At 36.4% G+C, this 72089-nt stretch overlaps 4 protein-coding genes across 10 annotated transcripts; 2 read left to right on the top strand and 2 right to left on the bottom strand.

Moving 5' to 3' along the window:
• Positions 1–8665: 8665 nt before the first annotated feature.
• LOC141724460 (uncharacterized) lies at positions 8666–10767 on the top strand. 2 transcript variants are annotated; one of them, XM_074526626.1, is made up of 5 exons: positions 8666–8872; positions 9011–9177; positions 9376–9439; positions 9548–9727; positions 10333–10767. In XM_074526626.1, exons 1-5 carry the CDS (start codon positions 8764–8766, stop codon positions 10617–10619), a joined length of 807 nt encoding a protein of 268 aa, XP_074382727.1. In that variant the 5' UTR covers positions 8666–8763; the 3' UTR covers positions 10620–10767. The 2 variants fall into 2 exon arrangements, with proteins under 2 accessions (XP_074382727.1, XP_074382719.1); XM_074526618.1 differs by having other exon boundaries at positions 8674–8872; positions 9376–9463.
• A 6052-nt stretch (positions 10768–16819) lies between these two features.
• Positions 16820–18810, bottom strand: LOC141717842 (uncharacterized). Its single transcript, XM_074520052.1, has 3 exons — positions 18323–18810; positions 17563–18008; positions 16820–17508 (listed from the first exon to the last, which is right to left on the bottom strand). The coding sequence occupies exons 1-3, from the start codon at positions 18808–18810 to the stop codon at positions 16820–16822; spliced, it is 1623 nt and encodes a 540-aa protein (XP_074376153.1).
• Positions 18811–44271: 25461 nt separating this feature from the next.
• LOC141679131 (putative potassium transporter 17) lies at positions 44272–50850 on the top strand. 2 transcript variants are annotated; one of them, XM_074485622.1, is made up of 9 exons: positions 44272–44387; positions 44467–44621; positions 45574–45796; positions 46174–46416; positions 46572–46622; positions 47327–47587; positions 48914–48966; positions 49049–49418; positions 49879–50850. In XM_074485622.1, exons 2-9 carry the CDS (start codon positions 44502–44504, stop codon positions 50724–50726), a joined length of 2169 nt encoding a protein of 722 aa, XP_074341723.1. In that variant the 5' UTR covers positions 44272–44387; positions 44467–44501; the 3' UTR covers positions 50727–50850. The 2 variants fall into 2 exon arrangements, with proteins under 2 accessions (XP_074341723.1, XP_074341732.1); XM_074485631.1 differs by lacking the exon at positions 44272–44387 and having other exon boundaries at positions 44413–44621.
• Positions 50851–52190: 1340 nt separating this feature from the next.
• LOC141679100 (sodium/hydrogen exchanger 8-like) lies at positions 52191–70133 on the bottom strand. Of its 5 annotated transcripts, XM_074485614.1 has the most exons (24): positions 69092–69223; positions 68832–68882; positions 68578–68669; positions 67953–68056; positions 67716–67793; positions 67485–67642; positions 67153–67254; positions 66963–67080; positions 66587–66639; positions 66444–66509; positions 65233–65277; positions 64221–64276; positions 60744–60928; positions 59746–59793; positions 58632–58739; positions 57575–57806; positions 55655–55957; positions 54945–55042; positions 54608–54739; positions 54269–54487; positions 53951–54157; positions 53477–53741; positions 52895–53199; positions 52191–52619 (listed from the first exon to the last, which is right to left on the bottom strand). In XM_074485614.1, the coding sequence occupies exons 5-24, from the start codon at positions 67785–67787 to the stop codon at positions 52566–52568; spliced, it is 2826 nt and encodes a 941-aa protein (XP_074341715.1). In that variant the 5' UTR covers positions 67788–67793; positions 67953–68056; positions 68578–68669; positions 68832–68882; positions 69092–69223; the 3' UTR covers positions 52191–52565. The 5 variants fall into 5 exon arrangements, with proteins under 5 accessions (XP_074341715.1, XP_074341693.1, XP_074341698.1 ...); XM_074485592.1 differs by lacking the exons at positions 67953–68056; positions 69092–69223 and adding an exon at positions 69904–70133; XM_074485597.1 differs by lacking the exons at positions 67953–68056; positions 69092–69223 and adding an exon at positions 69904–70133 and having other exon boundaries at positions 52895–53169.
• Between the last annotated feature and the right edge of the window lie 1956 nt (positions 70134–72089).

Genomic DNA, 72089 nt, shown 5'->3' with positions numbered 1-72089 from the left:
ATTCCAGGGATAATAGGACGAACATCCAAAGCATTTTCAGTGAATCGTTGTTGAAGATCAGGAGAATCAAACGCCAAAGATTGCTTAAGTTTCTTCGAATCAGGGGTGTGAGAGACTTCTTCATCGCTCTCGTGACCCAAATCAACCACTGTAGTATCCATCTTGGAGGAAGTATGCTTGCCTAAAGTACTGGAGTTTCGAGTAGCACGAACCATGTTGAAGAATTGAGACGGTGATTATGATTGATCGGAGCGGCGGTAGATAGAGAAAGCTGAGACGCGGTGTGAAGTAAAACCCTAACCCGTGCTATTTTAATGATATTTAGGGGAGAGTTTAGGATAAAAATTAAAAACAAATTATAAATATCCTAAAATCTAACACTTATCATTAAAACAGTTTAAATCTATCTAAAACACCACAATTAGCACTTTTATCATTTAACAATTAAATCAGCAAATCATGCAAATATTTAAACATAATTAAACAGATAATGACATATCAAAAAAAAATTAAACACAAAAATATCACTTAAATAGCCCATCATAGTAAGCTAACATGAAAAATGATAGTAAGCCAACATTACCAAATTTCCAATGATAGCTTGCCATTATACACTGCACATGCCAAGTTCCCTTTGAATGGTAGAAAATCTTGCTTCACCAAAGGGTTTTGTAAAAATATCTGCCAATTGATATTCAGTAGGCACAAAAACTAATTCGAACTTACCTTTGACGGCATTATCTCTCAAAAAATGGTGACGAACATCAATATGCTTTGTTCTTGAGTGATTAACTGGATTCTTTGATATGTTGATGGTGCTAGTATTGTCACAATAGATAGGAACCTTGCCACACTTGATTCCAAAAACTCGTAGAGTCTGAATCATCCACAAAATTTGAGAGCAACAGCTACCAGCTGCCAAATACTCACCTTCTGCTGTGGATAATGCAACTGAAGTTTGTTTCTTACTTTGCCAAGATACAAGACTTTTTCCTAAGTATGTACAAACACCACTTGTGCTCTTTCTATCAGTTTGACAACCTGCATAGTCAGCATCACTATACCCCACAAGATCAAATGTACTTGTAATAGGATAAAATAACCCAAGATTAATAGTCCCACTTAAATATCGAAATATTCTTTTAACTGCATTTAAGTGTGATTCCTTAGGTTTTGCTTGAAAACGAGCACATACACAAACACTATACATAATATCTGGCCGAGAAGCAGTAAGATATAAAAGACTACCAATCATACCTCTATACTTCTTGATATCAACATCTTTACCTTTCTCATCCGATGTCAGCTTGCTGTTTTGATTCATTGGAGTAGATTTAGGCTTGACATTGTCAAAACCAAACCTGGTCAGCAAATTCTTGACATATTTTGATTGATGCACATAAATTCCATCTTTAGATCGTTTGATTCGGAGCCCCAAGAAATAATTGAGCTCACCCATCATGCTCATGTCAAATTCACTGCTCATCACTTAGAAAACTACTCGCACATAGAATCATTAGTGGATCCAAAGATCATATCATCTACATATATCTGGACAATCAAGATATCATTACCATTTTGCCTAGTAAATAAAGTAGGATCAATTTTACCTCGAATGAAGCCATTTTTTATCAAAAACTTACTAAGCCTTTTGTACCAAGCCCTTGGTGCTTGCTTTAAGCCATATAATGCCTTCTTGAGCTTGAAAACATAGTTTGGATGTTGTTCATGTTCAAAACCAGGGGGTTGCTTGACATAAACTTCCTCTTCCAGAAATCCATTAAGAAAAACACTTTTAACGTCCATTTGATGTAGCTTGATCTTCTTGTAGCATGCATAAGCAAGAAGCATCCTAATTGATTCCAATCTAGCTACTGGAGCATAAGTTTGATCAAAGTCAATGCCTTCTTGTTGGTTGTACCCTAGTGCCACGAGCCTTGCTTTATTTCGAGTAACAGTACCAAATTCATCCACTTTATTCTTAAAAATCCATTTTGTACCAATGATTGAGACATTCTTTGGTGGATTGACAAGTTCCCAAACATCACATCGTTCGAATTGATTGAGTTCTTCTTGCATAGCCGTGATCCAATTTTCATCTTCGAGTGCTTCTTTGACATTCTTGGGTTCCTCTTGAGCTAGAAATGCAGCATAAGCACAAAAATTTGGAGTGCCTTTTCTTGTCTTGAGACCATCAGAAATATCACCAATAACTTGTTCCGGAGGGTGATTCTTCACTATCCGTGTAGCTTTCGGCAATGAATGCTTTGAGATATCTTCATGTGAGGTCTTCCTTATCTTAGATGGAGGAGCTAAGTCTTCACCATCATAGATTGGCATTTTATCCTTTGCTCTATTTCCTCTAGGACCATCAAGAGTCATCTTTTCCATCTTTACAATTGCATCATCAACTGGAGTAGAAGTTTCTGCTTGCTGATTTCCTGAGGCAGTTTCAATTTCAGCTTTCTATTTTCCAGAATCAGTCTCTGTTTCAGCTTGCTGTTTTGGAGTAGCCTTCTCTGTTTCAACTTGCTGTTGTCCAGCTTCACCTGCATCATCTTCCTCGTCTCTTCGAAGATCATTGTTAGGTTCTTGAAAAGTAACATCTATAGATTACTCAACAATATGCTTAAACAAATTATAAACTCTATAGGTTTTACTATTCTTAGAATATCCAAGAAAAATAGCTTCATAAGATTTAGAATCGAATTTACCATCATTACCAATTGTCTTGAGCACAAAACACTTTGAGCCAAAAATCTTGAAGTAACTGATATTGGGCTTCTTTTTCTTGAGCAATTCATATGGAGTCTTGTCCAAAATTGGTCTTATCAATACTCTATTCAGAACATAGCATGCTGTGTTGACTGCTTCTGCCCAAAAACTTCTAGGTAACTTGCTTTCTTGCAACAATGTCCTTGATGTCTCTTGCAATGACCTATTCTTGCGTTCCACCACACCATTTTGTTGTGGAGTCCTTGGAGCCGAGAATTCATGTGATATTCCTCTTTCTTCACAATAAGTAACAAAGTCTTTTTGGAATTCACCACCTCGATCACTCCTTATACCTACAAGCTTTGTATTGAGCTTATTCTCAAGTAATTTAATTAGTTTCTCAAACTCATTAAAAGCAACATCTTTAGTTCTAAGAAACAATACCCATGTAAAACGAGAATAATCATCAACAATTACAAAACCATATTGCTTACCTCCTATACTTTTATAGGCTTCTGGACCAAATAAGTCTAAATACAAAAGTTCTAAAGGTTTAGAAGTAGATACCATCTTCTTTGCTTTGTGAGTACTTCTAATTTGCTTGCCTAATTGGCATGTTGAACACACCTCAGTCTTGACATACTTGATTTTGGGTAAACCTCTGACTAGCTTCTTCTTTGAAAGCTTGTTAAGCAAGTCCATGTGAGCATGACCCAATCTTCTATGCCAAACATAAGGATCAGTGTCTATTGCAGCAAGACAGCAAGCTGTTTTCTGCAACTCAAAGTCCAAAATATATATATTTCCTTCCCTTCTAGCAACTAGGGGGACTTTGTTAGTACCAATAGTAATAATACACTTATCAATACCAAAGTTAACAGTATGACCATCATCATATAACTGACTTATGCTAAGCAGATTATATTTAAGGCCTTTAACATATTGAACTTTATCAATTGAAATGTGTTTATTACCTATTTTACCTTTTCCAAGGATTTGAAGAGTTTTGCTATCACCAATAGTCACTCTTCCACCCTTTTTCATCTGAAGACTCAAGAATTGTGCTTTATCTCCACTCATATGTCTAGTACATCCGCTATCCAAGATCCATTGAGTTGATTTGACTCGAGCAGCAGGACACATCTACAAAACAAATAAAACAACTCAACCTTTTGGTACCCAAAGTTTGTTGGGTCCGACATGGTTAGCAGATAAAACATATAAAACATGTAAATCAGATTTCTTTATCCATTTTTGGATAAATGTAGGTGATTTAACTCTGCCAGCCTGATGATAGTAAGCTGTCTTTGTTCTGCCATTCTGACCACAGTAAGCTGTTTTCTGTTTATTTCCTCCGTGGTATGATTTATGTCCATTCTGAACTCTGCAATGTTTTTCAAGATGCCCTTTCTTTCCACATCTGTTGCATATCTTCCAAGGCATATCATAATCATAGGGTATGCCATATTTTCCTTCATATCTTAGAGCCTTGTCCTTCTTGTTTGCATTCATTCCAATTCCTTCTCTGACCAATGGAATATTTGTGTTGTTCATCATTGATTTGAGACTTCCTTCTTCTTGAACAAACGATCCCATGCCCCTTTTCACATCCTCAACTTCCTTTGTGAGCATATCAATCTTTTCAGCTTGCTGACTTATGATTTCAGCTTACTGACATGGTTCTTCTGCTTGATTTGAAGGTGTTGCATCTATTGATTCTCTGAGTTTGAACAGCTCCAAACATTCATCCCTTGCTTCAATCTCCTTCTTTAACTCTGTGATCTCCATTAATTGAGTCTTATTTCTTTTGAGGAGAATTTTGTTGAAGTTTTCCACATGACTGACTTTAGCTTGAAGATCCTTGATTTCAGCCTCTTTGTCAGCTTGTGTAGGCACCTTCTTGTCAATCCAAGTATCCACCTTGCTAATCAAATCTTGAACCATAGTCTTGAGATAATTATTCTTCTCTTTTAGCTTGCTATTTTCAGCTTTAAGAGAATAATATTCTCCCATAGATACATTCTCACATTCCTGCATAGTTAGTGGTTCCAAAATAATATTTTCAGAAGATAAATTATATTTACAAGAGTTTACCTCACTCTGATCTTCTTCTGAATCACTTTCTAGGTATCCACTTTCTGAATTTCCTCGAACAGAATCATCATCAAGTCCAACTAGGGAAAGATTGACCATGTCTCCACTTGAGTCATCACTGGAAACTGAGTCATCATCACTCCAAGTCATTAGAGCTTTAGCTTTCTTCTTATCCTTGAAGACAGTTTGCTGTTTTGACTTCAATTTGTAGCAGTCCCGCTTATAATGGCCTGACTTTCCACATTTAAAGCATGTCTGATCTTTAGAATCTTTGTTGGGCTTCTTGTTGTTGGAAAATCTGCCTTTATCTCTTTTCAACCTGTTCTTCTTCTCGATCATCTTTATGATCTTCCTGGATATTAAAGCTAATTCTTCATCTGACTCATCTTCAGATTCCAGTAAGCTGTTATTAGTGTGAAGAGCTAACTGCTTCATTTGAGCAACTGGAGCTTGCATAAAACTTGATTGGCTTTCCTTGATTTTGCTTTCAAATTGTTCCAATTCTGCAAAAATAGTCAATTGATCCATAGTATCTATAGTTGGACAGGATTCTAGAGCTGTTACCTTTGGTTCATAGATAAATGGCACAACACTAAGTATCTTCATGTTGATTTCCTCTTGTGGGATATGTTTGCCAAGCTGCTTTAAGGCATTCAGATTTATCTGGAATCTTGCTTGACTTTCTCGAATAGTTTCTCCATCTTGAAGCTTGAAATTTCCAAATTCATTCATTAGTTTGCTCAATTTCACCTTCTTTAAGCTCTTGGATCCTTCGTGATACAATTTCAGAGTATCCCATATCTCTTTAGTTGATTTGCATGAAGATACTTTATCACATTCACTAGGACATAAACCATTCATGAGAGAATTCCTAGCCTTTCCATTGAAGCTGTATTTGATTAGTTCAGCCTCTGTGAGATCATCAACGTCTTTCACTTTGCCTTCTTTATCCTTGAACTCAAATGGACCCTTCTGAACGACTCTCAAAGCTAGTGGCTCCCTGGATAGATACACTTCCATGCGACCTTTCCACCAGTTATAGTTTTCTATACCAAGCAAGAGAGGTGCTCGGTAATCCGAGGTTCCTTCGGGATATTTGCCAGCCATTTCGATCGAATACTATTCCTGTTACAGAAAGATTAGTATACCAAAGCTCTGATACCAACTGAAATTACACCTAGAGGGGGGTGAATAGGTGATTATGGCTAACTAGGAGTACTTTTAAATTTTACCCGATAATAGCTTACTGAGATTTTACCAACTGAACTATAATCTGACAATGATAGTAAGCTGAGATGACTAAATGCAATGCAGAAAATAATGAGCAGAAAAGTAAATGGAACACACAAGAATTTTAGCCAGGTTCGATCCCTAAGCCCCTATGGTCTACGTCCTGGTCCCTTACCAACTTGGTAAGAGAATATATTATTGATCAATGAAGGTTACAACTACAAGATACAACAATATATCTCCCTTTATCCCAGCTGCTGATAATGGCTTGCTGAAACCCTGTTTAAGAACCTGCTCTCTAAGTACTATACTACCCCGTAGTACAAACTCCTCTAGCAAGTACCACTAAACCTTTGTTTCCCTTAGCCAACTTATCGAGCAACTAATCAATACAATTTGAACAATACAAAACAATGATAAAGTTTACAACTCAAACTATAGACTCTCTTCAATAAAATACGTGTATATAATTAAGAGCTCGAGAGTATTTTGAAATCAGTAAAAATCAGGAGTTGTATGTATTCTTACTTGCCAAGTCGTCAGTCATAAAACTGCAAGAAAACCACATATATAACCACACATTAACGTTTGAAACATTCTCAACAAATTACAACAGCTAGAATCCAATTCTACCGTTTAAGATCGTTGGGATGGTTTCCAACGTTCATGTGTACGTTAGATAGAAGAGAAAGAAGGAAGAACAACTTTCAGAAAACATCTCTTCTATTTTGTAGAGTATAAAACGTTTTAATCAGAAGATAGAAGATAGAGTTTGAAAGAGAAACAAACTCCTATTCTTTAGGAAATCAATTTGAATAAGTAAAAATGATTTATAATTGAGCTCTCTATATATCAAGAACATATATTATATTAGAGAAGTCCTTACAACTGATATATATGAAAATCCTATAAAATCTCTATAAAATTCGACTTCCTTGTTCAATCTGGACTGTGCATCTTGACTTGCTGTTATTCTGACACTGTTGATCATAGCTAGCTGAAATAGATCACTGTCTAATGATAACTTACTGTCATGATACTTAAACAGCAATGACATTAAGTTGTTATATCCCGCAAACATTCTCAAATAACAACATGATGGCTTGCTGTGTTGTGATTATCAAAACTAAGGAGTTACAATATTTTGTGAAGAAAAGGATGACTGCAAAATGAGAAATGTAAAATGAGAATGTTGTACAAAGTGTGTTAAAATTCTAAAAGGGCACTGAGCCCATTTAAGTCCAAATATAAGACAGCCAAAGTATACACTGTATAATATCTTAAGAATGCCAAATTATGAGAGAAATTGTTGTAATTTGAGAAAAGGTAATGATTGAACACTAAATTATTAAGTGAACATTTCCAAAATCAGTAGAGCAAAATCTTAACCCAATTCACAATGTTACAATTATACAAGTGAATACTCAAATAAATTACAGAAGAATTAAAAGCAAAAATGCCTTTTTAAATCGAGTTATGATACCATCTAATATAATAATATTTAATAATTTATTTTAACTGTTAGATATTTTAACCTATTAGGAGAAAATAACTAAATTTTATTGTGTTCAAGATAAATCACATATGATGGGAGTTGTGTGCGTCCGTAGTAAAGAGATTCATAGATTCATAATTCAAGATAAATCACTTTGTTGTTATTGATTGAACTATTTTGTATTGACAAGTTTAGCTTGTAAGTTATGTGCAATGAGCCAATAACCAAATATTAAAAATATTACTTTCTCTGTTTTACTAAATTCTTAATATTTTGAAATATAAAATTTGAAACATATTTTAAGACTCTTATTTTATATAATTTTATAATTTATTTTTAAATTTTTCTTTTTCTAAAATAAGTTTAAATATTAAATTTTTATTCAAAAAATAAAATCTTAAAAATACAAATTAGATAAAAGTCTTAAAGTAGATGTCTACCTCTCTAATTCAAACGTTAAAAACCTATGGGACGGGAAGAAGGGAGTGATAATTTGGGCAAACTGTACCAAATTTAACTATTTACAAATATCTTGTTTGAAACAAAAAAAAATGTAACTATCTCCGAATTAAACTTTTGTGACAGTCACAATAGAATTTGATCAAATTAATCTCCAAAGAAAAAAAGAAGGTTGCCATATACATTATTTCTTCCAACAAAATGACCCCACAAAATATAGCCAGAATGTGAAATAAAGTTGGAAACACTCTAAACATATCACTGAGTTTCACCACCACACAACTGATCAACTGAACAAGAAAAAGGTAGAGAGAGTAAATAAAAGACAGAAAACAAGAAAAAAAGAAAAGCCGAATTTGAATTATGTCTCTTCAAAAATTTGTCCTCTTTGCTTTTTACAAACATTTCAACTTTATTATACAACCAAGCCAACACCCTAACACAACTACTGCAATTATTTAATCCCCACATAACCACCTTTCTTGTAATATCATAATTTATTCAAAGTGGAAATGCCCACATTTTTCGAATCCCAAGATACCAATAAATCTGCTTCTTCCTTTTCCTTCTCTCAGTGATGATATCTATCATTTCCTTGCAGTTGACTGACTCACTTCTTTTTCCAAATTTCTTCACTTTATTTTCTTTTTCTTTTTTTGTCTTTAACAACTCTATATATACATTGTTCCTACTACTACTAGTAGTAGTACATAAATAGAGACTGGCATTTGAATTTCTATATCATTGTTACATGCTCACTTTGTGAAACAATGGAAGATCTTCACTCTATAGCTAACTACAGTGGCTTCTGCTCTTCTTCTAATCTTGGTTGGGAATATCACAATCTTGGAGTTTTCAATGCAGATATGTCTCATTCATGTACATTCTCTATTCTTTATCCTTTGTTCATTTCCTCTTTTGTCATTTTGAGTTTCCTCCATAGACACTCAATAGATTGCTAAATTATCTGTATATTAATGTATACTAATGATTGGAAGCATGCATTTTGGTATGCAGTTGTGATGGGAAGTAACACTCCACCATATTCCTCATCACTTGATGATAATCTTTCTGATTATTCCACTGGCTATCTCCAAGATGCGTTGTTTGAATTTAGCTCTAAACGAAGAAGGCTGCTGTTGTTCTCTGCAGACCAAACAAACTTCTCTGCCTGCCCTATTCAGGTAACTCTATCAATGCTTGTTTTAGCTGGTTATACATCCATGCATGTAGTTACATTATCTAAGAAATTAGACACAACAATGTCTATATATATGTAGTGATACAATAATACAACAACCAACCAAAGTAAAATATAAAAAATGTATTTTCATTGTTAATAATACAATCACATTTGAACATCACTCTATTTCATTGTATAGACTTGCTGGGAAGAGAATTTAAGCCAGATTTATCCTGAGGATTTTGGTTATCTCAATCAGACTTGTAATGAGACAAATGAAGTGAAAGGTGACTGTTTATTTTTATTAATATGGGTACATGATAAAAATCAAGGAATGTTTATTTATTTAATTATTGCTGCCTTGTGTACAGACAATATGATAAATGACAATAATAGAGATGCGGAAACATCAGAGGAAGAGGCAAGGCCAGCTTTTAAAGGCAATGCTATGTACTCTTACCCATCTTCACCAAACAGCAAAGATTCAATCCAAAACGGGTCCATTTCTGGAACACTAGATTCCCTAGCTGCCCTCTCCCCTCTTTTAGTCGGTATGTTACATATAATTTAGCTCTTTTTTCAATATTTGAAATTGACACATATTGTTACCATAACTAATATGTCGAAATTATGATTTGTGGTGTTTTATTGAATTAGTGGTATGTGTCGGAATACCGATTTGTAATTTAAGGGTAATTTTTTAGTGAATGATATATTGACATTTTATTGAATCGGTCGAATGTGTCTGACTGATTTATCGGTTATTTTTGAAAAATCGGTAACTACGAGTTGTTATCAATTAGAAGGAAAAAGTTGGATACATGCAAAAAAATGGTGCGAAACTTGATAAAGAAAAAAGAAAAAAGAGAGGATAAATCTTTTGTATTTTTTGTTGGAATAAAAAATGGTGTGAAGCTTGAGAAAGAAAAAAGAAGAGATAAATCTTGTTAGTTACTTAGCAAAGCATGTCTAACTATGATATTTCCTTTTTCTTTTCTTGTTTTTATTCTTTTCTCTTTATTCTCTGTTTTTGAATTTTGCATCAAATATATAATAAATTTTATTGTATAATTAAGTTGATTAAGACACAAATGCATAAATATGTAGGTAACTATTAATAATTTCATGGCACTAATTACTTATATAATTGTATTAGGGGATGGAGAATATGAGAAGAAAAGAAAGGTGATCATGACAAGAGTAGTATATCCATTCGCAGTGGTGAAACCAGGAGGCATAGAAGGCGACATGACGTTAAACGACATCAACGAGAGAATTTCGATGACTCCGACGAGGCCGGTGAAGCATCCGGTGGGGGATTATGCATGCCGGCCGATAGCTTCACCTCACGGACATGGCTTGTCAGGGAAGGCTGTGGTGGCTCTAACCAAGATTCAAACACAAGGGAGAGGCACAATTACTATAATTAGGACTAAAGGCTAATTGTGACTGTTCGTATTTAAGTTGTTTAATACTACTTTTCCATATTTTTACTTGCGGAAATTGTATAGACATATATGTACAGGGTTACTTATATGTACGTACAATTTTGTTGCTTGATTAATCTTTTTAGCTTAATGCATTAAAAATACCAGGTGCGTGTTTCCGCCCTCAATAGTAATAACGAGATTTCAATATAAATATATATTAAAAATGCGTTCTTATTTTCAGTAATCGTCTTGTATTCTCTCATGGTTCGAATGATTTTAATAATTAAATATAAAGAAAACTGTACATGAGGTTGGCCTCAGTCAAATTATCTGAGATTAAGACAATTTATACGTGATATTTTAAGGATAAATCTATAAATATAAACATTACCTATATTCACAAATATACCCCTATGTTATATTTATTTTTTTTAGGGATTTTTTCATAAATACCCAAGTTGCTGAAAAATATTGGCAAAAATACGGATTAAGCTCGTATGCAACCACATATGCCACCGGTGCAACCTCGTAGCAACCCACGTTCATATTTTTACAAATATTTTGCTAAAAACTTGTATTTTTGATAAATTCTATATATCTTATGAGATCATTCTCAATATCACCAATCTCTTAAATATAAAGTATCAACAACATAAAAAAAATTAGAAAATATACGGTCAATCAAATGTTTTATTGAATCATGTACAGTTGCATATCTATTTCAATGCTCATCATCGCATTATTACTTTACTTGTACTGTTTATGCTAGTACTAAAACGAGGAACGTAGAATACCAAAGGTGAAAATGAATTGATTTAATGGACCTACACAATATAATTGGGATCGAAGCATGCAAATATATACAATATACATGCAGCTTTTGTATAGAGATCACTACCTTTAAATTCGCAGGCGTTGAAATTAAGTGATCCTTGCATGTGTTTTTGCTTGTAGCCTCTCTTTTTCCGTCTGACTAAAATACGGAAAGAACATCCTTAGTACAATAATTTATACCACAATAATTTATACCACGTCTACCTTTTAATCACTTAATCATATAATTTAATCATCTTATAAAATTCCAAAGGCTACAGCACAAGGACATGTGATATAGCCACTACCTCTCGCAGAGATGCACAAAAGGCTCCGGACCGGATTTTGATCGGATCTTGAAAAACCCAGGTTTTGACCAGGTCACGCTTTTCGGATTTTGAAATTGACTGGTCAGGCCGGGCGGGCAGGGCTTTCGGAAAATGTCAGAGTCCGTTTGGGCCCTCGAGACGGATCTAATTGGACTTTTTATCGGGCCAGATCGGATCTGGCCGAGCTTTTTTCAAATTTAAATCGGATCGAGTATTATTAGAGATTCCGAAGAATAATATGTTAGCATATAGATCATCGTAAAAATGTATTAGTTTATATGAAATATTTTATGAAAATATTACTTCGTTGAAAAAATTTAAATTCGGCAAAAAAATAAACATATTTATAGAATAATATGTTTTATCATTGTTATGATAACAATGATATCCAAATATATAGTGTACTTATTATATCTTTTTTCACTAATTATGCAACAAAATATATAAATAATATTATTAATCACAAATATGTATATATTTATATGTTTAAATTATTATTTATATTTATAATAAATGTGAATTTATAAATATATAAGAAAATATATTAGAATAATCAGATTATAACCGAGTTTTTTCGGGATTTTAATCGGGTCGGGCTGGGCCGGGCCGAAGCCCAGACTTCTAACTGGGCCGGGCCGGGTTTTGCCTAAAAATATAGGACCCATCGAGGCCCGAAACCCGGGCCGGATTTTAAAATCCGGCCCGGGCCGGGGTTTTTTGTGCATCTCTAAATCCAGCCCGGGCCGGAGCTTTTTATGCATCTCTACTATGCGATTAGGCGTATCTCATTTTCACATTATATATACTCATATATGGCTAAAATAATTGTAATTTGATAGAATTTACCGGGTAATTATTGGGGAAGTCATGATCCACCCTGTATGGTTGTAATCATTTGGTCACAACTTTTTTTTACATAGGTTTAGTAAGGATAATTGACATAAATACATAACGATTTACCTACAATTGATGTATGTGAATCAGCACCTTGTTTAAAAATAAACAGATATGGTCCATCCCAAAATTAATAATTTAATTATAACAAAAATGAATTTTACTAAAATCGGGGTCCTACAAGTATGTCTTATTTTTATTATTTTGTCACAGCTGATAGTACTAAACTAAATTGTGTAATATGTCTTTTTTACACACACTTACAGGTCTTTAAATCAAATAATTAAAATAATTATTTTTATTTTTTTATTTTTATAAATAAAAATATATAACAAAAACTTTAATTTGCAAAAAGAAAAAATTAAAAATTAATATGTTACAGGACATAGAAATGTCTGGAGAAAAAGGGAGTATAATATGCTCTATATGCAATATGGTTGAACGGATCTTTTGTAATTTAAATACAATAAAAAAATCCAACTTGAGAAAATAATCGTTGTAGACATACATATATCTGAGAAAGTCATGTTGCAGGAAATAATTAGGTTAACGATAATGCCTTGCTACAGCAGCAACCTTGATGTAGATATATAAACAGAAAGCAAAACACATTACTCATGTTAAACGATTAATGACCATGCACTCATACAACAATAACGTGAAAAATAAATTGCCCTTTTTCTTTAAATTCATTCACTACTATTTGGGCCATTAGTTTCCTGTTAATTTATGGGTACTGGCTGGGGAAGTTTATTATATATATCTATCTACTCACATGTATACAGTTGGAGTAAGCTTGCGCTTTATATTTCTAAAGTTTTTACCAACTATGATTAATAATTAGAGAAAACTGGTCTGGGATTGTTCTCGGGTAAATTACCTCGTGTTATAACATTTTATAGTGTGATATTTTATGGACAAATATAAATATAAATATGACCCTCATGTGTTTATAAAAATATCCCTATATTATATTTGTTTTCTTTTAATCTCAGATATGTCTCCTCAAATCATCCTCATGCCAGCAATCTCTTTATATTTATTTTTTACCTTAAGAGTCATGAATATTTAAATACTATTGTTATATGCTGAGGTAAAGGTGACCGACTCTACTGTCTCTCCATTTTTGAATGTCTAATTCAGAAAGATACGATTTATCTGGATTCATCAATTTTTTAATCGTATAATTCTCATGTTTGTTTAAAGTGTGTGCGGTTCACTGTATGATCACAAGATGCATGTAAAACTTTAACACATTACAGATTTAAATTTGAAAATAAAATTTGTTCCATTTTACAAATTGTAGTGCATACAAATACGAATATTTAGACAGTAGAATATACGAATATTTGAATTGGTAACAAAAAATTACTAGCTAGAATCATTGTTCTTAAAATTTTTAATTTTATTAATTAATTCCCGATTAATCCTCTATAAGGTACGTCATCACTCCAGTTTCTAAAATCCCATTAATCTCCGTGTCTCCTTGATCGGTATATTTAAAATAAATTAATCGAAATATAATTTAATTTTAATTAAATTTAAATACTAACTATCAATTATGCACTATGATAAACATATATTAATTTATGAATTACAAATAAAATAAGGGTTTTGAATTTAATATAATTAAAATATTAAATTATTTCCGATTTTGTCTCAGATCAATTCTTCCTATTAATTCTAAATAGATATTTTAACCAACCTCTTCCTATTAGCGGTTTTTATAACATTGACCAGAATGATTGAACTCCAATCATTATCATAAAGGTGTTAGTTTTTGGTTCGCAAGAAAAGACGTCAAAACACTAATGTTGTGCAGTGAAATTTTACTTGTTCCTGTCGGTACAACATTTCAACTAGAGTAGCTAGCTAGTAAAACTTTGTGTTTTTTTCCTTGGTAGGCTCAATAGTTGTTCATTAGTCACCAAATTTAAGAATATAACCCATGCCGGTCCAAAAACATAATCTAGTTAGTCTCGCTCTGATTCCGTTCCTGATATAAACTATCTACTTGGCAGTTGGCAAGCTAGCTTATTATGTAAAACCAAGCAGAATGCCAGTATGTCTTATGCATTGATAAAAACCAAAACCACCTACACGTTTTTGTGAAGTAGATTGTGGTAGTCAGTAAAGTAGCAACTAATTGTTATAAGTTCTGTTTTCTTCTTCAAATTCTATTGGGGAACACTGAACGGTGTCCGTGACTATTTTTTGGCTGAATGTAGAGGAACCATATGATAAACTCTTAGATGGAAAACACATTTTTTGTTGGTGCATGTGAAATATAAATTACTTGACTATGAAGAATTGTAGCAGAGAATTTGTGGGATATTATGGAAGTTCATAAAAACTCGAAACACGTGTTTGACATTATTAATTTGGATCATTGGAGCTCCAGGTGGTTATGTAAGGATGAGATAAATATAGTATGTTTATGTATGGAGAATGTTTGATAGTTTTAGAGAATAAAATCCAAGTCCTGACATCCATTGTCTGAGTCTAGCAGCACTGCAGCAGCAAAACCATGTTATTGCCCAAAAATATGTACTCACTGAAGCTGTATATTCAAGTTTGTTTACATCTACCTGGTTGAATTTTGATCTTGTTAACTAACTACTGCACTCTTTGAAAAAAAACTTAAAAAAACAGGTACTCAAAATTATAATTTTCGGTTAAATTGTTAAATATATAGGTGAAATACATAGAAACGGTTTTCTGTGTGTAAAGAAATTGAAATGGCTGGATTACAAAGAGCATGTCTGGGAACTAGCAAGTTTTAACTTCAATGAAATCAATGCCCATTTTAAATTTTATTGGCCCGTGCAAAATAAGAAGAATGGGATTATTACTAGATAAATGTTAAAAAGTGAAAGTGGGCTGTAGAGCTCGGTCACTTTCAACCTACTCCCAATCTTTACTAGCTGTTAAAATTATACATACACTAATTTACTATTTCAAATTTTATTTATTAATTTAATATTTAATGTATTAAAATATATTTTTTTTCCTAAATTTTTAATGTTTTGATAACTTATAAATTATGATTTACCAAACACTTTATCAACTTATAATTCACTTAAAACTAAAATTAATCAAACACCTAAATTACTTCTAAATAATAATTTACATATCACTTATATGACTTTTTCCTACTTACATTTTTTAAAATACTTCAAATGGCCCCTTGAGTTGTACAAAATGACATTTCATGTATATAGAAACCAACCAAATATAATGGACTCACATTATTTGTAACATTTTGTTAAGCTAATTTTTCATCCATGACGTTACTCTAAAGAAGCTGGGACTCTCTACTTCGCAAATTACTTGTCAATTTAACTTAGTACATATATTTTAAGGTTTAGAAAAAATATAGCTCAACCCTTCAAAAAAATATATTACTTTTTTACATTAAATTTAAGATTCAAATCTTAATTTCAAAAAGAGCAATGTTACATAATCCGAAAAAAAATTCAAAAAAGTTCTCAAATGACACATAATGTGTTATAATTTGTAAACTCATATGTACGCATTAGGGGTCTCATATTAGTAATGAGTGAATAACTAATAATATATCGATAATTAAATATTCGAGAACAATTTTAAAAATCCTTTTGAGAATTTTAACATTTCTCTATAGAAAATGAAAGTTGAGAACGAGTGCCATAATTTCAACCCAAAATCTTATTTGTGGAAACAAATCCTAAATAACACATGCCTTATATTAATTTTCCACAAACATGGGCCATGTCAATCCGGCCTTAGAGCACCCACAAAGCTGGTGCCTGTTTTAAAATATGTTGAGCCCAACTTGTAATCCACGTAAGAAAAAGTGACCCGGGAAAAGAAGTATATGTATGTCTCCAACGCAGGGTCTCTTCAGCACGTTTTTCAAAATTATTTTCACAATATTCTATACTCCCACACTGATTGCACTAATCTGATTGCACTAGTTTATTAACTTGAACACTAAACTTATTTTTTTATTTTCTAAAAATAACTCGATTGTACTAGTTTAAAATTCTAAATTAAATAATAAATTTAAAATTATAATAATCAAATTAAAGTAATTAAGATATTAAATGTGTTAATTAAATAAGAAAAAAATATAAATAAAAGTGATTATATTATCAAGAACATGAAATAAAAATACATTAAATTTAAACGTTACAACTTAAAAAAAATAACGATTATTATGAAACTGCGAGATATGCTCAACTAAATCATTTTTTAGCTGATGATGTGTATGTCTATCACGCATCTGCATATTGTTTTGGACATATGTTTCGTACGGGACAAATGATTCTTCCCCTAAATTTGGTTCCGGTAACCCATTTGTTGTATCATCATAGGTTGGTAGTGGACCAAATTGAGTAGCATATGTGTCTCTCTCGTCTTCAACAATCATATTATGTATAATAATGCATGCTCTCATGATTCTCCCAAGATCTGCTTTGTCCCAAAAGCGTGTCGGACCACGTACAATTGCGAAACGAGACTGTAACACACCAAACGCTCGTTCAACGTCTTTTCGTTGGCTTTCTTGATATTTTGCAAATAATTTTTTATTCTCATTGTGTGGACGAGGTATTGTTTTAACGAATGTTGACCATTCATGATAGATTCCATCTGTTAAGTAATATCCCACATTATAATTATTTCCATTGATAGTATAATTTACCTCTGGAGCACGACCTTGTAGCACATCATCAAATACTGGTGACCGATCCAAGACATTTATGTCATTATTTGATCCAGCAACTCCGAAAAATGCATGCCATATCCATAGATCGGATGATGCAATTGCTTCAAGTATAATTGTTGCAACTCCTTTGTGACCACTCATGAACATTCCCTTCCATGCTTTTGGACAATTTTTCCATTGCCAATGCATGCAATCAATACTTCCCATCATACCAGGAAAGCCACGAGCTTCACCCATTTGTAATAAACGTTGCACATCATTCGAGTTCGGCTTTCGTAAGTATTCACCCTCAAATACTGTACATACAGCAGCGGTGAATTTTTTCAAGCATTCAACCGCAGTATTCTCTCCAATACGAACATAATCATCAACATCATCAGCAGAGACACTATAAGCCAACATACGCATTGCTGCAGTGCATTTTTGTAAAGGTGATAAACCTTTTCTTCCAACTGCATCAATCCTCTGTTGAAAATATGGATCAGAATTTGAGACAACATCCACAATACGAAGAAAAATATGTCTTCCCATACGAAATCTTCGCCGGAATAAATTTTCTGGATATACTGGATTTGACGAAAAATAATCATTCATTAGACGTTCATGACCTCCTTCACGATTTCTGTAAATACTTTTACGAGGCGTGGATGTCGTTGAGCTTTGTCCATAAATTTTGTTAAAAGCTCGAGTCGACGATTGCGTTTAGCATCATTGTAGAATTCTTCAGTGAACTCTTGAGCAAAATTTTGTGATGTGGGTGTTTGATTCATGCTAGTGTTTGTTGTGAATTGAATGAACTAACACGTCTAGTTTATATAGAAGGTAAAAAAGAATAACTTACAACGGCTTTATTAAAAACAAATAAAACAAACACTAGCTTCCAACGTCTAGTTTACAAATAAATACAAACAAACACTAGCCTCTAACGGCTAGTTTACAAACAAATACAAACAAACACTAGCTTCCAACGACTAGTTTCTTGCCATAATTTTCTCAAGCAGTTTAGCATGAGCCATTCGTTGAGCATCATTCATTGTACTAGTATCCGCCATAATGATTTGTAAATCGACCTCACTTTGCTTCACCGCAAGCTCCTTTAGTCGAATTTCGTTTAATTCTTCCATTATGTCCATTCTTCTTTTGTCTGCAACTTGTATAGATTCATATTCAGCAACTTCTGCAGCTGTGGCCTTCCCCTTTCCTTTTCCCTTTCTACTAGTTGCAGCTTTTGTACCTTGAGGACGAACCAGTTCAAATTCTTCAGATGTTGGTGTATCGTTATTTCCTTCTGATGAGTAAGCTCCAGAACTACTTAATTTAGTTCTTTTAGAACTTGCACTAGTTGGAGGAGGTCTCCACTTGGGATGTCTAAAAAGCTCACGCCAATGAAGCTCAAAGTTGGACTTCTTCTTGAAATTAGTTAAATGATAATCGTGAGATTTCTCGACCAAATTATCCATATTTGTACCACTCCCGGCTGTTTGTTGAGCCTGATCATAAGCTGCTCCAAATTTCTGAGCACCTTCATTTATTCGTTGTCACCTTTTTTTAATTGCCATAACTCCTCTCTTAATGACACCGGGGGATGTATCTTCACAATATTGTTGAATTCGACTCCAAAATGCTTCGGCCTTTTGATCAGTACTGACTAGTGGATCAATTGACACATTCAACCACGCACTTATTAGGAGTTTATCTTCAACCCACTTCCACTGACCGGTATTTTCTCGTACATCTTCGCCTTCTTCACAATCATCATTTAGATCAATAACATTTTCGTGGGCAAAGACCGACACTTGTGTTTCGGGAGAATTTTGAATATTAATTGGTATTTGTTGAGTTTCAAACTGTGAATTTGGAATTGGAGGAAATGGATAGTGATAGGGTGAATTTTGAGGATACGAAAATGGAAATTGAGAATTCTGAGGAGGTGAAAATTGATATGGAGAATTCAAATTTTGAGAACTAAAATTTAAATTTTGTGGGTTTGGAAAATAGGAATTTGGATATGGATATGGAAATTGATGGTTTATATTTTGAGAATTTGAATTTGGGTTTGAAGATGGGGGATTATTTGGGTTCATTTTTTGCTAAGAATTTTTTGAAGTAAGAAGTGTGAATAATAAGGGTATAGAAATTGATATTTATAGAAATAAAAATATTACCGTTTATATAACGGTTACGATTTAAACGTTAATATTGTAACGTTAATACTGTCAATATCTGCATAAAGTTTTACCTATCACATGTATGTACAGTTTTGACAACAAAGTATTATTAAAATATTAACTTGTGGGCAAGTAACCCCGACCCAGGAAAGTGTCTCTGGACACTTGCAACTGTCCCTCCAACCCTTGCTTTCTCACTTGTCCAGCCACTTGGACAATTTCCTTGTCCCCATGCATGACTTGACCCCGCGTTGGGGGTGCTCTTAGGTAATAAATGTTAGAATTTTAATCTAAATTTAGAGATAAAAATATTATTTGTACGTATATTTTATAGATCATATGAGATACCGTAATTTATAATCTAGCACTTGATATATTACATTTAACAGTTAATCAAAATATGTGTCCCTCCGTAAGTTATCCCTAACGGCGTTAACTTTTTGAGGGGTAAGATTATCTTTTCATTTTTTACAGTTTAATTACATATTCCTCTTGCACATTATGTAACTTTACTAATTACTCTAAAATTTCCTCCCTCTTAATTATTCCTTCATATTCCCGCCTAATATTTCCACGGGGACGATTGAAATTCTGCCGACATGGTTTGGTTTCAAAGAGCTGCACAAGTCATAGATGTGTACTTGTGTGACGAGGGTACTTGCATGACGGGGGTCTTTGTTATGGAGGTAGTTTACGGCCTTCACTTCGTGTGCGTATGTATCGACTTAATTAAGGTTAATGTTTGTGATGTAAAATAGTTACAAACTCTTAATTAGATTTATGTGCTTATCTTCAGTTTAATGTCTGTTATAAGAAATACATGTAAAGTTATATTATTTGATTTTTAGGGTTTCAATATTGATTTGATTAATTGGCTCCACTGTGGACACTTTGTGCTTGATGCTGTCTAGTAAATGGCAATTGTTTAGAGTAAATCTTGTATTATTATGATAGTGATGTGTGTGTTATTTTTCATGTGCATAAGTTTGAATTTAAAGTCCCATTATTTTATGTAGAAAATTCAGGCCTTTTTATCATAAAGTATTATCATGATGGGGAATTTAGAGTGAACCGTACTGAATATGTGGCTGGGACTGTAGATTATTTTGACCTATGCGATGATGACACAATGAGTTTGATTTAGTTAATTTCAATGGCTAAAGAGACTGGTGAGTTAGGTTCTGTAAGTTTCTTCTATAAATGACCTGAAACATACATGAATAAGGGTTTGCATCCAATTAAAAATGATGCATATGTGGTTGAAATATGTGAGCTGTTGCCACCATCTAGAGTTATACATGTTTATTTCATAACAATGAAGGTTGTATATGCTATTGATGCTTATGGGAATCCAACACAAGAGTATGCACCATCTCAGGATCCAAACATTGAGTATGTGGATGTTGAGCCTGTGCAAGATAATTTGAACAACCTTTAGGTGATGTGGATGATGTAGAGTATAGTGAAGGTGATACTGATGAGGAATACAATCCTGCAACTGATAGGGATGTGATGTCTGACTATAGTTTTTACTCAGATTCTTCCAGTGTCGATAGCACTGATGATGAAGTTTGTGATCATAAGTCTGAGAGAATTAGACAGAGGGAATCCAGGGCACATGCCAATGCAAAGGCAAAGGCACAGGGTAAAAGCAAAATTGAGGTGGATGAGGTGGTTCAAGACAAAGTTCCAATCAGGCCATTGAATGATGATACTGATACCAGTGATGAAGTTAGTGCATATGAAGAAGATGAACATAATGGAAGTGACTGTTCTACTCACTATGCTTCAAGTGATGAGGAGAGAATGGCCTCAAACTCAATATATGAAGATGAAATATCTTATCCAGTGTTCAATGAGAGGACAAATATGCATGATCCAAAATTTTAGTTGTACATGTTGTTCTTAACAACAAAGATTTTCAGGGCTGTAGTCAAGAAGCAGGCTATAAAAGAAAGGAGACCAATCAAACAGTGTAGAAATTATGAAATCAGAGTTAGATTTGTTTGTGAGAAACCTTGTGAATGGAAGATCCATACTAATAAAATGCAGAGGACAGAGTCATACCAGATAAAAGTATACAATTCAAATTACACATGCCAGACCATATTTCATCAGAAACAAATCAATTCTAGATGGATTGGAGAATAGTATGGAGATGACATAAGGATTAATCCTACATGGACTTTGCAATCATTCTTGCAGAAGATTGTTAATGATTGACACTGTCATGTGAGTATATATGTACTAGTAGGACAGTGAGAAAAGTATTGGAGAAAATTAGGGGAAAACATGTAGAAAATATGCCAAGTTATGGGACCATGGAAATGCATTATTGAAGGAAATTATAGGGAGTACCATTCAATTGATGACTGAATACTAAGAAATTCCAGATGGTAGGAAGAGATTTAAGAGATTTTATAACTGCCTTATTCCACTGAAAAATGGTTTTAGAAATGGGTATAGACCCCTGCCAGGGCTTGATGGGTGTCACCCTAAAGGCACTTATGATGGTCAACTCTTAGCTGCAGTGGGTACTGATGTCATTGATGACATGTACCCACTGGCATGGGAAACTGTTGAGGTAGAGAATAATAAAAATCGGAATTGGTTCCTACAGCTTATAAATAATGATCCAAGGATTCAGAATAGTGGTGTCTTCATATTTGTATCATACATACAAAAGGTGCATTCAATTTCTTTTCAAATATCATTCTCGTGTATGTACTATAAACCCTTATATCTAACATCTTGTTATTTATAGGGCTTGATAAATGCATTAGAAGCAGTGTTCCCCAATGCAGAACATAGATTTTGTGTGATGCACTTGTATTAACTATGTGGAAGGACCACAAAGGCATATGAGTAAGGATGTTATTGTGGTTGGCAGCTAGGGTCACCACTGACTACATTTTTAACAAACACATTGAGGAGATAAAAAAGGTAAAGCTTGACTCTATGAGTGTTTTGAATATACAAATGTGTTTAACAACACCATGATAGTAACATTTTATATACAATTGTCAAAGAAGTATTTTGATTGGTTAAGTGAGAAGCCTAGATCACAGTGGTCTAGGAGTGCTTTCAGACCTTTTTACAAATCTGACTTATTTGTTAACAACCACTCAGAGGTGTTCAACAATAGCATAATGAGGTATAGAGATTTGCCCATAATTTCTATGTTCAAATCCATACATGTTGATGTAATGAAAAGGATTCAGCTGAAGAGGGATAAAATGTAAAACAGTTATACATTGAACCCATTTGCCCTAATGCTATGAGGAAGCTTAAAAAGTAAGTTATTTTCCTAATTTACACTGCATATACACACTTGCTTAGTAGACACATTTACATTTTCTTAACAAAGAACTTTACTTTTAAAGTAATAGAGCAAAGTAGAGGTTGTCATGTTGTTTGGAATGGAGGAGCAAGGTACCTGGTCACAATGTCATCTGGTGGATATGAGATGGTTGTTGATCTAGATGCTCATAAATGTGCTTGCAAAAAGTGGTAGTTGTATGGCATCCCCTGTTACCATGCATGTGCATGCATTTCCTGGAGTAAAAAACCTTTTGAATCATTCATTCATCAGTCATACCACAAGGACATGTTTCTGTCATATTATCAGCATATTGTGGAACCTATCTTTGGAGAACAAGAGTGGGAGGCAACAAATTATCCCAAGTCTTTACCTCCACAAGTTAAGCCTCTGGTAGGCAGACCTAAGAAGAAAAAGAAACAGTAAAAATAATATGGTTGCTACAGATCTAAAAAACTGAAAAGGAAAAACACAAAGGTCAAATGCAGTTATTGTACTGAATACAGCCACAATGCAAGAACTTGCCCAGCTAAGATAAAAGTGTTTTATTTTTGAATTCTTATGAACTTTACTAATTAGTGATAGTCATGGAGTGGAGATTTATGGTCATAATTATTCTTACAGATGGCTGATAGAGTAAATGGTTGTGAAAAGCAGTTCAAAATGAGGATTAATGCACCAAAGAAGAAGGCACCAACAATTGGTGTCAATGAGAGTGCCATTGATGAAGATGGTGCATCAAATGAAGTAGATGATGTTGGAAGAACTAAAAGAAGGACTAGAGGAGAATCCAAGGCTAGTGAAGGTGCCCCAAAGAGTACCACTGAAGGAGGATCAGGAGGAGTAAGCAACAACCGATGAGAACATTCAAGCAAGAATGAGGGCAATACAAGCCGAGCTCAAGAAACATCCAATTTGAAAAATTTAAACTTGTTTACCATATTATTAAAATTATTAATGTTATGTTGTGACATTGTGTCTCCTTTAATGGGGTGCTAACCTCTTCGTTTTGGATGTCGGACAACTGTTTAAGTTATTTTGTAGGGCCTTCGAACTCGTTGACCTTATAGTAATGCTTTATCAAGTACGCCTCTTACAATGTTGTAGTTTACCTTTACGATTTGTTATTTTTAGTAATTAGAGGTACTTTACTACGTACGAACTTTAAACAAACGGTAGAATGAAACCATTACACAAAAGTCGAACATTACATTACTAGCAAAAGCACAACCAAATCAAAAATTACACCAAAAGGATGATAAACTAACAACCAACACCTAAATTATAACAAAGATACTTAAAATAAATACTCCCAACAATTTCGTACTAGAAACAAACACTTCGCTGCTTTAATCTTCTTCAGATCCAGATTCATCCACTAGAACCTCGGTGTTCTCACCCACAGCCGGGAGCACCATATTCATCATGCACGAGAACAACACAAACATTGCAATCACTGTCATATCTTGCTTCCTCTTCATTGCATTCATCCGGGTTTGATGTTTTTCAATCAGATGATCAATCCTGCGCTTGTACTTGTGCGCCAACTCAACAATCTTATCATGTAGCTCTCGGGGACCAAGTGGTGGGTCAAACCATGTGATATCCGCACTTATTTTCCCCACACTCGCGAAACCTCCTATCATAATTCTCCCCATACCAACGAGTCTTCACCATGTCGAGATGATTACAATCGCATATTAGATCGAGCAAATGATCATAAGGAGGCATTTTTTTACCCATTCTGAGTTGTGGCCAAGGATGAGCTGTGAAATTAGGGTTGAAAATTGAGATGAGGAAAAAATGGGGGGTTTAAGCACTTTATAAATACATTAAAGATCCGTTAAAATATCATAAGACCGACCTCAAAAAGTTAATGAAGTTAGGAAAAACTGACGGCGGTACACACAATTTAAGTAATTGCTAACTGCAGTATAACATGTGCTAGATTATAAACTACAGTATCTCAAGTGGTCTGAAACCTAAAGTGCACGTACACAAAGTGCTTTTTACTCCTAAATTTATATGTTTGAGTTTTTTTGAAAGAAATGCAAATTATATTAAATCAAAGTGTCCAACAGAACAGTTTCTACCAGACAAGTAGGGAGAGACATAAAGATATTATGGCAACTAACTAAACAAGGTAATCTAGAAAACTCATGTGCTACCCTATTAGCTTGATTTCTAACAAAGTGAACAGAGGTTGCTGATAATTCACGTAGAAGAATCCTGTAGTGTTCGAGCACCTCCCCCACTTCAAGTAAATTCTCCACCTCGCTGTTGATACCATGGACCACCATGAGCGAGTCTAACTCTAGTTCAGTTCTACGATGTTAAAGTTGTTGATCCTTGATCCAAGATAGAGCTTCTCTAACACCTAATGCCTCTGTTTCAAACACTGAAGTTGGTGACACCATTGAGAGATTTTTACCTGATTTAAACGCCCCGAAGTGATTTCTCAAGACTATACCTATAGATAAAGTATGTTTGAGTTATTTACTTATATTAACTTAAAGTGTTATGAAGCTGTTGTGTGCCTTATTAGTAGCAGATGAACTTGGTTTATCAGTAGTAGAGAGTTTTTAGGAGGGTAATGGGTAGAATAAAAGTAGTGGAGTTATTTTAAGATGTTAACGTGTTCCTATTTTCTAGCCATCACCATGTGAGTGATTAGTCTATTTATATTTGTATGCTCAGGTTCAATTCCAAAGAATAACATAATATAATACAATGGTAGTCCTAAATAGCATTTCGGTCTTGTACATAAAAATTTTCCATCATGTTTATTCTGCAATTATCATTTTAGGATTATATTTTCATCATTTGGTATCAGAGCTACCGATCTTTGTGGCAAAAAAAATTATTTTTCGAGAAGAAGCTCCAGCTGTGAAGGAGAAAGGCTTGGAAGAAGTCTCGAGAGAAGCCTCAGAAATAAAGTAGACAAAAACAATGATTTTATTATTAATAAAGGGGCGGTGGTTGCAACAGATAGGCTGCCGAGAGAGTGATGGTAGTAATAAAATAACATATTATTATTGTCCAGGAGCAATTGTGCATGTGATGATGATGTATGTTCATGTGCAATCAGCCGAGAAAGAAAAAACTGGGGAAGAGAGAATGATGGTACATGTTATCCATATGTGTATACATATATATTACATATATGTGTATGGACTAGACAGTATATACCAGAGAAAAACAGGGAGATGTGTTCGATGTTCATGATATTGCAGCGGCACAAATGTGAGGTTGGTGGTGGAGCACGATCACCGGTGGCTTGAGATTGTGACAATGGTGTTGGGTCTGTGGAGTATGTGAACTATGTGCATGTTTCGTATATGCATATGGGTGTGTGAATGTAGAACTAAGTTGGGTGTTGTCATGGAGTGTGGTAAGAGATGTTGACGCATCGTTATTAATGTCGATCGGTAATGTTGGGTTGTTGTGTTCATGTTAATTTGAAAGTTTTATAAAGTTGTTGGATGCCTTATTAGTAGCAGCTGGACTTGGTCTATCATTAGTAGAGAGTTTTTAGAAGGGTCATGGGTAGAATAAAAGTAATGAAGTTATTTTAGGATATTGTTAATGTGTTCCCGTTTTCTAGCCATCATAATATGTGTGATTAATGTATTTATATTTGTATGCTCAAATTCAAGAAAATAACAGAAGATAATACAATGTAGTCCTATAGAGCATTTCGGTCTAGTACATATCAAATTTACATCATGTTCATTGTGCAATTATCATTTTAGTATTATATTTTTATCAAGAAATACTCCCTTCATTCTCAATCACTTGTCCACTTTGACTTTTACGTGAACTTTAAGGTGTCTTGACCGCATAACTCCTTTGATTATTATTTAAATTTTCTTTAATGAATAATAATTTAGATCTTAAACTTTTATTTACAAAAATAAAATATGAAAAATGATTAATGGAGATATGTGACCAATGCACCTTAAATTACGTGTAAAAGTCAAACTGGTTAAATAATTTGGGATGAAAAGGGTACATTCGATTCTTTGCTAATAGAGCACGTTATTAAGGTGATGTTGACGTAAGAAGAAGAAATCTAAATTTCATCGTAAGAATTTAATCTGGTATTTTTAGTAATAGAAATTTGAGGTTTTTAAATTAATTTAATAAATTATGACTAGATCGAAATAATTAAATGGTCCAATAATAGTCATTTTTTTCCAAAGAAAAATAAATTGCATTAATGCTTCAAACCATTTTCAGGTACATGAATTAACTTCGGATAAACTAGATTTACCTTCCAAATGCGATCATTTATTGGATAACTACACTTTGTTAGTGCGTAAGCTACATATTCGAAGAACGTTTCACAAATCTAAGATTAACACATCTGTCTTTAAACTCCATCAGTAGAGCTCTGCATTCTTGGACAATCATTGTTGATGTACCTCTGATTGTCAGGACTACTACCAAGCAATCGGTTTTAACTTGCACCTCCCGTAGCTCCTTGTCTTTGATCCAGCTTAAGGCATCCCTTATACCCATTGTTTCTGCAAAATCTAAGTTGATGTGTCCTGGTTTACACCTTGATCGAGCCTCAATCAATTCCCCTTAATGATTTCTAGCAGCAAAAGCATAGGAATAGTAGTTAAACATATGAAAAATCGCAGCGTCGGTGTTTACCGTAGTCTTATTTTTTGTTGGCAGAGTCAAATGCTCATCCCCGTCATCAGAATTTATCAACCCCCATGATTGGTCAAAAAATTTATCCTGAGCAAGACCCGCTCTAGCTGATTCTACGACCTCTTTTACCTCCATACACCTCTGACTTCAAACCTGATCATTTTTGCACTTTCAAACCTCCCAACACACTATAACTCTCATTTTCCTCCGATAAATGCTCCATCTATCAAAAACACTAAGCATCCAGTCTAGAAAGGTTGCATGTGTGTCAACCATATCACTGCCACCAACTTTCTCCCAACATACTTGAGCTTAAGAGCAGTCTAATAGATTATGTATCGTGTTTTTAACTCCAACATTACATATTGGGCATAAATTATTTACATTCTCATGTTTCATACACAATAAAGCCTTAGTAGGAAAATATTCTGTAGTGGCCTTCCGAAACAAATTTTTAACTTTTGGAGGGACCTTCAAGTTTCATAGTCTTTTCCAAAATCCGAGACTTCTGCACTAGTTCGTCCATGATTTATTTTTTTGAATCATCACGTATGATAACTTGACTGAATAATTACCACATTTTTCTTTTCTCCAATACCAACTACCAGAACCAATATTAGACAACGAAGTTGCTACAATCAGATTGACATCTCTTTGTTCAAAAATATCCACTATCAAATTTATATCTCACCTCCTCTCACTTGTGAACTTTTGACCTTTTATCGACTTACTTACAATAGCGGTATATGGATTCTCAACATTTGGTAACCACGGGTCGTCCACTATACTCAGAGTGTCCTCAGTCCCCACTCTACACGCAATACCTTGTTTGATTAGTTGATGTGCCTTCAACACACTTCACTAGACAAAATTAGTACTAGCATCTAGCTTGGTATTAAAGAAATTCCCTTAGAGGGTAATATCGTGCTTTGAAAACTCTCACAACCAAGCTATTTGGTTTGTTATAAGTCACCACTCATGTTTACCTAAGAATGCAACATTAAACTCTTGCAACTGTCTAAACCCGAGTCCTCCATACATCCTAGATCTACACATCCAATGTTTAATTCTATATTTCTTTATCGATGATTTCCATCAAAATTTGCACATCATCTTCTCCACATCTCTACACATTTTAATTGGAAGTAGAAACACACTCATAGAGTAGTTGAATATTGATTGAGTACACGTTTTTAAAAGAACTTCATTTCCTATGTTGTTTAGCAGCTTTCCGTCCCAGTTCTGAATTCGTGGACGCACCCAATCTTTCAAATAGTCCAAAATCGCCGATTTATTTTTGCCCAAGCAATTTGGTAAGCCCAAATACTGACTTTTACTATCAGCTTCTTGGAACTTTAAAATATCGATGTGTTATGCCCGCTTCCGGCCATGGGCCCTAAACAGGTCCATATAGGTGTATTGAGAAGCTGGACTCTCGTGTGTGGGCTAGAACCATGGATTAATAAGACTTGGGCTAGCACTTGTGGGTTGGGTTCGTGACGTGCGAACTGGGCTCGTGACATGCGAGCTGGGCTCGTAACATACGAGCTGGGCTCACGTGACCACATGCGAGCTGGGCTCATGACAAGTGAGCTGGGCTCACACATGCGAGCGGGGCTCATATTTGCCATATGGGCTCTCATATGCGAGGTGGGCTTAGGTGTCCACATGCGAGGTGCGCTCAGATGACTTCACGCGAGCTGGGCTCAGATGATAGCACGCAAGGTGGGCTCAGATGACTTCACGCGGGCTGGGCTCGGTTTCCCACACGCGAGCTGGGCTCGGTTGCCCACACGCGGGCTGGGCTCAGGTGCCCACACGCGGGCTGGGTCCATGAGCCCACATCTTATGAAATCAAAGTTAACATTGTATTTATTGGTTAAAAAGGAAGGCGGTGCGGGCCGAGGCCGCCAGGCCGGCCCGTATTAGAGGATTTTGTGTTCGACATGGAAAGTGGCTTATAGATGACTGAGTTGCTCGTAAATTTCGGGGCCGACACGGGTTATTGCTATAATTATGGGAAGAAATACGGAGATGCCGTGAGATTATAGGAAGCGTGTGGAGTCGGTCGAGATTTACGTGACTAATTGGCTGAAGGCCTGACTTTATCGTGGGCTTGGGCTGCACGGGTTGGAGAACCCTAACCCTAGCCTACGTGACTTGTTCCCCAAGAACTACGTGAGGCTTGATCCCTATAAATAGGGTACGTAGGCACTTGTATGAGACATGAGTCGACACTTGACAGAGAATAACAAACCCTATTCTTTCTTAAGGAGTCCACATACAAGCTCAGCCGCCACCAAACAACCTTCCTCCGCCCTCAAACACCATCCTTGATCTTTGTTCCGCCCATTAACCTTCACAACATTGTTATACGAAATTCTCCCTATAACATTTGGCGCTAGAAGGAGGGGCCTCATTCATCTTAGGGAGAAAGATGACCAAAGAAAGCAAGCAAGCGGCGACACCAGGGAGCGGAGGTAAGAAGGACCCTACTTTCGAACACACGCCCCCAGAGAATCAGGCGCCACCTCCACCAATTGCAACCGTGGACGGGCAGGTTGTGATGACGTATCTCGAAGGGCTGGCCGATCAGATGAATCAGATCAACGCCCGAATGTCAAAGGTAGAAAGAAGCTCGGTCCGGAACGCCAAGCATAAGGCTCGCCGCCTCAAGGTCTCACAGCGTAGCTGGAAAGGCAAAGGCCCTCAGAAGAAGCTGATCCACGATTTTGATGACGTGGCAACCGAGACCAAGCAGAAGAAAGAAACATCACGCAAAAAGGAAGATATACCCCGAGGCCATGATGAGCGGGGCAACCAGATCTCTACGAGATCGGGGCCGAAGCCAGCTTCATCTGAGGCAAGGTCAACTAGCGTGCTAGACCGAGTGGGTAAAAAACTAAGCGAGCATGACCTCAGGCTCAAATTGGAGAATTGTAAGAAGGAGAGAGAAGAGAAAGAGCCCGTGGATTAGAGAGGCTCGAAAAGGGAACGGGCAACGACCCCTCCGGAAAGACGTCAACACACCTCACCCAGGAGGGAGGAGCGACGTAGACGCAGAGACAATCGTGAAGAGGAGTCGCAGGCGCGAGCTGGAGGAGGGCGACGCCGTGAACGACCTCAGGGCTCACACCATTCGAGTAATGCGGGTGGTGACAGAGAAGGAGAAGTTGTTAGAGTAAGGGACCTGAGAAGGATCTTAGATGAGATGGAGCGAGAGAAGAGAGGGCCCCCTGCCTCGGCTGCCCCCTCTCCGTTTACGGCTGCTATCCGATCATCCCCCCTACCTCGGGTGTTTAGGCACAACCCCGACCTTCTATTCAACGGCGAAGCCGACCCGGCGGAGTACCTTATTCAATTTAACACTGAGATGGAAGTCTATCAGGTGCCGGAGATGACCCGCTGCAGACTCTTCGCGGCATCACTCAGAGGTAGTGCCCAACAATGGTTCTCCAAGTTGGGACCAGCTAGCATAAGAACGTGGAGGCAATTGGAGGACTTGTTCGTCAGACAATTTCAGTTGACCCTCCACTATTCGCCTCATGTGGCCACGTTAGCCAACATCAAGCAAAGGGAGGGGGAGGCCTTGGCAGAATACTTTCGTCGGTTCAACGCCGAGGTCCCCAAGGTGAGAGGAGCCAGTGAGGAGACCATCAAAAATTTCTTGATAGCAGGGCTGAAAGAAGGATCGAAATTTTGGAAGAGCCTCCAAGCGAGTGAGCCGAGGACCTTGGCCGAGTTCTATGAGCAAGCCGAACCCTTCAAGAGGGTAGAGAAATCGATGAGAGAGCTGAAAATCAGCGAAAGCTATCGAGACAAGAGGGACCGATCCTCAAGCCCTGACGAAAGGAGGAAGACGTATCGGCGTAGTTCGAGCCCGAAAAAGTCTGCCCGTGGCAAAGAGACCACTAAAGATTCGGGAAGGCCTTATACAAGCAAATGGCAGACACACACCCCTCTGGTAGCCTCTATCGACCACATATATGCTACATATGTAGGGAAGGGGGTATTCAGGAAGGCAACTCCTCTCACAGACTACAATAAAAGAGACACTTCAAAGTATTGTACATACCATGAGGCCACCGGACACGATACAGCTGATTGTAGACAACTAAAGGATGAGATCGAGACTTTGATTAGACAAGGGAAGCTTACAGAGTGGGTTGTCAAGGAGGTTCGAAGACACAGGACGGATTATCATACCGTCCCTCCTTCACCCCCAGAAGACAAATAAAGGGTCCCTCGGGCTGGTAGTATTCATATTATTCTAGGCGGGTCTCGCATTGGTGGAGACAGCCGGAAGGCGATGGACAGATATGCCCGGGAAGCAAAGGACAAGCCGCTCACCAACGTCAATCATCTAAGCCAAAGGCCCCCGGAGCTCTTTGAAAGGGAGGCCGATGATATCGTGTTTAAGGAGAACGATGCAAAATGGGTGTATTACCCTCATACCGATGCCCTAGTCATAAAAATGAAGATTGGGAGGGTGAATGTTCACCGAGCAATGGTGGACACCGGAAGCTCGGCTGATGTTTTGACTTATGATGCCTACAAAAAACTGGGATTATTGGATAGAGAATTAACCTCAACAGGTGGGCACCTGTACGGGTTCACGGGAAACTCGATCGGAGTGAAAGGGACAATTCGGCTCCTGGTGACCATAGGAGAGGAGCCTCATGTGGCCACCCAGATCGCTATGTTTACAGTTGTAGACCAGCCTTGTGCCTACAATGTTATAGTGGGCAGACCCCTTATGAGGGTGATGAGGATGGTGACCTCGATCCATCATATGACGATAAAATTCCCAACCCTCATGGGGGTAGGCATCTTGAAGAGCTGTCAATACGAATCCAGGTCTGCTACAACCAGTGACTCAAGGTGGCCGAGTCAAGAAATGCCTCAAGGGAGATAGCTGAAGCAGGTGAGTGCGACGTCCCCATGGAAGAGGCAGAGGGCAGGAAAAGAATACGTCCCGAGGGCCACGAGACTTGTAATTTGATTTTAATTGAGGAGTTACCCGAGAACTACTTCGAGCACATGGGAATTCATGTGGAACCACGCCCAGGGGCCTTAGTAATGGAAGCCTCTCAGCCCATCATGTTGATACAAGAGGGGATTGTAGAGGAAGCAAGTGATGAAGAAGAGAGCCCAGAACAAATCGCTGCAAGACTTAGGAGAGGAAAGTGGGCACACAAAGAAACAACAATCACTATGGACCTACCCGATGGAATCACTCGAACTGTAACTGCAACCTCTGAACGTTTGATAAATCCGGCCCAAGCTCACCAGACCGAGCTCAAGGATGCAGAAGGTTTGGCAATCACGGAAATGGAAAAAACTAGCGAGGCTCGAGCAGATTTAGACCCGAGAATGCCCCCAATGGTCGAGAGGGCCGGGGCCGCAGAGGACACAATCCCGATCTTGGTAGACCCAAATGATCCCTCCAAGGTACTCAGAATAGGCTCTAACCTAAGTCCTGACTTGAGAGAGGATCTAGCCCGCTTCCTAAGGGAGAATTTGGATATCTTTGCATGGTCACACTCCGATATGATAGGGATTGACCCAAATGTCATGTGCCACCGGCTCAACTTGGACCCGAAAAAGAAGGGGGTTAGGCAAAAGAGACGGCCGATTAGTGGAGAGAGGGCAGAGGCCCTCAGAGAAGAAGTGGATAGATTAATGGAGGCAGGACTTGTGAGAGAAGCCTTCTACCCCGTGTGGCTGGCCAACCCCGTGCTTGTCAAGAAGCCCAATGGCAAGTGGAGGACATGTGTAGACTTCACCGACCTGAACAAAGCTTGCCCGAAGGACAGCTTTCCTCTACCCCGAATCGACCAGCTGGTTGATTCCACGGCTGGGCACGCATTGCTTAGTTTTATGGATGCTTATTCGGGATATAACCAAATCCTCATATATGGGCCAGATTAGGAGTACACCTCCTTTATTACTGATTGGGGCCTTTACTGTTACATTGGGATGCCCTTCGGGCTCCTTAATGCGGGGGCAACCTATCAGAGGCTGGTGAATAAGATGTTCAAACATCAATTGGGGAAGACTATGGAGGCCTATGTAGACGACATGCTGGTGAAATCGAAAGAAGCAAGGGATCATGTCCGCCACCTGGCAGAAATGTTCCAGATCCTAAGGGAGTACAGAATGAAGCTCAACCCCCAGAAATGTGTGTTTGGGATTGAATCAGGGAAGTTTTTGGGATTTATTGTCAACCATAGAGGCATTGAGGCCAACCCAACCAAGATACAAGCCCTACTCGAGATGAGATCCCCTCGACGGGTGAAGGATGTTTAAAGCTTAACGGGACGAGTGGCTGCCTTGAACCGCTTCGTCTCAAAATCCTCCGATAAATGCCAAGAGTTCTTCAAAGCAATCAAAGGAGTGGGGAGGAACTTTAAGTGGACCGAAGAATGTGAGGAAGCCTTTCAGAATATAAAGAAGCATCTCAGTAGCCCTCCAATGTTGTCCAACCCAAAGGCAGGAGAAACTTTGATCCTATACTTGGCCGTCTCCGACTTTGCAATAAGTGCAGTATTAGTCCGAGAGGAGGATGATGTCCAGCTCCCGGTATATTATGTGAGTAAAAGGCTAGCCGATGCCGAGACTCGATACACAAGCCTCGAAAAGCTAGCGTATGCTCTGATTCTGGCCTCCCGAAAACTCAGGCCCTATTTTCAGGCACATAAGATAGAAGTGCGAACCTCCTACCCCCTCAGACAAGTGATGCATAGACCAGAGTCTTCTGGTCGAATGTTGAAGTGGACGGTTGAGCTCGGCCAATTCGAGGTGGATTATAAGCCAAGGACTGCGATCAAAGGTCAAGCCTTGGCCGATTTTGTGCTAGAATTTCCCCCACATCAAGAAGTGGAGCCGGGAGCCCTTGTTGTTATACCTGGCACAGAAGAAGTTGGACTGGAGAGACAAAATAGTGCCCCATGGTGGAGCCTATTTGTGGATGGTGCCTCTAACGGTGATGGACCAGGAGCTGGAATCGAGCTAATCAGCCCAGAGGCGCACAAGATCAGACGTGTGACCCATCTGGCCTTTCATGCAACCAACAATGATGCTGAGTATGAGGCCCTGATCAACGGTCTCAAGCTAGCTCTGGAAATGAAGGTCGAGAATTTGAGTGTGTTTAGTGACTCCATGATTGTGGTCTATCAGATAAACGGGGGGTATCAAGCTAAGGGGCCGAGAACAGAGCTTTACCTGAAGTGCGCACAGAGGATAATCGCAAGATTCAACGAGGTGAGGCTGGAACTAATCCCGCATGGGCAGAATGAAGGCGCGGACGGGCTAGCTAAGCTCGGCTCACGCCGCGAGAGCACTTTGCTAGGGACCGTGCCCCTTGATATACAGAGGCAACCTAGTGTGCCCGAGCACGAGGTGGGCAGCCTCAGTAATGAGCTCGGCCCCACGTGGATGACATCTATTCTAGCATACATAAGAGAAGGTTCACTTCCGGACGAAAAGAACGAGGCAAGGAGGATAAAATACAAAGCAGCCCGCTATGTGATATACGACGGGATTCTATACAGAAGAGGGTTCAGTGTTCCTCTCCTCAAATGCATAGATGGGGATGAATGCAACTACATCCTAAGGGAAGTACACGAGGGCATTTGTGGCAATCACTCGGGGGTAGCTCTCTAGCTCATAAAATCCTCCGTCAAGGCTACTACTGGCCAACGCTGAAAAAAGACGCCTCTGAATTCTCCCGAGCTTGTGATAAGTGTCAGCGATATGCCAATTATTACAACCACCCCGTGACCTCTCTCACATCCCTCATGAGCCCCTGGCCCTTCTCCATGTGGGGAATTGATCTGATTGGGGAACTCCCGAAGGCCAGAGGAGGCGTCAAGTATGCGGTGGTTGCGGTAGACTATTTCACTAAGTGGGCAGAAGCCGAGCCCCTAGCCACTATCACAGCGAAAAAACTCAGGGAGTTTGTATACAGGGCTATTGTATGTCGCTATGGCATCCCTTACAAGCTGATATCTGACAATGGGAAACAATTTGATAGCAAGGAGATGCGAGAGTTTTGTGAGCAGCTGGGGATTCAGAAGAGCTTTAGAGCAGTCTGCCACCCCCAGAGTAACGGGCAGACAGAGGCTGTTAATAAAATCATTAAGCATACCTTAAAGGCAAAGCTTGAAGAGAAGAAAGGAGCATGGCCAGAAGAGCTCGCCCAGGTCCTATGGTCTTACAACACTACATCCCGAACCACAACTGGAGAGACCCCTTTTTTCTCTGGTGTATGGGTGTGAAGCTATGGTACCCGTTGAAGTGGGAGCAGGATCTTTTCGAAGGGACAACTATGACTCAGAGGCAAACGAGGTCAATCATCGGCTCTATTTGGATATGATCGAAGAAACTCGAGAAGAGGCTCAGATGAGGATAGCGGCATATCAGCAGAGGACAGCTAGGCATTACAACAGTAGGGTTCGAGCCCGAACTTTCAAGGTGGGAGATTTGGTTCTGCGCCGGGTCATGCCAAATACCAAGGTAGTGAGTCACGGAGTCTTTGGAGCGAGTTGGGAAGGCCCCTACAAGATAAAGTCAGTGCTCTGGGAGGGAACCTACCACCTCAATGATATGCAAGGCAAGTTGATCCCAAGAGCCTGGAACGCGGAACACCTTCGCAAGTATTATCAGTAATATTATTCTTTCCAGACTTAATATTATCTTAAAATATTCCTAAGTCTCGGGGGGTAGTGCCATATAGGTGCCTCCCTGAGACCACAAGCATGTACTCTTTTCACTTCCCATTATCTATGAATAAACGATTGATCTCTATTTGTGCACTTGATATTTTAACTTCTGTTAATAGATTAAATACCCAGCAGGGGACCCCATCCTTGGGAACCCATGCGAGGACAGAACAGTTGTTTTATTAACATGTTAAAACAAGCCGGGCCTCGACCCGCTTGACGCCAAGAACATGAAACGAGTCGGGCCACGGCCCGCTTAGATAAATATGAACACATAGTAGATAAAAGATGAGGATAAAGAGGTATAGGCCCGCGATGCGAGCTCATACCCTGACCCTCAAGACCACAAATGCGACCCAGGGGGCCCAGCCCTCCATCAAACATACTCAAAGTCGCATGATGCGAGGAGAAGACACATGCGAGCTCCTAGGCCGGCTCACTAGTGCGAGCACACCTACAACACCTGCGAGTTGATGCGAGCTTGTTCCACTTGGCATTCTCTCTCAATGGTTGTTTGATTGAACAAATGACACGAGCTGGTTATTTGGGCTCGCAGTGAAGGGGTAACGCTCGCCATAAGCGGCCAGAGTTATGATTACTTTTGGTCAGTAGAGGCATGGTAAGAAAACACAAAAAATAAAGAAAGCCAGCTGGCACCGTAAAGACATACGCGGGCACAAAAGACTTGATATTTTATACAAACAAAAGTTAAATAAGTTATGCCTCGAGGCAGAATATTTCAAATACAAGCGCGAGGCGAGAGGGGTGCCCGCTTACCCAGTCAAAAGTCTAGTTCTAATTAAAATTACATCAAGGGTTATCAGCCTCTGCTCCCTCACGATTTTCATCAACGACCTGGGCCTTCTCGGCTGTGAGCCGAGCCTCCTCAGCAATTTGGGCATCTCTCTCCATCTCTAGCTTCAACTTGTCAGCATGCCTCGTTGTGCTCACACCCAGAGCCGCCCAATTGAAGTCAGGAACCTTCTTCATAAAGACTTTCATAAAATTCCTGGCCCCCAGATTCCTAGCATCAGCGAGGGCAGCCTCACGGCCCTCGGTCAGGGCAGAGACTGATCCCTCCAGCTCGAGCACCCTCTCCTCAAGGGCATCCTTCTCCTTCTTCCATGCCTCAGCAGCCAGGTCATGAGCCTCCTTCTGCTCCCTTAGGGCCTTGTCGTGAGCAGCGTTCAGGTTAACTATCTTCTGATTATAGTTGTTCACCAGCGTAACTTTCTCTTGCCCGTGCTCAGCGACCTTACTCTGAAGGGACTTGACTTTAGCCTCGAGCTTTGTGTTGGTCTGGCTGAGGGCTCACATCTCTCGAGCCTTAGATAACTGATGATAGTATACTTCGGCCGCGGCTCGGGAAAGTGCATCCTGGTTAACCTCGAGAGCAGAGGAAGACCAATCCTTTAAATCCTGCTCGCTGATGTGACCTTAAGCGAGCCGGCCGAATGTGGTCGTAACCATATTGGCAGAAGAAGAGGAGGGAAGAGGAGCATCAGAGGGAGCAGCTTTCTTTGGCTCAGGCTCGCCAGTTTTTCCTTCTTTGTGACCTCTATGCCTCTTTATTCGAGGAGAGGGCCCTGAATCCTTGAGGTGCTCAGAGAGAGTAGTCATGCGGGACGGAGGATTGGCCTGAGAGCGAGCCCTTGTGCTCGCAGCTGCGGGCTGAACTGGGCCCGAGGCCGCAGCCTGCTCAGCCTCTTCCATGAAGGGGATAGGGGAGATGGCCATTTCTGAAAAAGAAAACAACAAAGCAATAGATTAGTCACAGCAAGATGGAATGGAAAGAAGTAATGCGAGCAGGTGAAAAATACGGAGAATTAAAAGTGCGATGAGAAATGAGATGCATGCAGGAAAAGTGAGCACGCGAGCACACGAGCTCGCGCATGCGAGCAGCCAGGCCCGGACGTGCGGGCCCGATATTCTTACCCTTTCTGGCTCTCTTCCTAGATTTCTTCTGAGGAGTCAGCCTCACTCCTTCCTTCAAAAACCCACATGCGACCAGATTTGAGGTCGTTATGAGTTTTCGGATGTCCCGGTCCGCCTTAGGAAGATTTAGAAGACTGTCCGCGTTTATCTTTTCTTGTCCCATAAGGACAGTGCGAGGCGGGGTGGCTGGAGATAAAAGAAATTCTTGTTAAAAGGAAAGAGCTATGGTAGAAGAGATGAGAGCGGGCAGGGAAAACTTACATGGATTATAATAAAAATGAGTCTGGACTCGAGGCACCTCGTGGATATAGAAGTAAGGGCTCTTCCACTTCCCTGAGTTGCTCGGCCCGTTGTGGATGAGGTTCTTCTTGTTGAAGCACGGCCAGAAAGAGAAGTAGAAATACCCAAAGTCGTTAGGAGAATGCTTCAAATGGAGGAAGTAACCCAGCTGCCTCGCGGTTAGAGAAGGGTGCCCGCATTTGTGGTACATGATGTACAGTGTGAGGGCGGCCCGGTATCCGTTTGGATTGATCTGAAGGGGTGCGAGCTGGAAATACTCGCAAACATCTTTAATGAAGGGATGAAGAGGAGAGGAGATTCCCAGCCTTAATAGGAAAGTGGACAAGACCATGCGAGGCACCCTGCCTCCATTCTCCAAGTGATTGAATCTGTAGCATCTCATATGAGGTAGGGGCAAGACAATATGGCCCTCGAGCTGAAACTGCTCAATGTGCTCGGCCAGATATTTCTGAGTCAGCGAGGTAGGCAGGTCGCGGCAAGCGAGCACCTTAACCTCCTCGTTTGCAGTTGAGCTCTCCTCCCCATCAGGAATGATCTGCCTTTTGAAAACAATTTCACCCTCGAGCTCGGGCTGAGCAGGAGGCACATAAGGCTCAGGAGAGGCCGCCGGGATGTAGTTATAATTACAAATCTTATACTGACTTGTAACATCTGCCACCTCCTCGCTCTGAGGAGAGTCATAGGACCAGTGCGAGCCGTCCTCTTCACCCTCGAGCCCCAAGATGGGGTATTCAGCAGCTATGGGCTCTTTTCCTTTCTTCCTGGTGTCATAGTATGCACTCCCCAGGTCACTGTCAGTAGATTCTGAGTCGAGATGAATGGGGTCGAGGCTATTAGCTGCAGCTTGCCTTAGGCGGGCTGCCCTCTCTCCAGCCATTTCTCGTAATATCTCCTCAGCTCGTTCTTTATCCAAGGGAGCAGGCTCTCGGTTTAGCAGCTCTTCTACCCCAAGGGAGGCTGGAATATGAGAGAGGTCCACGAGCCTATTTCTCCAATCATATATATTCTTCTCCCTGGTGAAATCCTCAGGGTTCGAGTCGAGGTGAATATCAAGCGAGCCGGATCCAGCTGCTCGCATCGAGTTCTCAACTCTGGCAATATTCAAAGCCCCTTAAGGGGTGATAGTTGAGCCAGGAGAGATGGGTTGGCTAAGACGACCAGAAAGAGAAGTCAGCTCGCGTTGGAAGTCCTTTGAGCCTCGCTGCTCAGGAGGATATTGGTTTAATGGAGATGGAGTAGCTGAAGAGCAAGCCGGGCTAGCAGAGGTGCGAGCCGGGCTCGAGGAAGAGCGAGAGGATCCATAGGAGCGGGCTGAAGACGCACTCGACATCTGTAAAAGATGGTGAAAATTAGTGTGTGGCCCTAAAAAGAAAAAAACAAAAAACAAGTATGGGATCGCACCTAAGTGTCCTCACATCTCACACGGGATCGCACCTAAGTGTCTAAAGGAGCGAAAGGACTCGCATCGCGCGTTGTGGTTGTGTGTGAACTCGCATCGAACAGGTGGTGTGTGCTCGCATGGTGTACGTGAATAAGCATGAATAAAAAACGGGCTCGAATCGAAGAGTACCTGTGGGAGAGGTGTATGAAGATCCTGATGAATCTGGTCCTGGAGAATATCGCCGCCGGTAGACGGTTCTTGTTGAGATGATAATCTTCGTCGTGGTAGATCCTTGAGCAAATTGAGCAGCAATTCAGGAAGTGTTTTTGGAAATGTGAGAAATGAATTCAAATCTCACATATTTATAAGGGATAGGAGAGAGAAAGGGGAGGTGACACGTGTCACCATCTTAGATGACGACACGGATCCCCACGCCAGCTGTCCAACGGCTGTCAAAATGAATGCTAAAATGAAAGGCATGCGAGGCGAGGCACGCAAGGCAGTTTGGTGCGGCCTGGTGGACTCGCACCTGCTAGGTCATAAAAGACTAGAAAATTCCTAGCCTCAAAAATGCGACCAGGAATTTTGGGGGGTAGTTGTTATGCCCGCTTTCGGCCATGGGCCCTAAACAGGTCCCTATAGGTGCATTGAGAAGCTGGACTTTCGTGTGTGGGCTAGAACCATGGATTAATAAGACTTGGGCTAGCACATGTGGGCTGGGCTCGTGACGTGCGAGCTGGGCTCGTGACATGCGAGCTGGGCTCGTGACATACGAGCTGGGCTCACGTGACCACATGCGAGCTGGGCTCATGACAAGTGAGCTGGGCTCACATTTGCCATCTGGGCTCTCATATGCGAGGTGGGATTAGGTGTCCACATGCGAGGTGCGCTCAGATGACTTCACGCGAGCTGGGCTCAGATGATAGCACGCAAGGTGGGCTCAGATGACTTCACGCGGGCTGGGCTCGGTTTCCCACACGCGAGCTGGGCTCGGTTGCCCACACGCGGGCTGAGCTCAGGTGCCCACACGCGGGCTGGGTCCATGAGCCCACATCTTATGAAATCAAAGTTAACATTGTATTTATTGGTTAAAAAGGAAGGCGGTGCGGGCCGAGGCCGCCAGGCCGGCCCGCATTAGAGGACTTTGTGTTCGACATGGAAAGTGGCTTATAGATGACTGAGTTGCTCATAAATTTCGGGGCCGACACGGGTTATTGCTATAATTATGGGAAGAAATACGGAGATGCCGTGAGATTATAGGAAGCGTGTGGAGTCGGTCGAGATTTACGTGACTAATTGGCTGAAGGCCTGACTTTATCGTGGGTTTGGGCTGCACGGGTTGGAGAACCCTAACCCTAGCCTACGTGACTTGTTCCCCAAGAACTATGTGAGGCTTGATCCCTATAAATAGGGTACGTAGGCACTTGTATGAGACATGAGTCGACACTTGACAGAGAATAACAAACCCTATTCTTTCTTAAGGAGTCCACATACAAGCTCAGCCACCACCAAACAACCTTCCTCCGCCCTCAAACACCGTCCTTGATCTTTGTTCCGCCCATTAACCTCCACAACATTGTTATACGAAATTCTCCCTATAACACGATGACTTCTTTTCTGGATTTCGCTTGCAGATTTCGATTGAAAAACACACTTGATTTATCCACATTAATTTTTTGTCCCGAGACCCTTTAAGAAATTGCCAACAGTTTCATTACCTGAGTCGCTTCTTCTTTGATGGCCTGACAATATATATAATTATCATCAACAAAAAATATACGTGTCACTATAAAGCACCTCGAGCTACCTTTATACCTCTAATAAACCCTCTGTTTTCGTATTCTTGATGAAAGCTGATAGTCCTTCCATACAAATAAGGAACATGTATGACGAGAAAAGGTCACATTGTCAAAGGCCCCTTTATGACACTATGCTTCCAAATTCCTTGCCCACATGATAAATTTGGTAACATGCTGTCACCACACATTCCATGAATAGTTTGATAATTGAACTGTCAATACCCATGCTGCATAACATTGCTCTCAAACATGACTATTCCACCCGGTCGTATGATTTGCTCATGTCCAACTTGAGTGTCATTCACCCTTTTTTCCATTAATATTCCTCTTCATAAAGTGCATAATTTCTATGTTATCATGATATTATCATATATCAGCCGTCCTGAAATGAAATCACTTTGTGATTCTGAGATTATCTTGTCAATAAATTCCTTTAATTGATTCGCCAATACCTTAGAAACTATCCTATAACTTACAATGCAGAGTGATATTGGCCTAAAATCCGTCATGTAATGAGCATTATGGCTTCCTTGGGATAAGAACAATGGTAGTGTCCGTTATATGCTCATCGAACCCTCATGTTTCAAAAAAAAATTCTAAAAATTCTAACATGGCCCACAATATTCCAATACCTCTGATAAAAATCCGGGCTCAAGCCATCTGAATCAGGAGATTTATCCGGGTGATTATGAAAAATTGCTTGTTTTACTTCTTTATCTTCGACAGGTTTGGTTAATTAAGCATTTTATTCTGCTGTGACTGTACTTTTAATGCAGCCCACTACTTGCTCACATATTATTTGTGATGCACTAAACAGGCCTTTGAAATAATTCACCATTATATCTTCTAGTCCCCCTTCTAAATGAGATTTGTAAATTTTGAAGAATGAAATCTTATTCTATTATGTTATATATTATTATACTATATACAATTATATACAATATATGTGGGCGAAAATTTTTGAAGCACCAAGTTAAAAAAAAATCGTGCCTACAAATAATGTCAATCAAAATACTCGAATCAAAATAATACTTGATCAACACTGTAACTCATGCAGCTAAATTATTCTACAAGAAACTTTGACGTTTAAATATCATTTTTCCATCACCTTCAACTAATTTAGTATTTCAATAGTTCAACTTCAATGTGTAACACTCTCTAAAAATTTTAGATTTAAAAAATAAAATTTATCCTTCAAGACGAGATATACAGTTATATGTTTCAAAAAATTTCGTGCCCTTGGAAAAAAACTGCCGCTCAATCTTTTTTTTACGGATGTACATATCACCGGCTTGTCCAATATTCTGATTTGTATAAAGTAGCTATTTCGGTTTCTGATTCACTCGTCATTTCAGATATATTTTAAATAATATTAAATAAATTTTAAAAATATTAATTTAACATTTTATTTCAAAAATTATGGATGGAGTTTGAAGATATTTTATATTATAATAAATTCAGAAATTAATTACACAAATATGATAAAATTAGACCTAGAAAATATAATGATTAAAAATTAGAAAAAAATATGAAATTTTTATGCAAAATAATACAATAATAGAAAATGTAATGTTAAAAAATTAATTTAGTATATTAAAAATTCATTAATAATATAACGAATATAAAGGTAGTAGTTCATAACACAAAACAACTCTTATGACCTTAAAATAAAATTGAATCTACTTCGCATTTTACATTTTTTTCGAAAAAAGATCACCCCAAATTATATGGAAAAAAATGACAAAAATAACCACAATAACCATTACGAAAAAAATGACCAATTTTAACCGATTGAATTTTTCAATATAAGTTGGGTATCCCAATTTGTACAAGATATATGGATACTTCACTGTCATATATAGTAAATACTCTAATAATAGTTGGGTATTTTATCGGATAAAATTAACCAATTTTTCAGAAAAATGATCATTTTGTTAATTTTATATAAAAAAATAGATTAAACTGTACTCCACATCCTATATAGTGTATTCTTTCGATACAAATTAAATGATAAATTTTCAAAACTATCACGGCATTTATTATTTGCAAGATTTGATTTTTTAAATTTTAACTATATTGTAATTTTTAATAAATTACTTAAACGTATATGATGAAAATTTTGTCTCCCACTAACTTTTATTTAATGTGTGAACTACTACCTCATTCCAAAAAGTACTTGTGATTTTGATTTTTTAATGCCAAAAAAACTATAGGTCCCTAAATTATTTTGAAACTTTTTTTGGAAATAAGAAATTAGGATTCAAACTTCATATTTATAAATAAGATCGAAAAATAGTTAGCCCAAATATCATTCTTTCTATAATTAAGACAAAGGCATGTTGGAAAGTTAGCTTTTTTCTTTTTCGTGAAAAAAAAAAGTTTTTAACCAAATTAAGATTAGTATAATATATTTCCTCGGTTCCACTGAATTGTTTATGTTACTTTTCTCGTTTAAAGTATAATTTCATAATATTCTTTTTAATTTTTTTCTAAAATAAAAGTTTTATCTTTAAATTTTTATTCAAAAAAAATTTAAAAAAATATTATAAAACTATATTTTATAGTTGGATCGAAATAGGTGACCGTAAAGATCAAATTCAATCAGCGAGTCATTCATTGTAATTAAATTCGGTAGTGATAAAGTTGAATTCCAAACACGGCCAAAGTAATCGATTTGGGAATTGTGAGTGTGATTCAAAATTAGAAAATGTAGGCAGAACCCAGGGGCAAGGACAGCTCAGCTCCCCATTGTGGTAAAGTTTAAAGTTGGGCACGTATCTATTTTTGTTTTATATATACGATAATAATTAGGAGTACTATTAATATTCATAGGTTGCAGTGAGAGTGTAATACACGTTTACACTCGAATGGAACATCAACAACAGCAGTTAGAAGATAATATTCATGACTTGCCGGAGTCCCTGTCTGAAGTGGTGGTATCTAACGGACAATCTGTCGATTATCATCCTCGTACTGTCGATAGAGATGTATGACTTTTTAATTTCTCTTCTTTTTTACTAAATCTTTACGTTTTTCTTGGGTGGGGTTTGCATGGATTGTTTTTGTCTTCTTGTTTTTGCTTTCATTGTTATACATAATTTGTTACCGTCTCTTGATTAATGAATATTTGATAAATGAAAAATTTAGCAAATGAATAATATATTTCGGTCCAGATACTGTGTTTTTAATTTATTTTTTTAAATGAATAATTTCGATTAGTAAGTGAAATTCTCCAAACGGTACTTATTTATTGAGGTTTATCTGTATGTTAATGTTTATTGGTGTTTGATTTTAAATATGCATGTAAGCTACATTAATCAGTAATATGTAAGTTATAATTTGGATTATATGATACAGCACTGTGTATGTGTTTTTGTGTGGCTGAGAATTCCTTAATCTTGGACACACTGTACTTGTAAAGTTTGTGGTTATAGAGGTTTATGGATGGAACTCAGTTATACTGAGAGTTCTCCAGCTTGATCCAGTATCCCCGTATTCAATAGATAGATTTAGACATTGAAGTTGAATGTTAATTTAAAAGTTGGGTTTCTAATATCTAATCTCAAGATAAAATTAGGTCTTAACTCTCAAGTAAGCTATTCTTGAGTTTAAATCTTGATAAATCCACAACTCTCAAGATTAGGTAACGACATAGAAATATAGTACTCCCATTCATGGAAACCAATAATCAATCCATATGATATGATCCACTCTTCAAAGTGTTTCTTCTACGAGTTTAAAGTTTAAGATTTTCGGAAAGTTGTATGATTAACATACCTCGCCCAAATGTGTTGTGTGTGCGTGAAAGTTTAATATATAATTTATGAATGATGGTGCGATTTATCTTATTTTGTTCTTGTTTTACTTATTTATAACCATAAGAAATTTCACCTAAAATTGTGTTCATTCTTGGTTCTGGATACTGTATTATTTGTTCAGGGAACAGGTCATTGGGAAACAGTAGTTCTTGCTTATAAGACACTGGGAGTAGTTTTTGGAGGGCTTGTTACTTCCCCGCTTTATGTTTACCCTTCAATGCATTTGAAATCTCCAACTGAAGATGACTATTTGGGTATCTATTGTATAATCTTCTGGACGCTTAGTTTGATTGGAGTAGTCAAATATGCATGGATAGCTTTGAAGGCTGATGACCAGGGTGAAGGTAATGTTATTCTTCGCATCCAGTTTCTCTCTGTTACTTTCTTAAATTATTGGTTTTATGCACTTTTTCTTTCGAAGCTTTGTACTTTGTGTATATGTATGAAACAGTGTATTAGAAGCAAATGACCATACTCTCAGGGCGTCCATTTGGTGTATGTTCAAGGGCACAGTTCTGCAGTTTACCTGGTGAAAACTAATACATCAAGTAAACGTTTGCAGTTTCAGGAGTTAATAACCTTTAGATATAAGTTGACATGTTTATGAGATTTGTGATGTGTGTAAATACCATAACAACACATTTTGTGCACAAATACAAAGACTTCTCTATCCAAACACTACTTCTGCCAAAATTTCAGAGTCTTGATTGCTTTGCTGCAGGTGGAACGTTTGCTCTCTATTCATTACTCTGTAGGCATATGGATATTGGAAGTCTTTCTTCAAAACGTGTCAGTTCAAGCTCAACCCTTTTTCATGCCAGCCTATACAAAGGCTCCAAAGAGCAAAGCAGACTTAGTAAATTTTTTGAGAAGAGTGTGGTTGCAAGAAGGCTGTTATTTTTCATTGCAATGCTAGGCATGTGCATGCTGATTGGTGATGGTATACTCACTCCCGCAATTTCAGGTTTGTTAGAGTATCCTACCCTCGCAGTTTCTTAAAGCAGTTTTTTTTGCTTATATCCTCCATCGAGATGTCCAAGACTACTCTTTGCGTCTACATTATGCTAAAGGCATCACATATCATATAACATCTTAATAGTAATTTTTTGCCATTTTCAGTGTTGTCAGCAATTGATGGCATCAGAGCACCTTTTCCTTCTGTAAGCAAGTGTAAGTATGGATACCGAAACTTTATATTTGTCACAGTTTTAACTTGAAACATTATCGAAAAGCCAGTATGTGAGGCATCCTAGAAGAGAAATGGCTATTTTTCATACTTTGTAAACGTCCATGTTTTAATGTTTTTACTAATCGGTAGTATGTATGCATGTTCCTTATCATTGCTATTGTGCTGCAGAGACAATTCAAGACTACATCTCTAAGACAAATTTTAATTATTCAAACTCTCAAATATTGCAACTGCCCTTTGTTTTTAATATTAATATGGTTGTTTTAGAAAGTTCTATTAATAATATGTTGTTTAGAAGGTTCACCTATCTATTTCAGTTTATGTCTCGCCAAGAAGAAACAAGATATGTACCTTTGAAAAACAATATCCTGTACATTCAAATTGCTTAGATTTGAGACAATTGATTTATAGTCTTTGGGACTACCAGTAAATGGGATTAGATATATAGTGCATTCCACTAGGGTTGTGTTTGTAGGGTTTAACATGACAGACTAATCATGAAATGGTAACAAGCAAAGAGAAGGATAATTAAAATTAAAGATAACAAAATTAGGTTCCATAGATGTTAATAGTTTTTCACTTTGCCACTTTGGGATTACACTAGAGCAGAATAGAAAGAATTTCTGAACTATTATTATCTATAGTAAATTCACATGTTCACTACTTTTTGGTTTTGGGGTTGCAGCTCTGGTTGAATCTTTATCTGCGATAGTACTTATTGTCCTGTTCCTGATGCAAAAATTTGGTACTTCACGAGTGAGTTTCCTTTTCTCCCCCATCATGGGGGCATGGACACTCAGCACCCCTCTTGTCGGAGTATATAGTATTGTGCATCATTACCCAAGCATTTTCAAGGCAATATCACCACACTACATGTTTCAGTTTTTTCTGAGGAACGGAAAGGAAGGATGGCTTTTGCTTGGTGGTACTGTTCTTTGCATCACAGGTAAGCTTCTTTTATGGTCAAATAAATTCGTAATTGAAAGAGAGGTTATGCACGTATTATATTAAAATAGTTCCTGCATAATATCTCTGGTTAAGTAAGAATCCTATGTTAGAGAATGGAGTACCCAAACGGTGGTAAAGGATCTGCTAGTGCCCCAAACGGTTATCAACTATCATGAAGAAAAAAACAACATACGCTTCATAGCAGTTGGAATATTTGTTCCTAATCTTAACTTTACCTGGTGTCAAATGTCTAATGCAGAAAGTTTAAGACATTTAGTAGATTTCTCATAACACAAGAACTGTTGTAAGTTGCAGCCTCCTCAATTTTGCTATTCAGTGAGTAGCATGAATAACTGAAATTGGAGGTGGCAACAATTGTGAGGGCTATACATTGTAGGATAGCAGCCAAGGGAGAAACTCTATCATGTTATAAGTTTTTACTTTAAGTTCAATTCTTCAATTTTGTTCTTACACAGAATTACTGTCAACTCTTTTTCTTTGGAAAATTAAACCCCCCCTCCTTTTTTGACAATCCCTTTTCTTCTTTTTAGTTCACTTTAAACATGATTTTTTTAATAGACTAAATGTGAATTAATTAGAAGTTAGAACCGTCAGTTTTTCGTGTGGCAGTGTGTAGGTGAGATCATGGTTTGTTCGGTTTGGTTTCTGGAACCGGAACCATATATTTTTCGATTTTAAAAATTGAAAACCGCAACCGATTCAGTTTCGGTTTCAGTTGCAAAACCGATTCATAAGAAAAAGAGAAAACCAATATTACTGCAATAACTAATAAATTCCCAATAGTAAGTAAAAATTATGATTACAATTACTAATGTCACTTAGTTCTTCCAAAATAAACACACGATATTTTTTTTCTCATGGGCTTATAAGGCCATTACACAGTAGTTAAGAGTCAGAATTTGTTTGCAAAACCATTGCTCTACTTCAATGCTGACAGCATCAGTATCCATTTGTCGTCATCTGGGGACTAAAGCCATTTCTATCCAGTTTGCAGCCAAACATCACTAATTGCTAAACAAATAAGGTTAGTAAAAACATATAAGATACCAATGAATGTAAACATATTTATGAATTATAAAAATCCAAATATTATGTATAAATTAATATATTATATTTTTCCGGCTTGGTTTGGTTTTTTGGTCCAGTTGAATTCCAAAACCGAAATCACAACTTGTAACGGTTCTGTTTTTCAGTTTTAGTTCTGTTCAGTTTTACATGGTCCGGTTTTAATTGGTTTCAGTTACGTTTTGGTTTTTCGTTCAGCCCTATGTGTGTGTTTGTTTCTTATCATTGTTTTATGCAGGTTCCGAAGCAATGTTTGCTGATCTCGGTCATTTCAACCGAAGTTCTATCCAGGTGATTTACCTGCCAGATATCTTATAACATATTTTATTTATTATGCTTTACCAAGTGGATTCTGACAATCTATTCCCAATAGATGGCATTTCTATTCACTATATATCCGTCATTAATTTTGACATATGCTGGGCAAACGGCATACCTTATAAAGAACCCAAATGATCATGATGACGGGTTCTACAAGTTCCTACCAACCAAAGTATACTGGCCTATCTTTGTAATAGCCACACTAGCTGCTACTGTTGCAAGTCAGTCACTGATCTCAGCAACTTTCTCTGTTATCAAGCAATCTGTTGTTTTGGACTATTTTCCTCGAGTAAAGGTGGTTCACACTTCCTCAAGCAAAGAAGGCGAGGTTTACTCTCCAGAAGTCAACTATATCCTCATGATTTTTTGTGTTGCTGTCATACTAATTTTTGGAGACGGGAAAGAAATCGGAAATGCCTTTGGTATGATAGTTGTTATTTGATAGCTATGTACCTTTTTCTTGAGTTTTTAGAATACATATAAATTTAATTTCACAAATAGAATACAGGTGAATTTAATATAATAATTTTATGGACATTTAGGTGTCTCCAATCACGCTTTTATTATTTGTCACAGTTATACTGTCATCACCAAATCATTACTTTGACACTTATTTAAGTTATTATTTTAGCCTGCATTGTTTTTCTAGCAAGGAATATGTGCGTGGGTTGGTAAACTGTACATCCATATTTTGGTATTTTTTCCGGCTTGGGAGGATTTTTTATTTAGACTGTCACTTTTAAGGTCAAGTAAGATGGATATTGTTAGTACTAATGACAAATTGAGTTGATGTTAAACGACTAATATTATGTAATCAGTGAGATCTATCGGACTTATGCTATCAGTTGCTTATTGATTTTTTATATCATAAATTGCTTGCAGGTGTTGTTGTAAGTATGGTTATGCTCATAACCACTATTCTACTTACGTTAGTCATGATTACGATATGGAGAACTCCCCCAATTCTGGTTTCTTTGTACTTCATCATTTTCTTTGTAATGGAGGGTGTCTATGTAAGTGCTGTCTTGACCAAAATTCCAGAAGGTGGTTGGATTCCTTTTGCTATATCTTTCATCCTTGCTTTCATTATGTTTGGCTGGTTTTATGGAAGGCAGAGAAAGATAGACTATGAACTGACACACAAGATAGATATCGAGAGATTTGAAGTGCTTCTATCTGATCCAGTTGTTCAGAGGGTTCCTGGACTTTGCTTCTTCTACACTAATATCCAAGATGGATTAACACCAATACTGGGTCACTACATAAAGAATATGAAATGTCTTCACAAGGTTACAATTTTTACAACACTTCGGTACTTGCTGGTCCCCAATGTCTTGCCACATGAGAGGGTGCTTGTGAGGAAGTTGGGCCTTAAGGGTATATACGGATGTGTAATTCAGTATGGTTATGCAGACTCTCTTAGTCTTGAAGGGGATTTGGTTAGTCGAGTTATTGAGAAATTGAGATCCCACATACTTAACTGCAGTGATGATGCTGGATCAGTTCCTTTGGATGAGGAAGTGGTTCTTGATCTAGAAGAGGCAAAGAGAACTGACGTGGTTCATGTTCGCGGGAAGACAAGGTTCTATATAGGGGAGAATTGTGGTTGGTTTGACAGAAGCATGCTTTCTTTTTACGAAATCATGCACAGTAATTGCAGGTCTGCGCTTCCAGCTCTAGGGGTCTCCTTAAGGCAGCGTATTGAGGTTGGTATGCTCTACGAGGCATGAAATACTGAAAGCTTAATATCACTATAACCCTGTATTACTGCTTACATCACAGTCGGATGTAACTTGCAACTGAGTTACTAAGTTAAAAAAGCTTTCAGTCAAATAATGAAGCATTTTAAAACTTACGAATTCATCATTGCGCATTTTAAAACTTATGATTTCATCATTGTCGTCGTTTCGTTAAAATACCTAACAGAAAAATGACGTGGCATACTCTCAAATATATCTCATTTTTCAATTAGGTCATTAACTTCATCTCAATTTTCAATTAGGTTATCAACTAAATTTGATTTTAAAATATATTAAATTTAAAACTGAACATACTCATTTATTTTATATACTTAAAAAAATATCACAATTTTCAGTTTAATTATTTTTTCTCCGAATAATGGCACCACACTTTAACTAAATTTAAATTTGCATAACCATTTAATTTATACTTTAATTTTTTTTAATTTTTTCTAGAATGTTACGGTTGAATTAAATTTAAATTCGTACGTACAATTTCAATTCATATACTTATAATCGATACAAGTGAACAAATATGTAGATATCAGTTTTTCCTAATAATTTTGTTTCCTCCATTAATAGTGTTGATGTTATCCGTGTGATTAAAATATAAATAAATTTAGAATTGATAAAATATTATATAAGGTTGGTCGGTACGATAAAATAACGTCAAATAAAAGATAGTATGCTAATAATTTTGTAAAGTGAAAAAACATTTAAAGTATCTTATTTCTCAAATCAATTTTTCTAATAGTAAAAATTGATACCAATAATTTTGGAAATTATTATTTTTGAACGACTACAATTTAAAAAGTCATATCAGTTTTTTTTAAAAGAATTATTTCGGTTATATTTTCAATATTCAATTTTTTTCCGATACGTGACCTAATCAAAAATTAACAGGTGATGAATTTGAAAATTTAAGGATGATATAACACAATTTAACGGTCTTTGTTAAAGGTCAACACATTTTTAACAACGGTGCAGATATTCTGAAATTCAGTATTCTGATTGCAAGTTAATTACAAGTTCATGATGCGATGGAAAGTTTTTTAACTTGATGACTCACTTGCAAGTTATCATTGACTACAATGACGAAATAGTCATTTTACCCGATTTTATCTCAAAATTGTTTAGCTAAACAAATTAGTTTGAACATATTATGAATCGTGTCAAAATGTCACTTGTCTCATCTGTCATGACTGATGGATGAAGGGGTGGATTTTAAAAATCAAAAACGTGCTCACGATGTCATGAGCACAGCTATGCGATTGATTATACACACCGTTTAATAAAAATGTTTACTTTTTTCACATTTTAGAGACCCTCGCTGTTACATACCCAACACATCTCGACCCAAACAGTCACAAAATCAAGCCGATGAAATTCGTTGGCAGTAAAAGCAAGTTCCAACTACACAGTGACCCTTTCGTTTCTTTTTAAAACTCGGTAGCATGAGTGAAAGTGAAATAACTTTACTTACCTTACACTTGCTAAAGTTACTTGTACAGTCGACTTGTCCTTCATAATTTAGCTAGGACACTTTAAACTTCTATGATAAATGTACATGGAGAAGACTACAAAAGGCTACTGAGCGTGCAGAAATAATAATGTACTTTGTAAAAAAATTCTTACAATACTTTTATCCTCCGGATCAGATTCGTCAGTTGAGTAGTCTGTTATCATAAGTTTTTCTGTAGTAGAAACCGGAACTGCAGGTTTACAACTAGGCGCTTCGCCCAATGTAGTATTCCCTTCGACTTGGAATAAACAATAGGCTTCTCTTTGAGGTGATGGAACTGTTAGATATGACAAGCTGTGAGATGGCTTTTACTTATTTCCAGGAAATCCCTGTGAAGGTGTTCCGGTTTCATCGTCGTCAATCTAGCAAGTCGACATGATAAAGTTAGTTGAAGAGAGTTAAAAAGGTAAAATATTAATTTAGCAAAAAAAAAAAAAAGGTAAAATGATGCAGAACAGAGTTTGGGACTGCAACGGACACAAGACGTAGTGCATTTACTCGTTTAAGTAGCAATCACTACTGAATGGCACATCCGCGAACACAAACATATATACAAGTTGTGCGCACACAAACAAAAATAAAAATAACATATTTACACTCACAATTTAACAAACATTCATAATATTAGTTGACTTACCACGCTGCCATACATGCTTAGCTGCACTGCCCTGACAGATAAGTTGTCAGCATGTTCACTAGTCTCTGCAATAGGATGCTCATGAGGTTGTGTTGGTTTGAAATATCGGTCAGGCCAAGTCATAAGACCTCCATGTTCTCTAATTTGAGATCGAGTTGGATGATCTTTCAGATTTGAATCTAATGAAGAACTTCTCTGAATGCACCTTTTAGCTTCATAAGCAGCAATATTAAGCATGGCGACTCTTGCTCTGCTCTCCACTTGATAACAAGATGCTTGACGAAAAAAACTCGCAAATTTATTGTCTATAAACAAAATAGAAATAGGTATAAAACTTACATTTAGAAGATTCCATATACTAAATTTAATTTTTGCCTGATTAAAATAACTCTACTTCATATAGAAATTTAAAAATGCACATCTTTTGCCTGATAAAAAAAAACACAAATCTGATCCTTAAAAGGTGAGATCTGTTCACCGTCTTCTAACTGCACTTACCATTAAGAAACTACATAAAAGAATAGATATCAATGCATTATCACTAAATTGGTGTACTGAGCAAATATCCACAAGATGTTTTACCTGATAATTCTGATCCCGGGGAGCTCATATCGCCATACAAAGGCATCAGTGCTGCTGGTGCTGCAATGAGTTCCTCCTGAATCCCTTGTCCTTTAATATATCCTTCCAATAACAAAGCAATGAAATGCTGAGGTACTTCAATGCTTTCTTCTTTAAGATACGTTCTCATTGTTAAATTTTCTGCAACAAGAGCTCTAACTTCTTGCATTGGTATATTCTCGAATATTTGTGGGAGCAGGATTCTAGCAAGAGTAGTTGCACATTCCTGAAGAAATAAGAAAATTGATATATCTCAAAATCTACAAAGACAGTTTTACACAATCAAAAGTATATCCAAATTTTAACTCGAAAAATGAGTTGCCATATATTAGAAAATGCTATTTACATCTCTACATTTTAACATTGTCGACTTCTTCATGTGCATGACGATGTACCTTAGTGACAAGATTAAATAAACTTTTTTACTAATCTGACCTTCCAGAAGAAATCTTCTATTGCAGGATCTGAGCTAAGAAGTGCAAGTATCTTTTCTGCTTCAATAAAAAAACAGAGTACAATGGAGTCTGTTATCATGTCACAGATATAAGGTCTTCCATTCACCACCTCATACAGTCCCAAAAAACTCCCCTGTATAAATGTTGGATGCAAAGAGTGCTTATTTTTTATACTCTTGCTTGCCCACTGCATAAATACATAATCCTTTTAGACATGGTAATAATACTGTAACAGTGAAAGTATAAGGTTAAATGTTGTATGTTTGGTTACTTGTATCACTGTATATTATATTGTTACCTCCACTACTCCATTCAAAATGATCCAGATGCCATTTGGATTGGTTCCCTCCTTATATAGTGTTGAACCACGTAATTTCAATGCCAGTTTAGTTGACCCTAAAAGTCTCTCACACATTGTAGGAGGAAGGGCACCCAATAGAGGATTTACACTAACAAGGTCTTGTGCTTTTGGAATCTTAACTAAAGGAGGATTTCTTAATAGCTTCTTCACGTCGATCTGGGGTACAATTGACGTGTTGGAAAGGAAATATACATAGAACATGCAAAATTAAGAATATAAACATATTAACACACATAAACAATATATATCATCACTAAAAAAAATTCCAACTGATACCTGTACAGCATCATGAAGATGAACAATTTCCTTTTTCTCTAACAATCCAACCTTCTCAAGATTTTGCACATAATCACTTAAATGTTTTAATACAGAATATGTGACCTGCCTTGTTTTTAATACGTGTAGAACCTGAAATGTATATCAAATACAAAATTAAATATCTAGAATCCCCCTCCCCCAAATAGGTGGAGACTAGACCCAAGCTACACCTAAGACCTAACATGATATGTTCCTGTATACAAAATTTAACTCCGAAGTATAACTGCAAGGAATTATAATGCGTAACCTATATAGTCAGAAAGTTAATCAAAGATAGTGTAAAACTCCCAAGAACCTGAGGAAATGTAACACGAACATCTTCCAGGAACGTCTTCGCCTCCTCTCTTTCTATTTCACTTTCACCAAAAACAGTAGATGTAACTTCACTTTCACCTGAACGGTGAACAATACAGGCAAATAAATGATGTCAATATTAGTTTGGAAAAATTTTATTTCAGCAAAAAAACTTTATCAATAAAGTAAACATACAACAGGTTGAGGACTCGTTGATATTCACTAGTAGAATTGTTCCTTCCCATCCTTCACCTCTTGACCTCCTCCCTTCCCATATACTAAAAATCTAATGCATTAAAAAGTATGTAGCATGTTCATATGTATTTATATATATGTGCGTGTGTACTGAGTATGAATGACATTTGTTATTTATATCCATCACAAAGACAATAAATACTTTGTTTCAGATTAGATATGTTCAATACTTAAGCTACAATGCTACACTAGTTTTACCAGAGGTAGTTTTATTCTGCTGGTGCAGGACCTTTGCATTGTACCAAGGATATAGCTCGTATATAGTAATACATACTACTTTTCTAATTGAGAAAACAGGACATATTTCTCTAAAGGACATATTATGTAATAACGTGAAATGCAGAAAGATTAGGCGGACAGGAAAACAAAGATAGGAATTGAAATCCCAAAACCGCCAATATAGATAAGAAATTGCAAATAGCCAACAACATTTAAAATCCTGTTTGAGATACTTACCAATAAATTCATGTAGCTGCCGGCATGAAATTCTGTGGGCACGTAGAAAAGCAGAACAAATGTAGCATGCTGATTCTAATCTTCCAACAGTGAAATATTTGACAAGTTTCCGAGGGAACAACCTTATCTGGAGAAACTTGTAATAGTTTGGGAAATGTACATTTGCCTTTAAACGTTTCCAGTCAGAAAGAGGCTCTTGAGATACCAAGTCCAATGCTTCATCAACAGACTGCAACAAAAGATTTGCTATTTTTTGTGTTATAATTCCCTCCTCTACCATTTCCCAGTAAGCAGCTTGTACACCTAGAATTGAATGGTTCTGTAAATTAGCAACAAAACTGACCACAGGAGTACCACACAACAGAAGATGTACAAACAATTACTGAGCTGATTGGAGTAGATGTTACTCCAACATACATATTTAATATTTGACTTTCTACAATTATAAATACCAAAAAGAATGCACATAGACTACAAATTTTATCATTATAAATTACATATTGTAGAGGAACCGGTTACTCTAAAACCTTAAGGTGTTAGAGAATGGCCCTTTCATTTATGGGTCGAAGAGTGGATCACGGGCGCCCATCTTTGGGGAATAAATTTGCCTTTCGCCCCCCTCATAAATTGTGAGAAATGTTGGGGGTGGCAGGGATCGAACTTGAGTCCTCTGCCAGCGTGAGCTCTGATACCATGTTGAGGAACCAGTTACTCTAAAACCTTAAGGTGTTAGAGAATGGTCCTTTCCAGGATCTTATATTATTCTAACACATATAACATAGACAATAAGTTTTCCGCCATAAATAGTTATTTCAAAACTGCTTTGTTGTTTGAGACAAAAGAATTTCATAAATTTATATGTACAATGCTCTCATATAACTATGATAACTAGCATCCAAGTGTCTGCATGTGTGGTAAATTTCTGCTGCATAAAATCCACGCAACCCGCTCTAGAAACGACTTAGCCATCAATATGACACCATAGACTCTACCATGTTAGATAAGAAATGCACGCGACTGATCTAAATTCATAGAATTTGCTTTTGTAGCTACACATTTAAGCAATGTGACCAAGGCTCGGCTTGAACTTGAAGTGTCCAATATTGATGTGTTTAGGTGTTGGAATCAGCACTTGTTTGCAATTTATGCATATGTTGGTCCAAAATAAAGTGTTGAGTGTAAATATATGTCCAAGTGTCGAGTAATCGACATGGGTACTCTAGCTGAAATATAGAGTTGGAGTAACATAGCAATCAACTAATCAAGTAAATGATGGGTACATTTTATCTGATTTTAAGATTAAATAACATTTGGTTGTGTGAGATAACCACTAACATTCTTTAGTTGTTTATTTAAAAGAAACACGGCTGTTTTATGAGTACCTCTTTCTTTGTTCAATCGTGCTGAATCGATTCTTGTACATTCTTGAGAAATAGAGAACTGGAAAATCATTTTCCTATATTTTGTTTATGTACTTATAGTAATATACAATTTGTAAAGGTATATTATATACTAATTGACTTATTAAATCATATTTATTTTAAATAATTTATGAATTCCACACTGTTCACAGTCACTTTTCTACAAACTCGCTCCATTTGATCGGTACAAGGTTCTCTGTCCACTAGATTATAGATTAAGTTTACTCTAAAATGTAAAGATTTCCTAAACCCCTCACTCAAGAACAAACTCTAGGCATGCGACGTGGATTTCCAGAATATGTCTTAATTGGGAATAATCCATCACAATGCCCTTGCAAAATTTAAGAACAAGGGTGTATCCAAGCCTCGAACTCGAGACCAGGGGAAAACCTAAGCTCTTAGTTCTAAGAACTTTCTAAGACCTTGAAATTTTAAGACACGCTAAATAGATTTGAAGTTCAATAAAGATGCACATAAAAAAGGTAAAAAGGAATATTACCATTTAAGAACCTTATGCGTATATCTTCTAGGTTCATAAGATCTAGCTTGTCATCACTGTGGGACTGTGTATGAGGATGGGCTTGCTCTCCCTCGACATCAGATACAGTTGCAATATATTTTTTAACTGTAGGCCAGTCGGCAGGTCCTAATTCCTCGTCATCGCCAAATTTACCATATATCTCGAGAGCTTTGTTCATCATTTCATATTTTGTATAGTCCAGTATTCTCCTCTATGACAAAAAAACAGTCATAAAACATACTTAAATCATACAGGGTGCTAATCGCAGTATTTGCAAAGTGTCAAACAATAAGCTAAATTCTGAGAGAAAATGTATTAAAAAGACTGAACAAAAACCTAAAAAATAAGAATATAAGAACCTATAAGATATTAACTTCATTATTCTCTGTGACTTGAGAGGTTGCTGTCTAAATCAAAGTCAAAAGCCTAATTGAAATCAGTGAGTTCGGATGTTGTGATATAATACACCATGATATTCTGTGATATAATACACCATGATATTCTGTTTATATTTCTTGATTCATTATTAGAAGACAAATTATCAAATTCCTCCAGTGCACTCGACATGGGATCGTCATAATGCCTCAACCCAGACAGAAAGTGCTGTCAGTCGGTTAGTCCGGAATTTTGAAGACTTAGAACACGGTTACATAAACCAGATGAGAGTCAATCTGTTTCATTACACTTCAATTGTCAAGCTATATCTTTACAAAAGAAAAAAAAACCATATGCGCCATTTATGAAGAACTGTTACTTTTTAATGTAGAGTATTTCTTTGAGTCCGCCTTACTTGCGCTTCTGCTCATCTGGCTTAAAATTTAATTATTATACAAATAAGCTGCTGTAATAGTCAACTAACTATCTATACAATATTCTAATTCAGGATTGTTTAGGTGGATATGCTCATTCTACGATCTATAAATGTAACTCTGGTTTGAAGCAGTTTAGGTATTACACGTGTCATTTGTAAATCACCTAAAGATAATATGATTGACTGATGCACTTTAAAGCCTGTCTAGGTTATTGATCGCATTACCTTGGCTGCTGACAACTTGTCCAGATCTAGAAAATGTAAGATAAACTGTGTAGTTGATCCATTCAAAACAAGCGTAAAGAAAACTATTCCTCCTGTAAAGAATACAAACTGCAAAAGTGAAAGAATATAAGTCTTGCATATGAGTGGTAGAATAGAATCAAGTAAACAGTTAACCCAATACACTGTATGCTACCCTGACATGTAATAAACTTTGCACCTACAAAATTTGCCAAGCAACAGTTTGCAGCCATATCAATTCAAAATTTGATACTCCAGACTTATCTTATATATGTTTTAAATGTACATACTTTCCGGATTTAATCCGTCTAAGAAGGTAAACACGGTTGGCCATATTTAAAGCACATAATGAGATGCTTGTACTGGAAATTTAAAAAAGGATTAGAGTTTAAGTTAGCTTGACTGTAAAAATATTGATATATTTGCTAAATCATTGTGATTTTCTAATTCAGAGCATTATCGATGGCAAAACCATGTGTTTTACACTTTGTTCAATGCAAGTATAGCGTCACCGTAAATTGTTTTACAAAACATACCAAACATCAAAACCAATAAAAACAGACGAGAGAAGAAAATATCTCAATATTCCAACTCTATCGTTATAAAGCCTAATTAAAATGTAAAGAAACAGAGGTCCAAAACGTCTTGCATTTTGTCGTAAAAAAATTGCTCTTGTTAAAATAATTGGTTTCAGGTAGATACATTCTCTCGAGATGGATACACTATCCACTGTAGAATAATTACCAAAAAAGGAAGTACTTGTGTGAAAATATATGAAGTTTCGAGAACCTCCAAATAAAAATTAAGAACAAAAGATAACTCGAGGTCCGAGGACAAAAAAAAACTCTGACTCATATGTCAATTCAAACAGTCTCTATTATTTGGACAACGGTAATCAACTAAACCCTTTTAGACAGAGAAGTTAGGAGTGTGCAGTAAGAAACTATGTAGTGCAACATGTTACTCACGGAAGTTGATGCCGTCAACTCAAATATTTGCATAGCCAACTTCATTATAGACGGTAAAGGCATAAATTATTTAGTTTCAAAAGTTAAAGTTCAACAGTTTATTCGATATGTATAAGAGCATAACATACCAAAATTCCTGTCTCAGGGCTGATATAAGATGAACTGTCGCTAGAACGCTGGAACACCAGAATGTATAAAAGTCAGTATTAAGATTCATGTTATATGCATGAATTTAATCCATAACTAAGAAAAGTACATTCCTATCTATGATGTGAATTCAACTGGTACATCTGCTGAACTAGAATTTGAAACTTTCCATGTACTTGTTCTGATAAGTGGATTTGTCTTGGATCTGATCTCAGTTACAAGAAAAATAAATTTTATCCACTATATATTTAGCCTAAGAGGGATCCTGTCCAAAAGTACTACCAGGGTCTATGGTTTGATACTTGACAACAAGACAAATCAATACAAAATTCAAAGATCAAGGATTCGATTATTAGCAACTACAAAAATAATGTTATATATATAGTAGTTACATATATATATATATATATATTTATATATTACGATTGTGTACGTTCGGAATTTGATAATTACATGCTCACTAAAAAATTGCTTAAACTACATGACTTAATGTTCTCTTAATGTCTTAAACCTAGATAATTTTCTATTTATTTTTTACTTTTATTAAACTTTTAATAACATGGTTCTAATTTTTAAAAGAAATGGAGTTGAAAAAAAATTCATATGTGTGTGTTCTCGAGTTAAAAAAATAACAGATTTAAATTTAAAAAAATATTAAAATATTTATAACATAAAAGAACAACCAATCAAGGGTTGTAAGCTAGTATAAATAATCGTGATCAAGTCCAAATGCAATTTCTAAGTTTGATAATTAAACTGAAGCGTAGCCAATTATCCTAATCACCTGGTAACCAAAAAAAATTCACTAACTATACAATGAAGTAATTTGTGAAAACTAATTACTTGAACACTGAACACAGAATCTGCAATCTGGAAATCTTTAACTTATGTTTGCAATGGCTAGTGTATGAATATCATCATCCTCGTCATCTTTTAATCAAATATTATCTTTTAATATAACAAAGATTTGAAAACTTGCCTTAACTGACAACGAAAGTGAAAGTGATACAGCTCCCCTCAAACCAGACCATACAAGGATGGTAGCTTCTCTCCAATTTAGACCATAGCCAAAATATCTTAAACAAGGATACAATACTGCAACTACCGCCAAACGTGAGATCTGAACAAACAGGTAGAGGAGAATGAGGTAGCCCCAAGAATATTCTGAAACAACCAACCAAAGTTAGGACTATAAATATGTTTAAAGACCAGAACATATCTATTTGACAAAGGAGAACGCTAAAAATAATTACAGCGCAAGCAAAACACCAATATCTTAAACTCTTTCAAAAGATTAGCTTAAAAAATTGAAGTGGTGGTGCTACTTTAGGAAGTCTCGTATTCAAGAAAAGTACAGTTAAATTAACTTCTTTACTTGAAAAAATGTCACCTTTAGCGTTAAAATGTAAAGCTTCAATGTTCTGCTACTCTACCCTTAGTGAAGGTCTTGCAATGCTTCCATATACTGAACTTTATCTTCAAAACGAACAAAGAAATCTTCAGCCCAGTTTTTGTCTCCATGTCATGCAACTCATTTCATTCTCTTAACCATTAATAGTTAAAGAACCAGACATGTTGTGACGAGTCTAAAGGTCATAAAACCATGCTCATATCTGCATTGTACTAGGAGTCCCCATTTAGATACTTATTTTCCCAATAACACGATATAAATCTTCTACCATGTTTTGTTTTTTCTAAGCACTTATGCCGATAACACCTTTAAGGCGCCCCTCTTGCGCATTAGGAGACCTCTACCATGTTGATCCTTTATTCTCAAATGCTTATGAGACATATAATTGAAAGAGTCTACTTAAGCATCCACATAAAACTATAATTAAAACTCTGGAAGGCCTCTTGAGCACTTTGGAACCCCAATTAATAGATATGGCCCATATCCATGAGACAGTAATTATATGAAATGTAATTATCAGACAAATGCAAACAGCTTTGCATTTATGCATTCATGTGTGATGTGTCGGAAGTTTCTTTGTCAATCCATGCAAGACATGTGCAATCTGTGAACTCACTTAAGTTTCATTTTTCACGCTACTTGCTGGCGGCATGAATCTTTCACTTCATATCAAAGGATTTATCATATGGGCCTCATGTACATACTGTTATAAAAGGGTACACATGTAAATACATAGAGTAAAATAATGTAAAACACAGTATTTATCATATTTAAGTTTTAATAATCGCGAAACACGTGCTGTAAAAGCGTACATAATTAATAAGTTAAATGAGGAATTTGGCTAATGGGGCATTGGGGGTAAACATGAGGAAGTTTCATAATTGAAAGGAGGCTTCGTGGTGTAGTGAAAAGATGCAAGAACAAACTCTTTCCAAGGACTTGGACATTGGCCAAGAGGGGGAAGAAACAAATACGAAGAAAGATGTGTTTATGAAAACAAGTAAAGAATTGTATAAGAAAACCAAAAGAGCAGCAAAAAAGCGAGGACTTCTAGACACCAAGGAGGAGGAAAACACAATTTTCAAACTAGTGAAAGCTTGAGATACAAGGCCACGAGATTTTGCATCTGTTAGGTCTATTAGGGACGAGAATGAACAAGTGATAAAAAAAGATGATTATATTAGGAGGAAAGCAAAAATAAGGTCGACATGTTTCACATGACACTGGCGCTATTAGTTTTATCAATAAGGGGGAAGTGAAGGGAGTCTAACAGAAGATGGGAATAAGCGGAATGTTTGCCCAACTGTTGAGATATGGTGTTATCTGAGTTGGTGAACAATAGTTGACAAACCTCTTAATGACCTCTTTAATATGTTAAAGTGGAAACTTAGCAAACTGAAGCCAATTTCTTAAAATAAAGGCGATGCTCAAAGTCGCACTAACTACCACGATATTAACACTGTTAGAGGTGGGGAAATTTAGCATACTGATGCCAATCTATTTTAAGAAAGACGATGCTCAAAGTTGAACTAACTATCACCGTTGTTAACTACTTAATTATAATATTAGACTTACTTTAGAGAGAGTTATTGAATTTAGGATGCGAAGTAGATGGATTGGACGCATTGGAAACAAGACTTGCACGGGACCTGCCCTATGATTCAGCATTTATGGAGAAACTTGTTAGGATACCAATGAGAATGAGAACCTAAAATGAAAGTTTTAAGTATTTGTGTTGTGAATGACACGGAAGGAAGATAGAGGATGATGTCACACATCATAACAAAACATGATTGGCTAAAGTGGATGTTTGTCTTAAAGGTGCTGCACGACAGGAAAGTTTCACTAAAGCTAAAGGGTGAATTCTGTTGAGTAGCCATTAGGACCTGAGATGTATAGTTCCTAATGTTACCTGTTACGCATTAAAAATAAGTATACAAATCAATTCAGTGTACCATCCCATTACGTCCTTTATAGTATAAATCTTTCACATTGGCAGAATCAGCTCGAAAACATGGTAAAAGAGCTTGGTCAATTTTTTTTATTTGTTTGGGTAATTTGCTATCTAGATAATACTTGCACTAAAAAATGAGAAATGTTTAAATAAGTCTTACTACAGCTTTTTATAAATTAATATTAAACTCAAAGCGGATAATATATACAAACAATAATGCAAGAAATGGAATAACACATGAATGAAATGAAAATTTGTGAACAAAATTTGAAGAGCGGGAGTAAGGATGCAACACAAAAAAAGTGACCAAAAAGAAAACATGAGTGCCAAACATGAGGTCTGGGAAGGAAATGAGTATATAGATGAAAAATTCATCCTCAAATTGGCAAGGTCTGAACTTTAGTTTAATTTGCTACAAATAAAATGAAGATATGGGTAAACATTTATATGTTTACCAACAAAATGGTAAAACTCAAAATGGATTGTATATACAAACCCTAATGCTACGTTTGGGGTATTTGGTTGGTGAAAATGGAATGGAGGGATGAAATGAAAAATTATGAACAAAATTGAAACAAAATTGAAAGGGAGAGCAAAGATGCCAGATGAAAATTTGAACAGAAAATAAAGGAATGAGAATTTTTTATAAGGTTTGGAAAAAAAGTAGGAAGAATGATGGAATTTAATATCAAATTGTAGGTTTGAGTTTTAGTTTAATTCGCTACATATGGAATAAAGGAATAAATGAAAATTTTTAAAGGTTTTACCGATTAAAAAACAAACTTCATTCCCTTCTCCACCTCCAGTGTCATACTCCCCAACCAAACACAACAAAAGCACCGCAATATAAATGAATTTCTAAAAAAATATTTACTATGAGGCTACGAGCAATGGCTGATGTCAATTATTTTTAGGTATATTAATTCTACAACGATTTTGACTCTTTCTCCAAATGGTTGTATAAAATATTATCTTAATTATGGTTAGAGTCAAGAAAGTTTTACTATAATAAAATTTTCATCTGTAGGGTGAATTTCTTTGTTGCAACTTTTAACTAAAAGATGTAGTTATGCATGAGGGAATAGGCGTACCATGGCTTTTAAAGACAGTGCTGTTTCCAAGAACACCTTCAGCTATAACAACCCCACTGCAAAATAATATGGAAACCTTAATACCTTATTTCACATATATAATATATAATAACTAATTAATCTACCTTAACACGCTAGAAAAGTAATCATTTAGAAAACATTATAATACCAATGTTACATGAATGCTAAATTATATTGTAATTTGTTGTGGTGTCCTAGTGAATGATTATAAGAAATAAGATGGTCATGAAATTCGGAAAAATAAAGTACAAAAACAGGTTACTACCACAACTTTTTCATCAAACAACATTACTTAGATGTGCGTGTTGCATGAGAGACTTTCTTGTTATTTCTATTCACAATAATATATTTAAGGGCTAAGGAGTGTGATTATTATTAATATGGGGTAATATGAAAAGCTTAAATTCGCCATCCTTTAAATAAGGGTTTTGTGTGACTAAATAGAACCAGTGTCAACTAATGTGCTCGTCACTCCATTATTGTCACTCCATTATTATCATATACTACGACATTTTTCAAAAAAACAAAAAAAAACTATCATTGTAATGTTAAATGTCACTGGATTAAATCTCAAGTCTCCAAGATACAGAGTTATTTGGGATAAATAGGCCTTCTACGAAACCTCCATAATTGTCGGTAAATAACATTAGAAATTTGAAACATAGGACAAATAACATGGCACACACAAATAATTTCTCCCTTTCTGGACCGATTCAGTATAACATCCAAATAGCAGAGAAAAGGCTCCTCATGGTGCTTCACTATTTTATCTTGATGAATCTTTAGTATTACTAAAGAAGAGTGCAAGATGAAGAGTGTGAAAGTTAAAATAGTGGGATAACGACATAAATTATATTTGAAATGATTGTTGCATGCAATGCATGGAGCAGAACCTTTACCGCCTTCACAGATATTAGTATATGCAATGCATGGACCTAAACCTTTACTGCCTTTATAAACAATACTATATGTAATTATCAGGAACATATACCTTAAGATGAATATCAATGTATTAGCAATATAGGCAATCATTTCCCTGAAAAGGTGGTCAAAAAATATTTATTATGAGTAAGCTGAATTTCTTAAAGTAAAGATAGCATGTTCAAGCATTTACAGAAAAAACCTAGGCAGAAAAGACAAGTACCATAACATCCAAACCATGTAGTGAGAATTTCTTGGTTTTAAATGAACACTAAAGAAACCAGTGCTATGTTGTTTTAAGCATACAACAAATTAAATCGAGTCACAATATCTTCATATGCATAAACTAATAAGTGTAAGCAAACCTACCAAGCACGGGAATTCTAAATGACAAGCTAATTACCGGCTAGTGATAAGTATGGTTCAGTAACGCTCCTCTTTAAGCTGGAGAGCGCGCACACACACACACACATATATATTTTATGTCAGGTTGTATTACAGTGGTTGTGGGAAGGGGCAGCCAATACCACCTAAAAAGTGATACCAGACCTAAGAGCCTGAGAGAAAGTAGGCAGGTGAAATTTATGGGAGAATTTGAAGCAATTCACGAGTTTGTATGTTCACGAGTTTTTAGGGTTGAGATAGGCGCAGCACCTAATTCATCATGCCTGGATTCTTACAAAGACAAATAGTAAATAGACCCAGAAGCTTAGTGAACACATAGCAAGCAGATCTTTTGGTCCCTGATAATAGAATTACTATATTAAGGCGCATTGGAAATATTAATTTCTGAAAACAGTTGAGCTACCATAAGGGTTGTTTACATCTTACACAAGCTTCATGGTTCGATATTTACGATGAAAGGCTAGTTAATATGTAACTAAATATTATACCACATGCACTTGTAACCAGACACGGATGCCTCAGTTTGAGAGACTGAAAAAAGAATGTTGTTATGTGCATGGTATAAAATGTAGTACTACGCGTTATGTGAGCAATTATAATTAGTACTTGTCCAAGAATATATTCAAACTTAAATAGACTTGACAGAAGTAAAGTAGTAGAAAATTAAAGTTTTACAATCCAATACTAGCGAGTCTCTGTTAAAATGTAAGAGTACTATGTTCTTTTTTTCCTTTTGTCTTTTAGGACGAGTAGGAATACCATGTTCGTACTGCATAGTTCAAATGACGCATATATAAATTTATTTGTGGGTGTACTGATATCTCTGCTTTAAGCTAATGTCAAAAGCCGCATAAAATGAAAATCAAAGAGCAGTACCAAAAATGGTGCAAGCTTTGCTGACCGTCACCCCTAAAAGCAGTCCTAGCAACTGCAGCATAGAACCTGAGCATAAATGATACTTTTGAGATATCAATTCTAATACACCCTACAGAAACTTTGTAAAATGAACTCTGGCTTACATGCCCAATGTCATAACTGTCAAGATACCAGAAACATCAAGCCACTCTTGTGCCTATAATAGAGGAAATTTAGTTAAGTCTACACAGTAAGGGAAAAAAACCTATATTACTCGGACTCTTCATTTTACCTTGAAGTGCCCGTGTCGGACATTCGACACTCGAACATGGACATTCGGACTTGGACACTTATTTTAAGCCAAAAACATGTACATTTTTCAAAAAGTTTCCGAGTATGACACTTGGACGTGTATCCATGTCGGACACTTATAGCCGAGTCCGAGTAACATAGGAAAAATAAAATAAAACATATTCAGGTTAACAAGCATGAATATGATAATGAGTTGATGAATGTATTAATTCATTGAGATTTACTTACAGTGAAGTAAGCAATGTAGCTCACAGCAAGTGTTAGTGTGATCTCTATCACTGTGTCATTGAATACATATTTAAGCCACAAAACAGATGCTAACCCAAATGCAATACCTATGCCTACACTGAATTTAGAAACAATTAAATCAGAACAAGTTCATATGTCTCTAATGTTGATTGAGAGCAAGTATGCATACGCTCCAAGAGAAACTTGTGCCAAAAATTTTGCAACAGCAACCCAGTTCATGCTTGATCCCGTGGCCATTCGAAAAAATAGTTGGAAGACCACAATTGCAATCCTGGAGGTGGAAACATATATACTTGCTAAAGTAGATGCAATTATGTTAAGGACAAGGTAATTCAAATGACCACTACATCCAAAGGAAATATATTAAAGCAAGCTGATGTAAGTGAGTAACTTGCAATCATGCTGGCTTATTGACAACTCATGACTTTCGTCAACAGGCAAGTAGAATACAAGATATCTACAAAACCAAAATAGATAATAGTGGACAAATATGTTTGATACCCATCATTCATCACTGATTCTCCTTCGATCATAGTACTCAGTTTTTTACTTGCGCCAAGCTCCTTTAAATGGGCCACAACAGCAACAGGATCAGTTGCACCTAGAAGTCCTCCAAGCAACAATGACGTTGTCCAGCTCCAGTTATAGGGAAATATTAGCTGCAGCAATATTTTGCTACATCAGCACTAAAATAATGAAGAGATGCACAGGACACTCCAAGGTTCAGCAAACCTTTATAGCAGCTCCAAGGAGGAAGGTTGATATCAGCACCCCAGGCCCAGCAAGCAGAAGCATTTGTACCATACATTTCTGCAATAAAGAGAGGTGACAACCTCGTTCACTCAAAGTGATAAACTGAATCAATAAAAATGGCGTCAATGCAAACACTTAACCCAGTGCTCAAGTAAACTTGCAGTGAATCAGTTATAAAGATAAGCAATCACATTGAGCCAAGAGATGACAACATACCCCGATTGCAACAAAGGTGATGGTCAAAATGAAATGATCTTTTAAATGTGCTGGTTGACGGATAAAATTTGTGACGCTTGTTTGATCTGTTTGAAGTTAATGCACTGACAACAATGAACTGTATCATTCACTTGAGAGACACATTACTAGAGGTGGCAATTAAGGATTTTCTAAATTCTATCAGAACAAACCTTCCGAGCAATTGCATGCCTCAAATGCATAAATTCAATAAGAGTTTGAGCATGAGAGGACTAAAGGAGCTACATTCCTGAGACTTAATGGTTCCTTAAACTTCAATCTAATCCATACTTTTAAAAATGTGTTTTGCATCTTTCATAATGTTTTCAACTAAATGATACTCTTAAAATATACCACAAAAATCGTCATCTTAGATCGCATCTGCAGACTGACTTGCTTTAGTAAAAAACACGGTATTGGAGAAGTTCCAAAATTATTACACAAGTCTAAGAAGCAATTAAATTCCTGTTAATACTCAACTGCCAATTAAATTCTAATATCTGATAAGATAGTAATTATGTTCTAGTGCCAGATGTGCTCAATTATAAGAATATATAATTGTATAAAAGCATATATATTAAAACAAAGAAATATGATGAGAAGTAACCTTTATTTGGTGCACCTCCATTGTAAATGAACTCTCAAAAAGAAGACCGGGTAGGAAAACAGCTAGTAGAAGGTCAGGATCGATATTCGCCCCTGAAGACTAATAAAATTAAGACATAAACTAGTTCCTATAACCGCAGGCAAGTCATATAATTGTACTTCTAGAAATAGTATGATAAGTGAATAAAGTAAGCATCAAGATGTAATTTTCACATAGTGACAGATAAAAATTCAGCTAAGGTGAATTTAACTTACAAAGACGGATGCCATCCCCAATCTTTCCCAAGTGATGTTTTGTACCATATTCTGCGTATTAATTCATTAAATGTTAACTTATCCACTGCATACGGAGTTATTGCATAAAGTCAATTTACTGAATAATACAAGTTAGAGATCATACACATAAAATTTATTAATTTCATACAAAATAAATCTCGACTTCAAGTGTTTGCATGGATTTTAAAAAAACTTTAAAGTCATTAGCAAAAAGAAAAAGCAAGTTAGATCACACGAACTTCAAATGATCGGCAAAGGGGTCATCCACGAGGAATCCAACAAGTTTGGAAGTGTATGTGAATGATAAGTCTCCGTGTTAAGTTACCAGTTCTCCTAAAACCATAAGGCTTTAGAAGGAGGACTCACTAGGATCTTACTTTTTTGTGTTCGAACACTCCACATGACAGCACGTCAATGAAAATTTGTAATTTTGTTTCATAATTTTCACAATTGCAGTGTCTCAATGTCAATTTTCTCTAATTAATGGCTTTATGGAAGAGAGATAATTTTCTACTTGAGAGGCACTAAAACAAACATTTGTCCATCTCTTATTGGGACATGTCTCCCTATAACCGGGTAAGAGTATTGACTAAATCAATTTTCTCGTATTATATGTCGAAGCAACTTATATGCCAACAAAACAAATGTGGAAAGTGAAGACGATCCATCCAAATGTTAAAACATTAGTAGCTACACTTAGTTTACGTCTTATGAAATTTCTACACCCAATATATTCACAAATGAGTTTAACAAGTCCTGCCACAAAAAAAATCATCATATTTAAATCCTAAATCAGTACTTTCACCACTCCAATTCCCAATTTTTATAAGATTTCATGCAACTAATTATTATAACATCCTTTATTCTTATAATCTCATTTACCTAAAGGTGATATGCCCAACTTAAAAAAATATATAAAACTTTTACCGGCCTTGGTATTAGAAAAAGGCACTTACCGGGATCTTATATTAATATTCGAAAAGTATTCGTAGTTGATTACATTTACGAAGAAGCACAAAAAAAACAGGAAAAAGTAAAAGGAAGAATGTACCAATGGAACCGAGAGCGATGCCGAGAATAAGAAGAGCAACAGTGTACGGAACCCTGGTTCCTTTAAGTAATTGACGTGATGCTATTCCCAACAATAGACATATTCCCACGAATATTATTGCGGTTTCGCTGGATATTGATCCCATTTTCGTCCCGGAATTCTTTTCAACTCCGTTGAGTTCACTTAATTTAACGATATTAGAGTGAGTAGAACATGTGGGTTATGTTATGTGTATGTTTACGTACATGTGTGTCAATATGTGGTGGGTTATGTATGAAGAATAAAGAGACCCTAAATGTCATTTTCAGCTGAAATGTCATTTCTGATAATTATGGTCTTAAATGGTATTAATTTATTAATAAATCGGTGTAATATTTATTAATCTAATTTTTTTAATATTTCTAAAATTCAAAAGGGGATTGGAGAATCCTAAAATGTTAAAAATTATTAAATTAGATGCGTCTTTTATTCAAATTTTTTTATATTTTCAAAACCCAAAAGGGGAATACTGAACCCTAAAAATTTAAAGATTGTTAAATTAGGGTACGCCATTAAATTTAAAAATATTAATTTAAAACTGACTGTTAAAAGTGTAAAGTGTTTCCAGTCACAAAATAATATACAATAAATGGTTAAAAAAATTAAAAAAAAAACAAACAAACAACCTACAATACTAACGCTACAACATAGTCTAGCGTCTTGTACATAATTAAAAAAAAGAGGTTAAACGTTACATTATATAGCGTTTTGCTCTATTTTCTAAACGATACACAATAATCCGTTTTGAATTGACATTTTGGGTCATAATTTTCAGAAGTGATATTTTGGGCATTTTTTACTGAAATGGTGACATTTTGTTCCATTTCTCGAATAAAGAAACCAAATTGGTTTCGAATCGATTTTATTTTCGGCTTACGTTATATTCAGAGATTATTTATCTTGGATGATAGTCAAAAATACTGTAATTTTTGAAATTGGTGACCAAAATATCAAATTTGAGAAATGTGGCAAAAAATATCGACGAAATACGCTTTCTCGGATTGGTTATTTGAAATACGCAATCTCAGACCGAGTATTTAACATAATTGTTTATATTATTTTAAAATTAAAATATATTTTTTGAGACTGGATATATAAAGGACGCTTTCTCATATTGGTTATATATATTGGTTATATGCCTTAATACCCATTCTCAGAGTAGGTATTTCAACCAAATTTTTTTAAAACTTTTTTTTAACAAATGCTTTTTTACACAAGAAAATAAGAAAATAAAATTTTTGAGATACCCAATGTGCGAATGGGTATTTGATTGGTAAAAATGGTCAAAATATTGAAAATAAGTATTCTTGTCATTTAGTCCCAAAAATGTGTTGTTTTAGTCATTTTTTCTCGTATCTTATTTTATTCAGTTCGTATCTAATTGAGATTAAAATCGAGATGAAATTAAGATTACGATCGGAAAAAATTCGGTTCAGGCTGAATAAAGTTCATATATTTTCGAATCATAATTTATTCATTTTTTTCAATATGTGAGACTTAGAAAAATATTAAATGTAGCATTTTTAATATAATTGAAATGTATTTTAATATAATTAAAATGTACTTTTACAAAAACAATGTGATTAAATAATATATTATTCGATTTTGATCGATTCTAGTATTTCATATCATATTTAGTTAAATTTTCAGTTCAGATAATTTTATAAACGGTTTAAATTAATTTTCGGATAATTATTGAATTATATATTCCAGATCTCAGATTGGATCTCTATTTCATGTATTTCGATTTATTTATTCGAATCCAAACCCATTTTGCCACATATACTCCCCGATAAAATATGTATAATATTATTTTTTCAGACTTGGCCACGAAACAATAAATCTTGGCATACATACATATTCACTGCAAACTCACTACCAGTATTTCAGGAGTTCTAACTACTTCTTCATTTTATTATTATTTTTATTTCCTGGGAACCCCAATGTCACGACGCAGTTAAAATCAGTTTCTTTTCAATTTTTATTTTGCTTTCTGCTAAGAGTTTATATCTATAATAAAAAGGTGAAGTTCACTTTTTTTTATTTTTGTGTCTTGTTTACTATCAACTCTCTAATTTTTCGTGGACCAATTTGTTAAGTAAAAGGTAAAGTAAAATATATGTTCTAATATTATTTTACTGAATTAA

This window comes from Apium graveolens, chromosome 1, assembly GCF_009905375.1.
Source record: "Apium graveolens cultivar Ventura chromosome 1, ASM990537v1, whole genome shotgun sequence".
Classification (NCBI taxonomy): Eukaryota; Viridiplantae; Streptophyta; class Magnoliopsida; order Apiales; family Apiaceae; genus Apium; species Apium graveolens.
Note: the sequence above shows the minus strand (reverse complement) of the source record. Positions and strands in the feature narration are given on the sequence as shown.

Excerpts from the sequence above, each read along its gene's own strand:
- LOC141724460 (XM_074526618.1), top strand. The coding sequence starts at position 8,764 with ATGGAAGATCTTCACTCTATAGCTAACTACAGTGGCTTCTGCTCTTCT. Across the intron at positions 8,873-9,010 it reads TGCAGATATGTCTCATTCAT|TTGTGATGGGAAGTAACACT; the intron begins GTACATTCTCTA and ends TTTGGTATGCAG. Across the intron at positions 9,464-9,547 it reads TGAGACAAATGAAGTGAAAG|ACAATATGATAAATGACAAT; the intron begins GTGACTGTTTAT and ends CCTTGTGTACAG.
- LOC141717842 (XM_074520052.1), bottom strand. The coding sequence starts at position 18,810 with ATGGATAATTTGGTCGAGAAATCTCACGATTATCATTTAACTAATTTC. Across the intron at positions 18,009-18,322 it reads AAAATTATGGCAAGAAACTA|CTCAACGACATCCACGCCTC; the intron begins GTCGTTGGAAGC and ends TTATGGACAAAG. Across the intron at positions 17,509-17,562 it reads TGAAGCTCGTGGCTTTCCTG|CATGGAAGGGAATGTTCATG; the intron begins GTATGATGGGAA and ends ATTGTCCAAAAG.
- LOC141679131 (XM_074485622.1), top strand. The coding sequence starts at position 44,502 with ATGGAACATCAACAACAGCAGTTAGAAGATAATATTCATGACTTGCCG. Across the intron at positions 45,797-46,173 it reads GGCTGATGACCAGGGTGAAG|GTGGAACGTTTGCTCTCTAT; the intron begins GTAATGTTATTC and ends GCTTTGCTGCAG. Across the intron at positions 49,419-49,878 it reads AGAAATCGGAAATGCCTTTG|GTGTTGTTGTAAGTATGGTT; the intron begins GTATGATAGTTG and ends AATTGCTTGCAG.
- LOC141679100 (XM_074485592.1), bottom strand. The coding sequence starts at position 70,048 with ATGGGATCAATATCCAGCGAAACCGCAATAATATTCGTGGGAATATGT. Across the intron at positions 66,510-66,586 it reads ACAGTTATGACATTGGGCAT|GTTCTATGCTGCAGTTGCTA; the intron begins GTAAGCCAGAGT and ends ATTTATGCTCAG. Across the intron at positions 57,807-58,631 it reads ACAAGTTGTCAGCAGCCAAG|AGGAGAATACTGGACTATAC; the intron begins GTAATGCGATCA and ends TTTTTGTCATAG.